This window comes from Neovison vison, chromosome X, assembly GCF_020171115.1.
Source record: "Neovison vison isolate M4711 chromosome X, ASM_NN_V1, whole genome shotgun sequence".
Lineage (NCBI taxonomy): Eukaryota > Metazoa > Chordata > Mammalia > Carnivora > Mustelidae > Neogale > Neogale vison.
Genome location: NC_058105.1, coordinates 45,982,265 through 46,054,353, shown reverse-complemented (window position 1 = coordinate 46,054,353; position 72,089 = coordinate 45,982,265). Strand labels below are relative to the sequence as shown.

Genomic DNA, 72,089 nt, shown 5'->3' with positions numbered 1-72,089 from the left:
AGAGACAGATAAGATATGTGTGGGAAGAAAGGAAGGTTTCCAGTGGGGTGTGTATCACCAGGATGCATCCAGTTCCTCAGAGGCTTTTTCTACTTGTGTTGCATTCTCTTCCCAATGATCACCCTCACCTTTCTGGCCCAGACGTCCATCCCTTGGCCTTTTTACTCCATATGTCACATACCTATGCCCCCTTCTTTCCCATCCTTGATTTGAGGGATAACCATTTCTACCCCCTCTTCTGTCAATATCAGCCACTCCGAGATCCCATTGTCTTTCTGTGTCAAAGAGCCTGTAAAGAAGAATGAAATCATGCCATTTACAATGACTTGGATGGAGCTAGAGAGTATAAGCTAAGCAAAGTAAGTCCGTCAGAGAAGACTAATACCATATGATTTCACTTATACGTGGAATTTAGAAAACAAAAGAAATAAGGAAAGGTTAAAAAATGAGAGGAAGAGGCACAGAGAGAGTGAAACGAGAGAGAGGAGGGAGAGAGAAACAGACCCTTAACTATAGGGAAAAACCTGGTGGTTACCAGAGGGGAGGTGGGAAGGTGGGGGATGGGTGAATTAGGTGATGGGGATTAAGGAGTGCACTTGCTGTGATGAACACTGGGTGATGTATGGAACTGTGGAATTACTATATTGTACACCTGAAACTAATTTAACACTGTATGTTAACTATACTGGAATTAAAACTAAAACTTTCAGAAAAGCACAAACTTCCAGTCCTAAGAGAAATAAGAATTAGGGGTGTGATGTACAACATGATGAGCATAGTTAATACTGCGTCATGGTGTATTTGAAAGGTGTTAAGAGAGTAAATCCTAAGGGTTCTCATCACAAAGAAAAAATCTTTTACGTCTTTTTCATTTGCATCACTTTTTTTCAAAGATTTTATTTATCTGTTTGTTTATTTATTTATTTATTTATTAGACGAGAGAGAGAGAGAGAGAGAGAGAGAGAGAGAGAGAGAAACAGCAAGAGAAGGAACACAAGCAGGGGGAGTGGGAGAGGGAGAAGCAGGCTTCCTGCGGAGCAGGGAGACCGATGTGGGGCTTGATCCCAGGATCCTGGGATCATGACCTGAGCCCAACGAAGGCAGGAGCTTAATGACTGAGCCTCCCGGGTGCCCCCATTTGCTTTACTTTTTGCATCTATATGAGATGATGGATGTTCAGTAATTGTGGTAATTATTTATGTAAGTAGGATCATTATGCTGTGGTCCTTAAACATACACAGTGCGAGTTGTCAATTATACCTCAACAAAGATGGGGTTAAAAAGGGGGGGAAAGAACCTGTAATCCACAGCCATATAATTATAGGTATATATTTTGGCAGAAAATATTTTGTATGATAATTTTTAAAAGTGAAATGTCTGGGTCAAAGCGTAAGCATGACTTCTGAATGGTTAAACATACTCTAGGAAATTAGACTCTCCTACACTGTTAGTGGAGAAGTATATTGGTGTAAATATGCTTAGGAAATTGTCTCTTATAATTTAAAATATTTATGTGCTTCTTCTGGGAAGCTATAGAGCACAGACACAAGTCTTGGAACCGCCCTAAATCCCAAGCCATGCTCCACTGGGTAATTTGGCCTCCACCATTAGCATTACCTTGTGTGGAGAATTCTAATACTTTAAATTTGAAAATCAATCCAAATATTAAAAGGCTAAGATGTAAAATAAAATAAAATAAAATAAAGGGTGTATTAAAAACAAGAAGCAAAAATTGGGTATATATGGTATATGTTACATGAAAAGAAAATGTACATTTTTGTCCAGTTTTGTGTGGCAATGCTCCTTCTAGCATGATTTGAAATACATGTATCTGTAGCCTAATTGTGCAAATGTAAAACATAAACTATTAGCACATGCCCATGCGCATGCATGCACGTGTACACACACACACACACACACACACACACATGCTCATGCACACACTCTTGCTTTGCTCTGAGACAAGTACGATACTGGCTGTCACAAAGCTGAGCACCCACAGACATGTGTGTAGGCCCAGAACATTCTTCTTACACATACCAAGCACCCAGGAAGCTATATCTGCTAGATTTAAGGAAAGCCTCTCCTTACTTCTGTGACCCGTTTGCAAAAGCCTCTCTTCCTCTGGTCAGAAAAGCAGTAGTTTTAGCATTAATCAGGAGGGGGGTAACTCACTCTATTTCTAACTGTACACTAGTGAAAAATACTATTTTTGCAAAGGACAAATTCAACACATGGTAGTTTTATAAGCAGTTTATGAAACAGTTCTGCAGCTCCCCCCCCACCCCCCGGAATAAATAGATGTGGGTAGAAATGGTTGAGATGTATGGATTCTCAAAAGTGGCTTTGTTGATCCCAAGTCTACAACGTTCACTTAATGAATACTAATTAGGCCCCAGTATATGCCAGACACTGCCACCTCAAAGTGACTCCTAATCAGCAAATGCTGTGACCCAAACAGATTTCTTCATCTAGTTCAAGATCAAGTTCATCTAGTTCACTTGGTCCAAGGTACCTGGACCCACCCAAACAAGAGTGACTAACACCTGCTCACAAAATGTCATCCCTTGTCTGCTCACAGAAATCTGTCCTTGAGATCTTAAAGTCCACCATTAAAGGAGAACCAGCACACTAGCTGGAGGAACACTTAGGATGTGGAGGCAGACCAATAGGTGAGGACACAATTTCTGTTCCACCACTGTCTTAGCTGAGGAATCCTGGGAAATGTACCTAACCCCCGTGAGCCTAATAGTCATGATCTGAAAAGGGACTGCGGATACAATCATTTTTGGACTTCTGTGAGGAGGTCAAAAAACTCTAGTGAGTCTGCCCAACACTGAGCAAATGCTGGTTGCTGCTGGGCAAGTGTTGGTTTACTTCTCACCCTGTTCTTTCCCTACCATAGCAGGGATGCCACTTCCATGTACTCAACGGAATAGCAATGATGTAGGCAGAATTCCAAACCGACACAGGAAGTAAGTACCATGTGAACACACATGATGTCATAAAGGATACTCACAACCGTTTCTTCGCAGGAGGATCAGTTAATACTGTGGTAGAGACGGAGGGGGATCCCAGGCAGCCTGGGGAAGAGGCACCAGCTGATTTCCGATGCTCCTGGCTTTGATTTTGTCAGAACGACGGTGAGACAGGGATCGTGCTGAGATGCAACCCTTCAGTAAGTGGACATGCATGCGCACACACGTGTGTGTGTGCGCGTGGTCTCTCTGGCTTTTTAATCACATGCCCACTCTCCCGTGAGGTTCCCAAAACAAGGCTATGCTTGAGATTTCTCCTGTCTGATTCACCTTGATGAGGGAGGCCTCTGGCCTTGTTTAGGCACCCAACTTAGCTGGTCACTCTGAGGACTGCTGTAGCTGTTCGCTGGCTCACTTTTAACACTTTCTCCTTGACAACGTTATTTCTGAAGTAATGTCAGTTCTCAAAGATGACTCTGACGCCCCCATACGCCATATGCTGACCACGAGCCGTTATTTCCTCCTTTCAATGTATGAGTTTTTCCTTTAATATTCATCAAGCTAGATCATCAAACAAACTTCAACAAATTTTAAAAGAATTGAAATCACACACAGAGCACATTCTCTGACCATAATGGACCCATGTCAAGCGGAGAAAGACAAATATCATATGATCTCCCTGATATGAGGAAGTGGTGATGCAACATGGGGGCTTAAGTGGGTAGGAGAAGAATCCATGAAACAAGATGGGATAGGGAGGGAGACAAACCATAAGTGACTCTTAATCTCACGAAATAAACTGTGGGTTGCTGGGGGGAGGGGGGTTGGGAGAAGGGGGGTAGGGTTATGGACATTGGGGAGGGTATGTGCTTTTGGGTAAATTGGAAGGGGAGATGAACCATGAGAGACTATGGACTCTGAAAAACAATCTGAGGGGTTTGCAGTGGCGGGGGGGTGGGAGGTTGGGGTACCAGGTGGTGGGTATTATAGAGGGCACAGCTTGCATGGAGCACTGGGTGTGGTGAAAAAATAATGAATACTGTTTTTCTGAAAATAAATAAATTGGAAAAAAAAGAAATCAATAATAGAATGAGAAAGGAAGAATCCCTACACACTTGGAAATGGTAGTTGACCTATTATCCCAGTTTGTCATTCAGATCCTTGTTATAGAGGAGTTGAGGTTAGGAAGAGTTGTCCCCTCAGCTGAAAGGCATTTCAGGTTGGGCAAAAAGAAAACTCACTCTGGATATTTCAAACTGAGTATTGTTGACAACAAGGCTGGAGGGAGGGGGACAGCTTAGGAGGCTGTTACATCAGTCCCACCTGACATTAAAAGTTGAAGTTCACCAGCATAGGAAGTACAGCTTGCTGATTGTTAGTGGGATCAGTTTGGTGGCTGATTGAATTTGGGAAGCATGAGAGATATTGCCACCCTGGTATTGGTGTGGTTTTTAGACAGACCTGAGAGAAGGTACAATTCAGATGTCTTCCTAGTGTATGGCTGGTTTCCAGTTTAACCCATGGATGCACAGATCTGTGTGTGTGTGTGTGTGTGTGTGTTTTTAATAAATCCTGCTTCATTCTTTAAAAGGTTCAATAAAGTTTCCTCCTCCTCCTCTTCCTCCCCCAAGATCCTCCCCAGTGGTGCCATCTGTCAAATAAGGCTCTCCTATCTGGACAAGCAGAGGAGTTTCCTTTCTGCGGTTTGGGGGATTGGACCCTTAGGGCAGGTTAACACTTTGCTTGCCCTACCATGGTGTTAGCCTAAGATGGGTACATGGTAAGTGGACCACTGATGTGTCTTCAAACTTGTATTTTTGTTCCCCTTTTGAGAATGCAATGATGGTGATAGCTCACCTCAAGGAAGAAAGAACATTTGGAGTTCTCTCCGAGGTAATTTTGGCAGGAGGAACCCTCGTTATGAACGTGGTGGATATGAGCCTCAGCCTCCACACCTCCAGGAGGATGATGGAAGTGTGCTGATGAGAGATGCCCGGGAGGACCCCCAAATAAGACAGTAAGTGATGGGGCAGACTGGATTGCATGTAGCAGCCCCTGGGACTATGCGACTCTTTCACTCTCCCTGGTCTTCTTTTTCTTCTTTCGCTGGAAGACTGAAGAAGGCCAGAAGTGGAATAATGGTTAAGCGATCCTGATTGTAGTCCTGGTGACAGAGAGGTGAGGGTGTATAGAAGAAGTCTTTCTTAGCATTTATGGCCCTACCTCTGTCTTTCCTCTTCCCTTCCACAGCACTCCCTATAGCACCCGGCGTGACAAGAGGAGAGTGAAATGGCAAAATGAAGGCCATATCCATATTACTATGTGGAGAGATAGAAAAACTCCAAGGAGAGGAATGGGGGAGAACACACAAGACGGAAACCCAGGGAGCTGGTTCAAGATCACCGTGAGTGTCTTGGCAAGGTCTGCATTAGGTAGACTATCCTGGAACCTTATAAAAAAGGAAGAGCACATTAAACAACCTTACGTCAATTATTTGGAGGAGAGCTTTCCAATGGAGATTTCTCTTCTCCATTGGAGGGTCTAGGAAATCCATATTTGGCACGAAAATAAGAAAGAATGCCAGTGGTCCCTTCTTTCAAAGTCCTATGCAGCTCAATATAGAAGGTCAGATAAGAATGCTGTTGGGTCTGTTTCCAGCTTTAATTCTCTGTTGTCTCTCCTCACTCCCATCCCTTCTTCTCACCTTTAGATTCCCTATGGGAGAAAGTATGACAAGACATGGCTAATGAATTCAATCCAGAGCCATTGCAGTGTCCCCTTCACTCCAGTGGATGTAAGAGAGGATGATGAAGCCAGATGAGTGGGCACAGGGAAATGTGGGTGGGGGAAGCCAACTGAGCCAGAAGACTCTATCCTCCAAAATTATTGTTGCCGCCCCCCCTGCAGTTTCACTACATGAAAAACCAGGCTCGGTTCTTTGTCCAGGGTGTTGGCACTGCCTCTGCACTGAAGGGTGTCAGCTACAAGATTTATGATGAGGAGAACCGAAAGGTATGTGTTGAGGGCACTACCTCTCCCTAGTCCTGGGGCAGGAAGAAAGGGCAGGGGCTGGTTATCTTCTCTGGAATGAAAGTTCTTGGTGTTTACCCCACCTCTCCTTCCTGCAGATAACTATCTTTGTCAATCCCTCCTCTGTACCCTACTCTGTGAGGTATAAGTTGGAGCCAGAAGAAATGGAGCAGCTAAAGGTAATGCAGACTCAAGGCCCATTGCGTGGCCACACCCAGACCCACCCCTTCTTCCTCGAGCCCCTGATTTCCTTATCCCCACCAGAGCCTCCCAGTGGCTCTCTGCGTCTCTCTCTGCAGCTGACCATGAACAAACGCTATGACATCTCCCAGCAAGCTCTTGACCTCCAGAGTCTCCGCTTTGACCCAGGTACACTTGACAGCAGTAATTCTTGGGTAGGTGAGGGCACAGGGATCTTTCTGGGAGGGGGACTGAGGGATGGCGATGTGGGGAGGGTTTGGGCTGGTCCTGGACTACTCTCAGCCTTCTGATTGCCTCCTCTCGGCTTCCTGAAGACTTGGTGGGCCATGATATAGATATAATCCTGAACCGAAGAAACTGCATGACTGCCACCCTGCAGATCATAGAAGAAAATTACCCCGAGGTGAGAGCTTAGGCCCAGTGCTGTTATTAATGGTAGGGGGTGGAACACATGGGGTGGAGGACAGAGTTGTCTCTGAGGCCCTAGATAGTAACTGTCACTCTAACTCTTCTTCACCAACAGCTCTTGTCCTTGAACTTGAGCAACAACAAACTGTATGGGCTGGATGGCCTGTCTGACATCATAGAGATGGTCCCCACAGTCAAGATCCTGAACCTCTCCAAAAATGAAGTGAGAAGAGGGAGCCTGATCAAATTTGGGGTTCACAGTGGGTGGGTAGTGCTCATCAGAGTGGTGGCAGGAGGCAGGAGAAGGTACCTCTGTGGAAAGGTGGGGGCTGGGGGTGCCGGGGCCTGTGTGTGTCCCTTTCCCTGGGACTCCTTTCCTGTTTCTTCCCCGTCCTTCTCAGCTGAACGTGGTGTGGGAGTTAAACAAGATGAAAGGGCTAGAGCTTGAAGAGCTTTGGCTAGAAGGGAACCCCCTGTGTGACACTTTTCCAGACCAGCCCACCTACATAAGGTCAGTGTGAATCCCTGTCACCCTTCCTGTGGACCTTTGGGCCTGGGAGCCTGAACTGTCCCTGAGAACGCATGTATGCAGGAAGCTGCAGCCCTGGTCCTCGGGAATGACTGTAGGCCCCACCTCCTCCTCTCTCCCTGTCCCTCACCTGTAAGGCGTTTCCTTCCTCTGACCTGCTCACCTGTTCTCCTGGTCTGGGGTCTCTTTCCACCTCTCTGCATTCAGTGTTCTTTAGTATACCCTCCAAGAGTGTGCTCCAGGAATCAGGGCCCCTCCTCTTCCCCAGGACCAGGAGTGACCAGCCTTGAGCCAGATGCTGGTGCCCTGGACTGAGAAGGGTCCTCTGGCCTGGGGCCTCATGCTGAGACAGGATTTCCTACTCCCTGCTAAGATGGGACTTCCCTCCCTTGTTCTGAGAGGGGACCTCCTCTCAGAAGCACTTTCCTCCTCCCTTCCCTCCACACATCACATCATCACAATTGGTCCTTTAGAAAAGCCCTGGGTAGCCCAGCATAGGTACATTTCCTCAGGCCAGGAACCAAAAGTGACAGGCACAGGTGCACAGGGGCCATCAGGAGGGAAGGTGGTGATCAAAAGAGGGGGCCACAGACCCTCAGCTCTATGCTGATCTGGGGCTTGACCCTCTACTCCCTCCAGGGAAGGTCTCCTGCCCCCGTGGCTGCCTCATTTCCCATGCCTGGCTCAGGCTAAGCTCACACAGGTGACAAAGTTTCAGCCAGCATGCAATGGGCCCCCAGCCCAACCAATACCTGCAGGTTTTCCATTCCTACCTTGGGTGCCAGGGCCAGCCAAGGCAGATGCAGGAAAGGACTGCAGCCAGGGAGCCATTGCACCCTTCTTCTCTCTTCCTCTTGATCCCCACCACTGTGGTAGGGCCTCTTTCCCTTCCCTTTGTTTTGCATTCTCTTCCTCCTTTGTCTCTGGTTCCCCTATGTCTCTCCCACCTCTCCCTTCCTACCTTTACTCCCTCTTCTGTCTTCATCCCCCTCCTCCCTCCCTGCCTCCTGGGCCTTGCCTCACTCACCTCCCTGCCCCAACATTCTGGGCCATCCCTGGGGTGGGAGGGTATCATGGTCCTGCAGAATGCTGCGCCCCTCGTGATACAGCAGAGCGCTGGGCTCCCACTCCATTCCCTCTTCTCTCTAGAGTCTTCAGTGGGGATTTGGAGGAAGGAAGGGAAGCAGGGAGGGGAAGGCAGCCCTGGAGCCTGGGCTCCACATGTTGCTTCTTGTGGCACTGAAGAAGGGAGTCAGGGCAGTCTAGGTGGAAGCTACCCAGTGGAAAGGAGGGAGAGGTGGGGGAAGGGAGAGAAAGGGTAGGAGGGAGGCTTGACAACCCTGACCTATCAGTCACTTCTTTCTATTTTGGATTTTGGACAGTGCCATCAAGGATTGTTTTCCTAAGTTGCTACGCCTGGTAAGTGACTACACTCATCATTGTCTCTCACTAACATTGATCACCACCACACCTGCTCTCAAGCTCTTTGGGTCTTCTCTAGATTACATGTTTGTGTCAGACCCTTTTCAATTTTAGGGTACCAGGACTCCTGAAAATGACATGAATATGCTCTCTGGAAAAATGTGTACGTACACACACACACACACACACACACACACACCAGAAAAAAGTTGCATATAATAGTAAATACTTTCCAGATGTCATGTTGAAGACGCACACTCTAATCTTGTCCATGTAATTTCCAGTGCGCTTTCATACCTAACCTCTGACCCTCACCCTCTCTTGGGCTCATCTTTTCCCCTGATCATCCAGGGCCACTTCCCTGGTCTCCACTGCTGACTTCTTCCCTTCTCCAGGATGGCCAGGAGTTATCACCACCAGTTATCACTGATACTGACACACCCTGCTTGTTAAAGCCCTGTAAGGTGAGGGAAAATTGATCAAACAACATTTGGGCTATTACAAGGGAGGTTTTATCAGCCACATTGTCTCAAATGTCTTTTGATTCCAGGAAAGCTACAAAGGATCTGATGCCCTGAAGAGTCTAGTCCTGCAATTCCTGCAGCAGTAAGTACTCCTGGGAATCTGGAGAAGGAGATGGCTAGGACGAGTGAGGCTACCCAAGCTCAGAACTGCTGACTGGGTCTGGAAATCTCATTTGGGGTCCAGACCACAGAAAAAGACTGTCCTCATTACTCTCCCACAGGTACTATTTGATCTACGATTCTGGAGACCGTCAGGGTCTTCTCCATGCCTACCATGATGAGGCCTGCTTCTCCCTGGCCATTCCCTTCAGCCCTGAGGACTCAGCCCCGTGAGTAGCAAAGCTCAGACTGTTCCTGGGCCCAGTGGCTCCCCAGCAGACACAGGGAAGCTCCTGGAATCAGCCACACTGGCCAGACCACCACCTTCTGTTCTTCTTTCTCTGCTAGAGGCAGCTTGTGCGAGTACTTCAAGGAAAGCAGGAATATGAAGAAGCCCAAGGACCCCTGTGCGTGTGTGATGGGGAAGACTGGGCATGGAAAGGGGATGTGCAGGGTAATTATAGGTCCCAGGGTGTGGCGACCCCCAATCTTTGCTTGCTTCTCCTCCCCCACTTAGCCCTGTGTGTTCAGCCACTGAAACATACAAAATGTGACATCGTGGGCTCCCTCTGTGTGCTGCCCAAAACACAGCACGATCTCAGCTCCTTCTTGGTGGACATGTGGTTCCAGACGGTGAGCACCTTCGTCCTCCCAAGGGCAGCCCCAGAAAGCCATGGGTGGGTAGAAAGTATAGGTAACTTAGCACCTGGGCTCTTCTCTTTCAGGAGAAGATGCTCTGCTTCTCTGTTAACGGGGTGTTCAAGGAGGGTGAGTGTGCACAGAGCCCCTCCCCAAATGCCCCACTGCTCCCTCCCCGCTGGCTGGGCTCCCTCTCCGAACTGTCCCAGCTTCCCTGATCCCTTTCCTTCTCTTCCTACTCCTGCTGTGTTCTCCTGCCTCCACTCTGTCCCCAAACCATCCTGGTCTGAACTGGCTCTATGCCGGTCTGCCCCACACAGCTTGGGCATTAGGGACACAGTCTGTGGAGTTTCATGGCTGTCATTCCAGATCCTTATTCTGAGAGCTACTTGGGGTGGCTACCTAACCTCTAAGTTTCCTCGTTTGCAAAATGGGGCTAACAATGACCACCTCTCAGATAAATCAAATGAACTTGTGGCACCTGCCACCTGGTAGAGGCCCTGTCACTGGGAGTAGACTGTCCCTACTGTTGCCATCCCCATGCCAGACACCCTGACTCCCAGTGAACAATTGTCCCCTTCAGCATGAGTATCGAGTCAGACCCTGACTGAGGAACACCGTGTGGGCATGTGACGTATGTGTGACTCTAAGAGGGTATTGTTGTTTGTTGTTGAAGTGGAGGGAAAGTCTCAGGGTTCTGTTCGCGCTTTCACCCGGACTTTCATCGCCATCCCTGCTGGCAATTCCAGGTGAGTGCTACGTTGTAGGTGGGAATGTTCATCCCAGCCTGGGCTCAGGGGTGTGGGAGTGTGGTGGTGAAGACATCTTAGCTTTCTCAGTATTGTGGAAAGCCAACAGGTAGATCCAAGGAGCAGTCTGGTCTGGTGGTTAAGAGTATGGGCTCTGGAGTTAGAGCACTGGGTTCTCTTCTTGACCCGAGCACTCACTGGGTGTGTGTGATCTTGGTTAAGTCACGTGACCTCTCTGTGATGCATTGTCTTCCTTGGAAAATGGGGATTAGACTGCCCATTCCCTTGGGCTATTGTAAGGGATAAACGTGGGTATAAAATCAACCCTGGGTTGCAGGTTAAGTACACATCTAGTGAGTTTGGTAGATAGTCCCTGCAAAGGTGGGCTCTGTGGAGGGGTGGAAGCACTAGCCAAGGACTCTGGGGTGGGGGGAAGGCACATAAGGGGTATGGAAGGAATATGGTTGGTGAGGGGCAGTGGGAGCAGGATCTTTGTTGGGGATGTGGAGTTGTACCTTCGTCCACTTGTCTGAGGGCCCATTTTCCCTTCAGTCTGTGCATCGTGAATGATGAGCTGTTTGTGAGAGATGCCAGCCCCAGTGAGACTCAGAATGCGTTCTCCAGCCAAGAGCCTATACTGACCACCAGCTCCATGCCCACCCTCTCCCAGGAGCAGCAGGAAATGGTTCATGCTTTCTCCACTCAGTCTGGGATGAAACTCGAGTGGTCTCAGAAGTGAGTGGTGGGTGTGCATGGGAAGAAGGATGAGTTGGGGCAGTGACTTGGGTGGGGGAGCGTGAATCAAAGACATTGCAGGAAATTTGGAAAAGTAACATTTTTGAATAGTTTGCTTCCAAAAAAGAAAAAGAAAGAAAGAAGAAAGAAAGTGGGCCCATGGAGAAGGTATCATACTATTATATATGTGAAGGATTTAAAAAATAGTATAATGCTCAATGGAATTGTCTTATATATAGAAAATCTGAAAGAGTCCACCAAAAAGCTAATAGAGCTAATAAACTCAGCGAGGTTAGGGATAAAAGGCCACTATACAAAACTCATTTGCATTTCTATGTGCTTGCAATGAGCAGTCCAAAAATGAAGTTAAGAGAACAAGTCCATTTACAATAGCATCAAAGTAGTAAAATATTTGGAAACAAATGTAACAAAAGAAGCACAAATCTTATACTCTGAAATCCATAAAACGCTGTTGAAAAAAATTAAATAAATAGAAGGACACCCCATTTCCATGGGTTGGAATATTGCTAAATGGCTTAATATTGTTAAGATGGCAGTAATACCTAGAGCAATCTACAGATTCAATGCAATCCCTGTCAAAACCCTTCTCTGCAAAGATTGACAGGGTTATCCTAAACTTCATACATAAGTGCACCAAAACAATCTTGAGAGAAAAGAACAAAGTTAGAGGACCCACACTTCCTAATTTCAAAACTTGCTAAAAAGGTACAGTAATCAGGACTATGTGGTGCTGGCATATGGACAGTGCATGAATAAAGGAGTAGAATTGAGAGTCCACAAATAAAACCTCACGTTTACAGTCAACTGATAGTCGGTGACAGTGCTGAAAAAAATCTGTTGTAAAAAAAAAAATAGTCTTTTCAGCAAATGCTGCTGCGGCAACTGGATATCCACATGCAAGACAATGAATTTTGACCCCAGATTCACATCATGTGCACACGTAGACTATAAATGGGTCAAAGATCTAAAGTTTAAGAGCTAAATCTATTAAAAATCTAAGAAGAAAACATAGGTGTCAGTCTTCATTCATTAGGCAAGTGTTTCTTATATATGACACCAAGAGCAAAAGCAACCAAAAAAAAAAAAAAAAACCCAAAATCAAAACAGATAAATTGGGCCTTACCAAAATTAAAAGCTGTTGTGCACCAATGGACACTATCAAAAGAGTAAAAATCCTGCCAAAAGAATGGGAGAAAATACTTGAATATCACATATCTGACAAGAATATGTGAAAAAACCCTTGCAGCTCAACAGCAAAAGGATAAAAACTCCAATTTTAAAAAGTGAAAGGGGTCTGAATAGATAGTTCTCCAAAGAAGATATATGACAGGCCAACGAGCACATGGAAAATCTTCTCAGCACCATTAGTCATTAAGGAAGTGCAGATTAAAACCACAATGAATCACTACTTCGCACCCACTGGGATGGCTTTTAATCAATAAAATGAATGATAACAAGTGCTGGTGCAGATGTGGAGCAATTGGAGTTCTTATGTATTATTGATGCGGATATAAAATGGAGCAGTGGTTGGGAAAAACATTTTGGCAGTTCCCAAAAATGTTAAATATGGAGTTACCCTATGAACCAGTAATTCCATGCCCAAGTATCTAATGAAAACATCTGTTCACTCTAAAACTTGTACAGGAAGGTTCATAGCAGCATTATTCATAATAGCCAAAAAAAGTGGAAACAACCCAAATGTCCTTTAGCTGATGAATGGATAAACAAATCTGGTATGTTCACATGGTAGAATATTATTCATTCATAAAAAAGAATACAGTTCTGTTATAAGCCCTGCCATGGATGAACCTTGGAAACATGCTAAGTGAAAGAAGCCAACCTCAAAAGGTCACATATCACATGATTCCATTTATATGAAGTGGCCAGCACAGGCAAATTCCCAGGGACCAAAAAGCAGATTAGTGGTTTCCATGGTCTGGGGAAAGAGGAGGAATAGAGAGTCATCTCTAATGCTTAAGGAGGAGGGTTTTTTTTTTTTTTTTTTTTTTTTGGCGATAAAACTATTTGGGAATTAAATCACAGTGATGGTTGTGCAGTCTTGTGGCTATACTAAGGAAACACTGAATTGTACACTTTAAAATGGTATGTGCATGCAAAAATAATAAAATGGTATGCACACTATCTCAATAAAAATGACTGGAAACTTGAACTTTTAAATTTCCCATTTATTTTCTTGAACATCTTTTTTTTTCATTTATTTATTTTCAGCATAACAGTATCATTATTTTTTCACCACACCCAGTGCTCCATGCAATCCGTGCCCTCTATAATACCCACCACCTGGTACCCCGACCTCCCACCCCCCCGCCACTTCAAACCCCTCAGATTGTTTTTCAGAGTCCATAGTCTCTCATGGTTCACCTCCCCTTCCAATTTCCCCCAACCCCCTTCTCTCTAACTCCCCATGTCCTCCATGCTTTTTGTTATGCTCCACAAATAAGTGAAACCATATGATAATTGATTCTCTCTGCTTGACTTATTTCACTCAGCATAATCTCTTCCAGTCCCGTCCATGTTGCTACAAAAGTTGGGTATTGAACATCTTTTTTTTAATCAGTATATAATAAGTTCCCTTTTTCTTTCGGAAAGGTCTATTTTTCTGTTTTGAATTCTAGTTGGCATGAATGCCAGTGATAGACATTTTCACTAGGTCTTTCCTCATCATTGCACATAGTGTTCATTCCGGTACATGCATCCCAGCAAAGAACAGGCACTGATTTAGCATCCCACGGTCAGCATGTCTGTACTGTGGTACTAATGGAGATCACCTGTTCTTCCACTCCAGGTGCCTTCAGGACAACGAGTGGAACTATACCAGAGCTGGTCAGGTCTTCACTATGCTCAAGGTGAGGTCTGGGAATCATTAAGCGGGCTACCGATGGGCATTTCTGGGCCTTCAGTAAGGCCAAGAAAATGGAGGCTGGGTGGCCTGGGAATGAAACTCCGGATCTGGCTCTTCTGATGTCCCAACTCCTTCCCTCCAGAATGAGGGCAAGATCCCAGAGGAGGCTTTCAAGCAAACCACCTAAAAGAAGCCTGAGATGTCCACGTCATCACTGTTTCTCTTTTCTCCAGCCTAAGGCTATACCCATGACTGGGGATGGAGGCCTGGCTGACCAAGAAATCAAAATTACCTTGCAGGCCAGGTAACATAAGCACCTGAAGGATCGGTTCTTCCACGTACTTTCCCCACTCAGGCTCACTGTTTATTTTCATAATAAAGAGTTATGTTGCACGTTGTATGTTGTGTGTCCTGGATCGCTCTTCTCCTGCCCCAACCGTGAACCAGCGAGTCCAGGACTGAAAGGCCCTCTCCTCTTCCTGACATTGTTCACCCTGGCACAGCAGGTACACAGGCTTGACTCCACAGGTAATATGTCAGTAAATTCTGGTGAGAAGGTACACACACTAATTCCAGGGATTGGCCTTTGAAAACAGTGTGACACAGATGCTCTACCTGGAGGCCTGCAGAAGCAGGCATGTGGCCTGGAACAACAGGGGCTTTGCAAGGGCTGCCTACCAGCTAGTGAGTTCAGTGGAAGGAAGGAAGATGAGGACTCACATGTATTTACTTCTTATTCCTAATCACTTGGATGCATTCAAAGGCATACCATCAATAACTTTATGACTTGCACACAGGTGAATAGGAAATGGGCCTTTTCACACCTCTCACCACGCTTGCATTTGTCTTCTCATCTATCCACTGTACTGCCCTCTTCCCCTCTCTGAAGGTGCATTGTGGGAGGGGTCTCACTTTAGCTCCTGAGAGTGAGGGAAAGTCAACCTGCTTGCCCAGTGCATTTTTTAGAGCGGTGACAAGGGTGCCCCGTGTCCGTGTGCTTGAGGGGGATCAGACATTTAGTTTCACTTCCAGGCAAACAACAATACTGTAGAATGAAAAATAAAATCTTAGAGGGAGGCACACCATAAGAGACTCTATAGGTAGTTAAAAAATAAGATTGCTGGAAGGGTGTGGTGGGCAACGTGATAAGTGACTGCTCAGTAACACAGACGGAACCTGTTGGGAGGAGCACTGGGTGTTATATGCAAGTGATGAATCACCAAATTCTACTCCTGAAACAAGTGCTACATGACCTGTTAACTAACTTGAATTAAAATAAAAAACCTAATGTATGTTTGTAATTGAAAGGAATCCAACAATGTAGGTATGTATATGTGGAAAATAAAATGATCTTGTATCTACCTTCTTTCATCCTGCTGAGCCATCCTTTGTTAATGGTCTGGAGCGCATTCTGCAGATGCTTTTCTCAACTGTATATGTACAAAATATGTGCAGATGCACAATGTGTGTGAGCAGACATACACACTCTTTTGTAAGAATGGGGTGGCAGCCGGCCGCCAAACTATGGAAAGAACCAAGATGCCCTTCAAAGGACGAATGGATAAGGAAAATGTGGTTTATATACACTATGGAGTATTATGCTTCCATCAGGAAGGATGAATACCCAACTTTTGTAGCAACATGGACGGGACTGGAAGAGATTATGCTGAGTGAAATAAGTCAAGCAGAGACTCAACTATCATATGGTTTCACTTATTTGTGGAGCATAACAAATAGCATGGAGGACATGGGGAGTTAGAGAGGAGAAGGGAATTGGGGGAAATTAGAAGGGGAGGTGAATCATGAGAAACTATGGACTCTGAAAAACAATATGAGGGGTTGGAAGTGGCGAGGGGGGTGGGAGGTTGGGGTACCAGGTGGTGGGTATTATAGAGGGCATGGATTGCATGGAGAACTGGGTGTGGTGAAAAAATAATGTATATTGCTATGTTGAAAATAAATAAATTAATTTAAAATTAATTAATTAGTTAATTAATTAAAAATGTAGCCTTTGAATTCTAAAAAATAAAAATAAAAAAATATATTGATCACCTCAACACTTGGCAGCTCAGCATTTGACAGTCATTAAGAGAGTACACTGGAACTTGGATAAATTCACTGGTTTTGTTATTTAACATGAATCTAATTTCTTGATAGTAAGGATTTAATATCTAAGCCATTGTAGTAATGTATTTAATTTTCCATTTAGTGGCATGTAAAAATAATATACGTATAAGTGAACTGTGTTTGGGGTCACCTTCGGTTTTTCTCATGGATTATTGAATGCATTACTAATTAATAAACTCTCCTCCTGAAAAAAAAAAGAATGGGGTGGCAGCAAACCTTATCATGCAATGTATCTTTTTTTAGCTGAAGATAAAATTATCAGGACTTTTATATTTGTCATTTTATTGCTGTTGGCTATCTTTTCATAGGTTTCTTTGTATTCCTATAGTTTTCTATGAGATTTTTTGTTTTCATTTATTTATGTCTTTCCTGATTCAAGAGAGCTCCTGGTATACATAGTTTGTGTTGTAGTAAATGTGAATAAGTTCCCTCTAATTTTTCATACATCTTTTATTTTTTAATTTTTTTAAAGATTATTTATTTATTTATTTGACAGAGAGAAATCACAAGTAGACGGAGAGAGAGGCAGTTAGAGAGAGAGAGAGAGAGGGAAGCAGGCTCCCTGCTGAGCAGAGAGCCCGATGCGGGACTCGATCCCAGGACCCTGAGATCATGACCTGAGCCGAAGGCAGCGGCTTAACCCACTGAGCCACCCAGGCACCCCCATACATCTTTTAATCTTTAAATCTCATTGATTTTTATGATGAACTCGTTTGACATTGTCAATTCATTATCAAAGTTTTAAAGGAGTGTTTTTAAAAGTGTTTATTGCTGAATTAAGGAATTAATCATGATTTTATTTTACATGCTGTTTTATAACCTCCATTCAAAGTAGAATTTGTTCATCTTGCCAAATGAATATTTTTCCCTTTGAAAAAAAGAATTTAATTGGAGGCTCGTGCCACCTGGTGAACAAATCTAGAATTGCAGTTTGGTCTCACTTGAGCAAGAAGGCTGAAAAGGAGGTAGAGAGGAAAAAAGGCCTTCCAAAGCCCTCTGGAGAAAACTTTCTGGGGTTTATATGGCACAGGAAGTATTAAGCGGTGATGCAGAGCCCATGGGGCTCCTGTGACAGGATGTTTATTTTGGCCCTTCTTTCAAACAAAGGAATGCATGTATGTGTGTGATTACAAATATATAGCTGTGTGTAAATTTTAAAAAAAGATTTATTTATTGAGAGAGAGCGTGGAGAGGGGCATGGGGAGAGGGCGGAGGGGGTGAGGAGAGAGAGTCTCAAGCAGATTCTGCTACTTAAGGCAGGGACTCTATCCCATGACCCTTAGATCCTGAACTGAAACCAAGAGTTGGACACTTAGCCACCTGCACCACCCAGGTGCCCCTGTGTATAACTTTCTTATTTTATAGTATATTTAAAACATTTAATCTTCAGAAATACATGTTTCAGCATTACCTTTTTTTAGGTGAAATTCACTTTAATAATACATTTTATTTAACCAAATATATCCAAAACAATAAGATATTTCTAAGTTACTTACTTACCCTTTCTTCTCATTTTAATAAATCCTTATAAAAAAGATTTTTATTTATTTATTTACTTATTTATTTATAACATGCGCGGTGGGGAGGGGAAGAGAGAGAGGGAGTGAGAGAGGATCTCAAGCAGACTCTGGGCTGAGTGTGGAGCCAGTTGTGGGGCTTGACCTCACAACCCTGAGATAGCGACCTGAGCTGAAATCAAGAGTTGGATGCTTAACTGACTAAGCCACCCAGGCGACCCAACATTAATTTTGTAAATAAAAGCACATCTAGGCTTATCTTATGCCGTCATAATTTTATCTTAGTTATTTTAGTAATTAAAACTCAGTGCACAGTGGCACCTGGGTAGTAGAGTTGGTTAAGCATTTGGCTCTTGGTTTTGGCTCAAATGGTGATCTCAGGGTCATAAGATCAAGCCCCGTGTCAGACTCCAAGTTCAGTACTGAGTCCGCTTAGAGTTTCTCTCTTGCTCTTCTTCTGCCCCTCACCCCATGTGTGGGCACATGTGCGTGCTCTCTCTCTTTCTCTCTCTTTCTCTCTCTAAAATAAATAAATATAACTTAAAAACAAATCCACGCACATGTACCCTGAAGCCCCTGGAAACACTGAAGAAATATACATTTGTGAGAGGAATTATCTTGTATTCCCCTCTTAACTTCTATGTCCCACCTCAAAATAAGCAGTCAATATATTTGTTACTATTCCCCATATATGTTTGTGTGGGATTGTTTATCATTTAAATTATGACATATGTATATTTTTATGAAAATAGAAATTTTTCAAAACTTAGGTCATATTGCACATTATTTTCAATACCTTTTTTATATATTTATATATCTGATGTTTCTATTACCATTTACTTTCATTTAGTTTTTGGTGTGGTTGAGAAATTTTACACATGTCTGATTGCCATTTATTATTCTTCCTTGAATTATCTATTGGTACATGTGAACATGACTCTTTCAACTAGTCAGATTTCATTATATGGAAATTTATGGTATATTAATTACGTCTGTAAATTATGTTGCCAGTGTGCTGTGTCTGATACAGAACCCTCCATCTGCACTGATTCCATATCTGCCTCTTTTCCCCCTGGACTTACACTACTGAACTGTGACTGGTCCCTTCTTTTCTTTTTTTTTTTAAATTGTGTTATGTTAGTCACCATAAAATACATCTGGTCCCTTCTGCCATTAGGGAGGTGACATATACTCGCACCCAGTTCTTACTTATGAGATCTAGAGCACTGTTCTAGGGGCATTACTTCTGTGTATATTGTGGTCTCTTTGCTCTGACCCTAGGCAGTTTTATTCACAGGTCTTCTCAGCACAGGGCTGTAGACATTTAAATAATGCAGCTCTTACTATGAATTGTGTGATTTAAAATAAGAAAGAAGAAGGAAAACAGTCATTTCAGAATAAGGGTAATTATTATTTTATTGAAGAGTGTTTCACAACAAGCTTTAAAAAAACATTTGGGGGATTTTATTCTCTTAGCCAAATTAATATATCAGGATATTAATCTTGTGCCAGGATTCCCACACCAACTAGAAGATACTCATTATTAATTATTTGATGCATATTCTGTTGTTTTCCCCCAGTATATATCCTAATAAAATGCACAGATATTTATCCAAATATAAATTATATATTTTAGAAACTTGTGCCCCCTCTCTACATATCGTGTTGATATTTACCTGTTTCACTGTGAATGAGAGCTCATCTGACATTTTTTTTATAATTTCTTTTCAGTGTAACAGTATTCATTAATTTTGCACCACACACAGTGCTCCATGCAATACGTGCCCTCCCCAATACCCAGCACCTGGTTCCCCCAACCTCCCACCCCCCACCCCTTCAAAACCCTCAGGTTGTTTTTCAGTGTCCAGAGTCTCTCATTTGGCATTTCATCAGTTATATGGTTAGGCATGTTTTTAAGGATTTTATGGGGCATTTATGCTGCTTTGAATGAGCATTCTCTGTTGTAATCTTTGGCTCATTTCTATTGATTGAAAGACTGAAGTTGTTAACCCTATACCTACAATGTGTCTTCCAAAAATTTTCTCCCACCTTTTTATACACTTTGTACTTTTAAATTTTGCTCTGTACCATCTGTATAGCAGATATATACAGGTATATGTATATACAGTGTATATACTTATAGACTGTATATGTATATATATATATGTAGTATATATACACATACTGCCATATATATACATATATATATATTTAAATGTAAAAGCTGTAAAAGCTCATTGTTAAGGCAAAACCCTGAATAATACGCTTAGCTCCATTAACTCCTTGCCCACATCACAGCGCAGAAAAGCACTGGCACTTTGTGTAATTCTAGGTTTTAAGCTCCTGAGCATTAATTTACAAGGTTATTTTCCCCAGCGAAAGTTACCTCACTTCTCATAACTCCTGTACCCTAATCTGAATAATGTCAACAATGAACAGTAACTCGAATACCTGTAAGGATTAAGTTAAAGTATAAAGTACCCATCCGTTAAAGTCCCTGTGTAAATGTCAACAACCTTTTCTCAGGTCACCCTCCAAAAAGGGCAACAGCTCTGCTGTCACATCGACCTTGCTTAACACCTTAGAGACCCACTGGAACATGTGGTTCATACATCTGGTCCTCCTGGCACAACGTTTCATCTCTATAATCAGTATCACGTTGAGTAGTCATGTGGTCATAGTTCTAGGAGAGTTTAAAACAATCGGTTCTTCAGCTTTGGAAACCCAACCTCTCAAAGGGAAGCTGATGGGTATATTGTGGAAAGTGAGAGAGAAAGAACCACATTCTTGGCTCCTGAGTTGATGTGTTACTGGAAAAGCATAGTGCTCTGTGAGTCCAATTTGGTCATCTGTAAAGTAGAAATAACAATATATTCCTCACAGAACTGGTGGGAAGAAATGGAGGAAACCTATAGAAACTTCTGGCACATAGTAGGACATGGATAAACATTAGTACTGCCCAGCCGGCCTCCTCCCTCTCATAAAAGAATTGACTCTTAGAGAAACCAAGAAGCATATCTCTCATAGAGAGTATCCAGAAATGTAGCAAAGGGAGAGAAACGTACAGACACTTACCTGGTGCACGAGTTTTGGTGTCATTCCTGTGTTGTGGGATGAATTAAGCAAGGCATTTTGAGAAAGGTAAGAAAATAAATTACTTTTATTCCAGGTGATTTCCTGTTTCCTTCTTTTCCCTTCTAGTTTGTTACTGGTGGAGAAGTTTCTAACTGAGTCTCAGAAAAAGAGAGCATATATGGGAACAAGCCAATAAAGGGTCTCCTGGACAGAAGAGTAATTTCAGAAGGACTGTACCCATGCCAAACCCCAAGATCTTGGGTGAATCCGTCCCCCGTGCGGGCTGCAGCCATAACTCAGAAGAAATATAACATAGGAACAGTGGTTCAGGGAATGGGTTTTGCCTCCCGAGATGTAACTAATAACTAGAATAAGGTGTCTGTACACTCCATAAATTGCTTCATACTTGAACTGTGAAAGAAAGTATCCTTAAAAAATGTTGTATACACACACACATATGTAAACACACATATATATTCATGCTGTAGGTGCCTTTATCTTCCATTTGATAACTTGATATAACATTGCATTTTTCAGATGTATATAGGGCCTGATTCCTATAGTTCAAAGACACTCAGTTTTATTGCTTTACAATATTACACTGTAAGAATGAATCACAGTGTGTTTTGGGGACCACTTTTGAGGGACATTTTTTTTTCCTACACTTTTGCTCTCATAAACAATGCTGAAATGAGCATTACTATAGATGAAGCCATGTGCCCACTTGCCAGATATTCTCTAGTTCCTTGCTACTCAAAGTGTGAGCCATGCCATAGCAGTTTTAGCATTACCTGGTGTATTAGTTAGGGTTTTCCAGAGAAACAGAGGCAATAGCTTATGAGTGTGTGTGTGTGTGTGTGTACATGTGTGTGGATGTATTTTCTTTTCTTACAGTTTCACTGAGACATTATTGATGTACAGCCTTGTATAAGTCTAAGTTATACAGCATAATGACTTATGTATATTATAAAATGATAACAGTGTGTTTATTTAACATCTATCATCTCATAGATATTTTATTTTTCTAATTTTTAAATTTTTAATTTCTTTAAAGATTTTATTTATTTGACAGAGAGAGACACAGTGAGAGAGGGAACACAAGCAGGAGGATTGGGAGAGGGAAAAGCAGGCTTCCCACTGAGCAGGGAGTCTGATGCGGGGCTTGACCCTGGGATCATGACTGAACCGAAAGCAGACACAACGACTGAGCCACCCAGGCACACCCCCCCTTTTTTTTTAGTTTTTTAAAAATTTAAGTTCAATTAGCCAACATATAGTACATCATTAGTTTTTGGTATTTTAAAAAACAAAAACCAATTTTTTTTTCTTGTACTGAGAACTTTTAGGATTTGCTCTCTTAGTAACATTCAAATACACCATACTGTAGTGTTAACTATAGCCATCATATTGTACATTACATCCCCACTACTTTTTAATGTTATAACTGGAAATTTGTGCCTTTTGATCACTTTCATCCAGTTCCAGGGCCCCCTCATCCCCTGCTTTTGTTAACCACAAACCTGATCTCTCATTTTTTAAAATGAGTTTCTTTTCTTTTGTTTTTGGATTCCACATATAAGTGAGGTCATAGAGTATTTGTCTTTCTCTGTCTGACTTATTTCACTTAACATAATCCCTTTAAGGTGCATCCCTGTTGTCACAGATGACAGGATTTCTTCTTTTCTATGACTAAATACACACACATCACCAACAGTGTGCAGTGTTCCCTTTTCTCCATATTTGCCAGCATTAAGTATCTCTTGTCTTTTTTTTAAAAAAAGATTTTATTTATTTAATTGAGAGAGAGGGAGCAGGAGCTGGGGGAAGGGAAGAGGGAGAGGGAGAAGCAGACTCCCTGCTGAGCAGGGAACCCAGCACAGGGCTGGATCCCAGGACCCTGGGATCATGAGCTGAGCTGAAGGCAGACGTTTAACCAACTGAGTCACCCAGGCACCCATATCTCTTGTCTTTTTTATGATAGAGATTCTAACAGGTATGAGATGATATTTCACTGTGCTTTTATTTTGCATTTCCCTAAAGATTATTGATATTGATTACCTTCTTTAAAATTATTTTTATTAACATATTATGTATTATTTGCCCCAGGGGTACAGGTCTATGAATCATTAGGCTTACACATTTCACAGCACTCACCATAGTCCATACCCTCCCCAATATCCATAACCCAAATATCCATAACCCAAACCCTATCCCTACCTTCCATCCCCCAGCAACCCTCAGTTTGTTTTGTGAGATTAAGAGTGATGTTTAGTACCTTTTCATGTATCTGTCAGCCATTTCTATATCTTCTTTGGAGAAATGTCCATTCAGGCTTTTGTTCAGTTTTTAATTGGATTGCTTGCTCTTACTGGGTTGTATGAGTTCTTTATATATCTTGGATAGTAATCCCTTATATGATATATGGGGTATATGACATATGATTTGCAAAATTTTCCCCCATTCCATTGATTGACTTTTTATTTTGTTGTTGATCTTGTTTTTTTCCCATGTGCAGAAGATTTTTAGTTTGATGTGATTCTACTTGGTTTTTTTTTGTTGTTGTTGTTGTTGTTGTTGCTTACACTTAAGGTGTCATCCCCAAGAGATCATGGCCGAGATTCATGTCAAGGAGCTTTCTTCTTTTTTTCCTAGGAGTTTTATGGCTTAAGTTCTTACAAATTGTGTAACATAGAAGTCTAGTTTTATTCTTTTACATGTGAATATCCAATTTTCCCAACACCATTTATTGAAGGAATAGTCTATTCTCTATTGAGTGTTCTTGGCTTGCTTGTCAAGTAATAGTTGACAGTATATACTTGTCTTTATTTCTGGGATCTCAATTCTTTTCTTTTTTTTTTAAATTTATTTGACAGAGATCACAAGGAGGCAGAGGGGCAGGTGGTGGGGGGTGGGGAAGGGGGAAGGGGTGGGGAGAAGGCTCCCTTCCCAGCAGAGAGCTAGATGTGGGGCTTGATTCCAGGACCCTGAGATCATGACCCGAGCCAAAGGCAGAGGCTTTAACCCACTGAGCCACCCAGGTACCCCTCTCCTTTCTATTGAACTTTGTATCTGTTTTTATGCCAATTCCATGTAGTTTTGATTACTTTAGCTTTGTGATATAGCTTGAAATCTAGAAATGTGATGCCTCCCAGTTTGTTCTTCTTTCTCAGGATTGCTTTGGTTATTCAGTGTCTTTTATGGTTCTATATAAATTTGAGGATTCTTTTTCTCCATTTCTGTAAAAAAAAAAAGCCATTCGATTCTTGATAGGGTTTGCATTGAATCTATAGATAGCTTGGGTATTATGGACATTTTAACAATATTAATTTTTTCCATCTATGAAACAGGATACTTTCCAACATTTTGTGTTCTTCAATTTCCTAAATCAATGTTTTGTAGTTTTCAGTGTAGTGACCTTTCACCTCCTTGGTTAAATTTATTCCTAAGTATTTTATTTTTTCTGGTGCTAGTGTATGTGAGATTGCTTCTTTTTCATTTGTTTCAGATTTTTATTTAAATTCTAATGAGTGAACATAAAGTGTAATATTGGTTTCAGGAGTAGAATTTAGTGATTTATCACTTACACGTAACACCGAGTGCTCAACACGAGTGAGCTCCTTAATATCCATCACCCATTTAGTCTGACCCTTGCCCGTCTACCCTTTCTCATACCACAGTTTGTTCTCTATAGTTAAGAGTCTCTTATGGTTTGCTTCCCTCGCCTTTTTTCCCTCTTCCTCTATGTTCATCTGTTTTGTTTATTAAATTCCACATATGAGTGAAATCCTATGGCATTTGTCTTTCTCTGACTGACTCTTTCACTTAGAAAAATACACCGTAGCTCCATCCACATTGTTGCAAATGGCAATATTTCATTCTTTTTGATAGCTGGATAATAGTATCACCTCTTCTTCTTTTTTTTAAATGTATTTATTTGAGAGAGTAGGAGGAGGGTCAGGAGAGAAGATTTAAGCAGACTCCTTGCTGAGCATGGAGCCCCACATGGGCCTTGATCTCAAGAGTCATGAGATCATGACCTGAGCCAAAACCAAGAGTTGGATGCTCAACTGACTGAGCCACCCTGGTGCCCCTATACCAGCTCTTCTTTATCCATTCATCAGTCAAAAGACATTTGGGCTGTTTTCATGATTTGACTATTGTTAATAATGCTGGTATAAACATCAGGATGCATGTGCCCCTTTGAACCTAGTACTGTAATTGCTGGGTTTTAAGGTAGTTCTATTTTTAACTTTTTGAGGAATCTCCATACTGTTTTCCACAGTGGCTACTCAAGTTTGCCTTCCCACCAACAGTATAAGAAGGTTCCAAATTCTGCACATCCTTGCCAAAATCTGTTGTTTCCTGTGTTGTTAATTTTAGCCATTCTGAAAGGTGTGAGGTGGTATCTCATCATGGTTTTGATTTGTATTTCCCTTATGATGAGTGATGTGGAGCATCCTTTCATGTGTGTGATGGACATCTGGATGTGTTCTTTGGAAAAAATGTCTATTCATGTCTTCTGTCCATTTCTTAACTGGGTTATTTATTTTTGGGGGTATTGAGTTTGATAAGTTTATAGACTCTGGATAGTAACTCTTTATCAGATATGTAATTTGCAAATATCTTCTCACATTCCATAGGCTGACTTTTAGCTCTGTTGATTGTTTCCTTCACTGCAAGGAAGCTGTTTATCTTGATGAAGTCTCAATAATTCATCTTTGCTTTTGTTGTAAAAGGGATTGTTTTCTTCATGTCTTTTCCTGATAATTCACTGTTGGCATATAGAGACGCTACTGATTTTTGTATGTTAATTTTGTATCCTGCCATTACTAAATTCATTGATTAGAGCTAATAATTTTAAGTAAAGTCTTAAGGATTATCTCTGTATAAAATCATGCCATCTTCAAATAGGGATAACTTCACTTTTTCCTTTCCAATTCTGATGCTTTTATTTTTTTTTAATACCTAATTTCTTTGGCAAGGACTTCTGGTACTATGTTGAGTAGAAGATGTCCAAGTGGGCAACTTTGTCTTATTTCTGATCTTTGAAAAAAAGCTTTTAACCTCTTGCCATTGAGAATGATGTTAGTGGTGGCTCGTCATATATGGCCTTTGTTATGTTAAGGTATGTTCCTTCTATAACTAATTTGTTATGAGTTTTTATCATGAACAGTTGTTGGAATTTGTCCAAGGGTTTTTCTGTACCTATTGAATGATCATGCAATTTTTTCTTTCATTCTATTAATATGATTTATCACACTTACTGATTTACATATGTTGAACCATCCTTGCATCTCAGGGATAAATACCACTTGATCATGGTGAATTATTCTTCAGTATGCTGCTGGAATTAGTTTGCAAGTATTTTACTGATATTTTTTTATATCTATACTGGTCAAGGATATTGGCCTGTAGTTTTCTAGTAGTGTCCTTTTCTAGTTTTGATATAAAGGTAATGCTGGCCTCATAAAATCAATTTGGCAGTGTTCTTTCCTCTTCAATTTTTTGAAAGAGTTTGAGAAGGATTGACATGAATTTTTCTATAGATGTTTGATAAGATTCACCAGTGATGCCTCTGGTCCTGAACTTGTCTTCATCTGATTTTTTTTAATGGTCATCCAATCTTCTTATGAGTAATTGGTCTGTTCAGATTTTTTTATTTTTTCCTGATTCCATCTTAGTAGGTTGTGTGTTTCAAAGACTTTTTTCTTTTCTTCTCAGTTGTCCTGTTTATTGGTGTATAGTTGTTCATGCTTTTTTCCCCCTGAATTACGGAGTTGGCTCCTGCTATTGTGGAACCTGACAAGCTCCAAATCTTTAAGATTAAGCTGGTAGGCTGGAGACCTAAGGAAGAGCTACAGTTCAGTTTTGAATGTAGTTTACTGGCAGAATTCCCTTTTCCTTCAGTCTTTTTTCTATTCAGGACTTCAAGCGATTAGATGCAACCACCCACATAATGAAGAGGAATCTGCTTTGCTCCATGTCTACTGATTTAAATAATAATCTAATCCCAAGCAATCCTCATAGAAATATCCAGAATAATGTTTAACCAAGTATCTGGGTACCACAGTCTACCTAAGTTGACAAATAAAAGTAACCATCACAACTGGGATCCTGTTACAACTGCAAAATTTCAGACCCTGCCACAGACATTCACCCTCCCTAACCCCCAGAAATCATACCATCCTACCATTATTTTACTACCTTTCTTTGATGCAGGTTAGGGTGCTAAGAACAGCCAGACACCATTTCCCCCTTCTTTATTTTATTTCAGTAAGGGTGTGAGACAGTGCCCAATCTTGTATGATCTAGGGCCAAGGCTTCTGCCCATGGTTATGGTCATTGAAGGGGTGATGTGTTCACATCCAATGACTGACTTTCTCCAGCACAAGTTAAGGGTGGCAGAATCATGAAGAGTAGTGCTTGGAGAAAAATTATGTGATCTTTAAAGAAATGATACCATTCAAGTCTTATGAGCAGGTAAATAGAATCCATATTTAGAGAGATAAGCAGCAGTTATACACTAGAGCTAGGGGTGGAGTTTCCAGGCAAGGATCTAAGGGATTAGGGTATCAGTTCAGAGCTAGATCTGGGGCAAAGTGTTGGGAGCATAGTAACACACTGATGTCAGAGAGATTTTTGGGAAAGGCACAGAAGTTAGTTGGAGATAGAAAAAGTCATGATCAAGCTCATTCCTTCTAGAGTTCCTGCAGCTGCTTCTGGGGTTCCTTCCCCACACAGGTTCCTGGCCTGATGGGGTGAGTGAAGGGGTCCACCACCCATCCCCAGTAGCAGCCTTTGTGACAAGGGCATCTCACTGAAGCTGTCCATAAACTTGATGCATTTGTACTAGGTGGCCAAGGGAACTGGGAGAATTGGCAGAGGAAAGAGTGCATGGAAGATCATAGCATCTGAGCTAGCTAGGGAAGGAGGCCAAGGATGTGGAGATGTAGAGATGAAGCAGTAAATGAGGTAGAGAGAAGAAGTAAAGGGACATAATGATGTAGAGAGAAGTAGTAAAGGGGCCATGCCATGGGTTCCATGGTCCCTTGCCATGAAGGAACTCAGACAACTCAGAGAGTCAATTAGATCCATACACCACAAATGCTCACTAACATGTAAGACTGCCTCTATTCCTCACAATGTAGGCTCAGTTCTCTGGGTGAGCAGAATGAGAATTGTCTTTGAACACTGAAGTACTATATGGAATAGCATGGGATTACTCGTTATATAATGGCAATTATTCCCTTGGTTCATATATCTAAGAAATTCACACACTCCTATATGAATTCTTCATGTAAATGTACATAAAGAACTGAAAAGTGGCAAGTGGTAGGATATGACTTACGTGAGACCTGACAATAGAGACATAACTTGTACACTGGTGGTACCTCACCTGTACCATAATTTATAGGACAGTAATGTGAAATTTGGTACTGCTAACTTTAATTTCAAAAATTATCCTTGCTATGGTCTAGAGTCCAAACGTTATAGAAGTGTGGAGAACAAATTGCACAAGGGTTCCTTGCAACTTCTGCCTGTGATTCTGAACTTTCAATTGCTGATCACTGAGAAATGTCGCACAGAATCAACCATACAGTGAGGTAACATGCTATTGCGCTTTGCCTGGAAGTGAAACTAAATGTCTGATCCCCCTCAAGCACACGGACACGGGGCACCCTTGTCACCGCTCTAAAAAATGCACTGGGCAAGCAGGTTGACTTTCCCTCACTCTCAGGAGCTAAAGTGAGACCCCTCCCACAATGCACCTTCAGAGAGGGGAAGAGGGCAGTACAGTGGATAGATGAGAAGACAAATGCAAGCGTGGTGAGAGGTGTGAAAAGGCCCATTTCCTATTCACCTGTGTGCAAGTCATAAAGTTATTGATGGTATGCCTTTGAATGCATCCAAGTGATTAGGAATAAGAAGTAAATACATGTGAGTCCTCATCTTCCTTCCTTCCACTGAACTCACTAGCTGGTAGGCAGCCCTTGCAAAGCCCCTGTTGTTCCAGGCCACATGCCTGCTTCTGCAGGCCTCCAGGTAGAGCATCTGTGTCACACTGTTTTCAAAGGCCAATCCCTGGAATTAGTGTGTGTACCTTCTCACCAGAATTTACTGACATATTACCTGTGGAGTCAAGCCTGTGTACCTGCTGTGCCAGGGTGAACAATGTCAGGAAGAGGAGAGGGCCTTTCAGTCCTGGACTCGCTGGTTCACGGTTGGGGCAGGAGAAGAGCGATCCAGGACACACAACATACAACGTGCAACATAACTCTTTATTATGAAAATAAACAGTGAGCCTGAGTGGGGAAAGTACGTGGAAGAACCGATCCTTCAGGTGCTTATGTTACCTGGCCTGCAAGGTAATTTTGATTTCTTGGTCAGCCAGGCCTCCATCCCCAGTCATGGGTATAGCCTTAGGCTGGAGAAAAGAGAAACAGTGATGACGTGGACATCTCAGGCTTCTTTTAGGTGGTTTGCTTGAAAGCCTCCTCTGGGATCTTGCCCTCATTCTGGAGGGAAGGAGTTGGGACATCAGAAGAGCCAGATCCGGAGTTTCATTCCCAGGCCACCCAGCCTCCATTTTCTTGGCCTTACTGAAGGCCCAGAAATGCCCATCGGTAGCCCGCTTAATGATTCCCAGACCTCACCTTGAGCATAGTGAAGACCTGACCAGCTCTGGTATAGTTCCACTCGTTGTCCTGAAGGCACCTGGAGTGGAAGAACAGGTGATCTCCATTAGTACCACAGTACAGACATGCTGACCGTGGGATGCTAAATCAGTGCCTGTTCTTTGCTGGGATGCATGTACCGGAATGAACACTATGTGCAATGATGAGGAAAGACCTAGTGAAAATGTCTATCACTGGCATTCATGCCAACTAGAATTCAAAACAGAAAAATAGACCTTTCCGAAAGAAAAAGGGAACTTATTATATACTGATTAAAAAAAAGATGTTCAATACCCAACTTTTGTAGCAACATGGACGGGACTGGAAGAGATTATGCTGAGTGAAATAAGTCAAGCAGAGAGAATCAATTATCATATGGTTTCACTTATTTGTGGAGCATAACAAAAAGCATGGAGGACATGGGGAGTTAGAGAGAAGGGGGTTGGGGGAAATTGGAAGGGGAGGTGAACCATGAGAGACTATGGACTCTGAAAAACAATCTGAGGGGTTTGAAGTGGCGGGGGGGTGGGAGGTCGGGGTACCAGGTGGTGGGTATTATAGAGGGCACGGATTGCATGGAGCACTGGGTGTGGTGAAAAAATAATGATACTGTTATGCTGAAAATAAATAAATGAAAAAAAAAGATGTTCAAGAAAATAAATGGGAAATTTAAAAGTTCAAGTTTCCAGTCATTTTTATTGAGATAGTGTGCATACCATTTTATTATTTTTGCATGCACATACCATTTTAAAGTGTACAATTCAGTGTTTCCTTAGTATAGCCACAAGACTGCACAACCATCACTGTGATTTAATTCCCAAATAGTTTTATCGCCAAAAAAAAAAAAAAAAAAAAAAAAACCCTCCTCCTTAAGCATTAGAGATGACTCTCTATTCCTCCTCTTTCCCCAGACCATGGAAACCACTAATCTGCTTTTTGGTCCCTGGGAATTTGCCTGTGCTGGCCACTTCATATAAATGGAATCATGTGATATGTGACCTTTTGAGGTTGGCTTCTTTCACTTAGCATGTTTCCAAGGTTCATCCATGGCAGGGCTTATAACAGAACTGTATTCTTTTTTATGAATGAATAATATTCTACCATGTGAACATACCAGATTTGTTTATCCATTCATCAGCTAAAGGACATTTGGGTTGTTTCCACTTTTTTTGGCTATTATGAATAATGCTGCTATGAACCTTCCTGTACAAGTTTTAGAGTGAACAGATGTTTTCATTAGATACTTGGGCATGGAATTACTGGTTCATAGGGTAACTCCATATTTAACATTTTTGGGAACTGCCAAAATGTTTTTCCCAACCACTGCTCCATTTTATATCCGCATCAATAATACATAAGAACTCCAATTGCTCCACATCTGCACCAGCACTTGTTATCATTCATTTTATTGATTAAAAGCCATCCCAGTGGGTGCGAAGTAGTGATTCATTGTGGTTTTAATCTGCACTTCCTTAATGACTAATGGTGCTGAGAAGATTTTCCATGTGCTCGTTGGCCTGTCATATATCTTCTTTGGAGAACTATCTATTCAGACCCCTTTCACTTTTTAAAATTGGAGTTTTTATCCTTTTGCTGTTGAGCTGCAAGGGTTTTTTCACATATTCTTGTCAGATATGTGATTTTCAAGTATTTTCTCCCATTCTTTTGGCAGGATTTTTACTCTTTTGATAGTGTCCATTGGTGCACAACAGCTTTTAATTTTGGTAAGGCCCAATTTATCTGTTTTGATTTTGGGTTTTTTTTTTTTTTTTGGTTGCTTTTGCTCTTGGTGTCATATATAAGAAACACTTGCCTAATGAATGAAGACTGACACCTATGTTTTCTTCTTAGATTTTTAATAGATTTAGCTCTTAAACTTTAGATCTTTGACCCATTTATAGTCTACGTGTGCACATGATGTGAATCTGGGGTCAAAATTCATTGTCTTGCATGTGGATATCCAGTTGCCGCAGCAGCATTTGCTGAAAAGACTATTTTTTTTTTTACAACAGATTTTTTTCAGCACTGTCACCGACTATCAGTTGACTGTAAACGTGAGGTTTTATTTGTGGACTCTCAATTCTACTCCTTTATTCATGCACTGTCCATATGCCAGCACCACATAGTCCTGATTACTGTACCTTTTTAGCAAGTTTTGAAATTAGGAAGTGTGGGTCCTCTAACTTTGTTCTTTTCTCTCAAGATTGTTTTGGTGCACTTATGTATGAAGTTTAGGATAACCCTGTCAATCTTTGCAGAGAAGGGTTTTGACAGGGATTGCATTGAATCTGTAGATTGCTCTAGGTATTACTGCCATCTTAACAATATTAAGCCATTTAGCAATATTCCAACCCATGGAAATGGGGTGTCCTTCTATTTATTTAATTTTTTTCAACAGCGTTTTATGGATTTCAGAGTATAAGATTTGTGCTTCTTTTGTTACATTTGTTTCCAAATATTTTACTACTTTGATGCTATTGTAAATGGACTTGTTCTCTTAACTTCATTTTTGGACTGCTCATTGCAAGCACATAGAAATGCAAATGAGTTTTGTATAGTGGCCTTTTATCCCTAACCTCGCTGAGTTTATTAGCTCTATTAGCTTTTTGGTGGACTCTTTCAGATTTTCTATATATAAGACAATTCCATTGAGCATTATACTATTTTTTAAATCCTTCACATATATAATAGTATGATACCTTCTCCATGGGCCCACTTTCTTTCTTCTTTCTTTCTTTTTCTTTTTTGGAAGCAAACTATTCAAAAATGTTACTTTTCCAAATTTCCTGCAATGTCTTTGATTCACGCTCCCCCACCCAAGTCACTGCCCCAACTCATCCTTCTTCCCATGCACACCCACCACTCACTTCTGAGACCACTCGAGTTTCATCCCAGACTGAGTGGAGAAAGCATGAACCATTTCCTGCTGCTCCTGGGAGAGGGTGGGCATGGAGCTGGTGGTCAGTGTAGGCTCTTGGCTGGAGAACGCATTCTGAGTCTCACTGGGGCTGGCATCTCTCACAAACAGCTCATCATTCACGATGCACAGACTGAAGGGAAAATGGGCCCTCAGACAAGTGGACGAAGGTACAACTCCACATCCCCAACAAAGATCCTGCTCCCACTGCCCCTCACCAACCATATTCCTTCCATACCCCTTATGTGCCTTCCCCCCACCCCAGAGTCCTTGGCTAGTGCTTCCACCCCTCCACAGAGCCCACCTTTGCAGGGACTATCTACCAAACTCACTAGATGTGTACTTAACCTGCAACCCAGGGTTGATTTTATACCCACGTTTATCCCTTACAATAGCTCAAGGGAATGGGCAGTCTAATCCCCATTTTCCAAGGAAGACAATGCATCACAGAGAGGTCACGTGACTTAACCAAGATCACACACACCCAGTGAGTGCTCGGGTCAAGAAGAGAACCCAGTGCTCTAACTCCAGAGCCCATACTCTTAACCACCAGACCAGACTGCTCCTTGGATCTACCTGTTGGCTTTCCACAATACTGAGAAAGCTAAGATGTCTTCACCACCACACTCCCACACCCCTGAGCCCAGGCTGGGATGAACATTCCCACCTACAACGTAGCACTCACCTGGAATTGCCAGCAGGGATGGCGATGAAAGTCCGGGTGAAAGCGCGAACAGAACCCTGAGACTTTCCCTCCACTTCAACAACAAACAACAATACCCTCTTAGAGTCACACATACGTCACATGCCCACACGGTGTTCCTCAGTCAGGGTCTGACTCGATACTCATGCTGAAGGGGACAATTGTTCACTGGGAGTCAGGGTGTCTGGCATGGGGATGGCAACAGTAGGGACAGTCTACTCCCAGTGACAGGGCCTCTACCAGGTGGCAGGTGCTGTGACAACCACTCCACAAGTTCATTTGATTTATCTGAGAGGTGGTCATTGTTAGCCCCATTTTGCAAACGAGGAAACTTAGAGGTTAGGTAGCCACCCCAAGTAGCTCTCAGAATAAGGATCTGGAATGACAGCCATGAAACTCCACAGACTGTGTCCCTAATGCCCAAGCTGTGTGGGGCAGACCGGCATAGAGCCAGTTCAGACCAGGATGGTTTGGGGACAGAGTGGAGGCAGGAGAACACAGCAGGAGTAGGAAGAGAAGGAAAGGGATCAGGGAAGCTGGGACAGTTCGGAGAGGGAGCCCAGCCAGCGGGGAGGGAGCAGTGGGGCATTTGGGGAGGGGCTCTGTGCACACTCACCCTCCTTGAACACCCCGTTAACAGAGAAGCAGAGCATCTTCTCCTGAAAGAGAAGAGCCCAGGTGCTAAGTTACCTATACTTTCTACCCACCCATGGCTTTCTGGGGCTGCCCTTGGGAGGACGAAGGTGCTCACCGTCTGGAACCACATGTCCACCAAGAAGGAGCTGAGATCGTGCTGTGTTTTGGGCAGCACACAGAGGGAGCCCACGATGTCACATTTTGTATGTTTCAGTGGCTGAACACACAGGGCTAAGTGGGGGAGGAGAAGCAAGCAAAGATTGGGGGTCGCCACACCCTGGGACCTATAATTACCCTGCACATCCCCTTTCCATGCCCAGTCTTCCCCATCACACACGCACAGGGGTCCTTGGGCTTCTTCATATTCCTGCTTTCCTTGAAGTACTCGCACAAGCTGCCTCTAGCAGAGAAAGAAGAACAGAAGGTGGTGGTCTGGCCAGTGTGGCTGATTCCAGGAGCTTCCCTGTGTCTGCTGGGGAGCCACTGGGCCCAGGAACAGTCTGAGCTTTGCTACTCACGGGGCTGAGTCCTCAGGGCTGAAGGGAATGGCCAGGGAGAAGCAGGCCTCATCATGGTAGGCATGGAGAAGACCCTGACGGTCTCCAGAATCGTAGATCAAATAGTACCTGTGGGAGAGTAATAAGGACAGTCTTTTTCTGTGGTCTGGACCCCAAATGAGATTTCCAGACCCAGTCAGCAGTTCTGAGCTTGGGTAGCCTCACTCGTCCTAGCCATCTCCTTCTCCAGATTCCCAGGAGTACTTACTGCTGCAGGAATTGCAGGACTAGACTCTTCAGGGCATCAGATCCTTTGTAGCTTTCCTGGAATCAAAAGACATTTGAGACAATGTGGCTGATAAAACCTCCCTTGTAATAGCCCAAATGTTGTTTGATCAATTTTCCCTCACCTTACAGGGCTTTAACAAGCAGGGTGTGTCAGTATCAGTGATAACTGGTGGTGATAACTCCTGGCCATCCTGGAGAAGGGAAGAAGTCAGCAGTGGAGACCAGGGAAGTGGCCCTGGATGATCAGGGGAAAAGATGAGCCCAAGAGAGGGTGAGGGTCAGAGGTTAGGTATGAAAGCGCACTGGAAATTACATGGACAAGATTAGAGTGTGCGTCTTCAACATGACATCTGGAAAGTATTTACTATTATATGCAACTTTTTTCTGGTGTGTGTGTGTGTGTGTGTGTGTGTGTGTACGTACACATTTTTCCAGAGAGCATATTCATGTCATTTTCAGGAGTCCTGGTACCCTAAAATTGAAAAGGGTCTGACACAAACATGTAATCTAGAGAAGACCCAAAGAGCTTGAGAGCAGGTGTGGTGGTGATCAATGTTAGTGAGAGACAATGATGAGTGTAGTCACTTACCAGGCGTAGCAACTTAGGAAAACAATCCTTGATGGCACTGTCCAAAATCCAAAATAGAAAGAAGTGACTGATAGGTCAGGGTTGTCAAGCCTCCCTCCTACCCTTTCTCTCCCTTCCCCCACCTCTCCCTCCTTTCCACTGGGTAGCTTCCACCTAGACTGCCCTGACTCCCTTCTTCAGTGCCACAAGAAGCAACATGTGGAGCCCAGGCTCCAGGGCTGCCTTCCCCTCCCTGCTTCCCTTCCTTCCTCCAAATCCCCACTGAAGACTCTAGAGAGAAGAGGGAATGGAGTGGGAGCCCAGCGCTCTGCTGTATCACGAGGGGCGCAGCATTCTGCAGGACCATGATACCCTCCCACCCCAGGGATGGCCCAGAATGTTGGGGCAGGGAGGTGAGTGAGGCAAGGCCCAGGAGGCAGGGAGGGAGGAGGGGGATGAAGACAGAAGAGGGAGTAAAGGTAGGAAGGGAGAGGTGGGAGAGACATAGGGGAACCAGAGACAAAGGAGGAAGAGAATGCAAAACAAAGGGAAGGGAAAGAGGCCCTACCACAGTGGTGGGGATCAAGAGGAAGAGAGAAGAAGGGTGCAATGGCTCCCTGGCTGCAGTCCTTTCCTGCATCTGCCTTGGCTGGCCCTGGCACCCAAGGTAGGAATGGAAAACCTGCAGGTATTGGTTGGGCTGGGGGCCCATTGCATGCTGGCTGAAACTTTGTCACCTGTGTGAGCTTAGCCTGAGCCAGGCATGGGAAATGAGGCAGCCACGGGGGCAGGAGACCTTCCCTGGAGGGAGTAGAGGGTCAAGCCCCAGATCAGCATAGAGCTGAGGGTCTGTGGCCCCCTCTTTTGATCACCACCTTCCCTCCTGATGGCCCCTGTGCACCTGTGCCTGTCACTTTTGGTTCCTGGCCTGAGGAAATGTACCTATGCTGGGCTACCCAGGGCTTTTCTAAAGGACCAATTGTGATGATGTGATGTGTGGAGGGAAGGGAGGAGGAAAGTGCTTCTGAGAGGAGGTCCCCTCTCAGAACAAGGGAGGGAAGTCCCATCTTAGCAGGGAGTAGGAAATCCTGTCTCAGCATGAGGCCCCAGGCCAGAGGACCCTTCTCAGTCCAGGGCACCAGCATCTGGCTCAAGGCTGGTCACTCCTGGTCCTGGGGAAGAGGAGGGGCCCTGATTCCTGGAGCACACTCTTGGAGGGTATACTAAAGAACACTGAATGCAGAGAGGTGGAAAGAGACCCCAGACCAGGAGAACAGGTGAGCAGGTCAGAGGAAGGAAACGCCTTACAGGTGAGGGACAGGGAGAGAGGAGGAGGTGGGGCCTACAGTCATTCCCGAGGACCAGGGCTGCAGCTTCCTGCATACATGCGTTCTCAGGGACAGTTCAGGCTCCCAGGCCCAAAGGTCCACAGGAAGGGTGACAGGGATTCACACTGACCTTATGTAGGTGGGCTGGTCTGGAAAAGTGTCACACAGGGGGTTCCCTTCTAGCCAAAGCTCTTCAAGCTCTAGCCCTTTCATCTTGTTTAACTCCCACACCACGTTCAGCTGAGAAGGACGGGGAAGAAACAGGAAAGGAGTCCCAGGGAAAGGGACACACACAGGCCCCGGCACCCCCAGCCCCCACCTTTCCACAGAGGTACCTTCTCCTGCCTCCTGCCACCACTCTGATGAGCACTACCCACCCACTGTGAACCCCAAATTTGATCAGGCTCCCTCTTCTCACTTCATTTTTGGAGAGGTTCAGGATCTTGACTGTGGGGACCATCTCTATGATGTCAGACAGGCCATCCAGCCCATACAGTTTGTTGTTGCTCAAGTTCAAGGACAAGAGCTGTTGGTGAAGAAGAGTTAGAGTGACAGTTACTATCTAGGGCCTCAGAGACAACTCTGTCCTCCACCCCATGTGTTCCACCCCCTACCATTAATAACAGCACTGGGCCTAAGCTCTCACCTCGGGGTAATTTTCTTCTATGATCTGCAGGGTGGCAGTCATGCAGTTTCTTCGGTTCAGGATTATATCTATATCATGGCCCACCAAGTCTTCAGGAAGCCGAGAGGAGGCAATCAGAAGGCTGAGAGTAGTCCAGGACCAGCCCAAACCCTCCCCACATCGCCATCCCTCAGTCCCCCTCCCAGAAAGATCCCTGTGCCCTCACCTACCCAAGAATTACTGCTGTCAAGTGTACCTGGGTCAAAGCGGAGACTCTGGAGGTCAAGAGCTTGCTGGGAGATGTCATAGCGTTTGTTCATGGTCAGCTGCAGAGAGAGACGCAGAGAGCCACTGGGAGGCTCTGGTGGGGATAAGGAAATCAGGGGCTCGAGGAAGAAGGGGTGGGTCTGGGTGTGGCCACGCAATGGGCCTTGAGTCTGCATTACCTTTAGCTGCTCCATTTCTTCTGGCTCCAACTTATACCTCACAGAGTAGGGTACAGAGGAGGGATTGACAAAGATAGTTATCTGCAGGAAGGAGAGGTGGGGTAAACACCAAGAACTTTCATTCCAGAGAAGATAACCAGCCCCTGCCCTTTCTTCCTGCCCCAGGACTAGGGAGAGGTAGTGCCCTCAACACATACCTTTCGGTTCTCCTCATCATAAATCTTGTAGCTGACACCCTTCAGTGCAGAGGCAGTGCCAACACCCTGGACAAAGAACCGAGCCTGGTTTTTCATGTAGTGAAACTGCAGGGGGGGCGGCAACAATAATTTTGGAGGATAGAGTCTTCTGGCTCAGTTGGCTTCCCCCACCCACATTTCCCTGTGCCCACTCATCTGGCTTCATCATCCTCTCTTACATCCACTGGAGTGAAGGGGACACTGCAATGGCTCTGGATTGAATTCATTAGCCATGTCTTGTCATACTTTCTCCCATAGGGAATCTAAAGGTGAGAAGAAGGGATGGGAGTGAGGAGAGACAACAGAGAATTAAAGCTGGAAACAGACCCAACAGCATTCTTATCTGACCTTCTATATTGAGCTGCATAGGACTTTGAAAGAAGGGACCACTGGCATTCTTTCTTATTTTCGTGCCAAATATGGATTTCCTAGACCCTCCAATGGAGAAGAGAAATCTCCATTGGAAAGCTCTCCTCCAAATAATTGACGTAAGGTTGTTTAATGTGCTCTTCCTTTTTTATAAGGTTCCAGGATAGTCTACCTAATGCAGACCTTGCCAAGACACTCACGGTGATCTTGAACCAGCTCCCTGGGTTTCCGTCTTGTGTGTTCTCCCCCATTCCTCTCCTTGGAGTTTTTCTATCTCTCCACATAGTAATATGGATATGGCCTTCATTTTGCCATTTCACTCTCCTCTTGTCACGCCGGGTGCTATAGGGAGTGCTGTGGAAGGGAAGAGGAAAGACAGAGGTAGGGCCATAAATGCTAAGAAAGACTTCTTCTATACACCCTCACCTCTCTGTCACCAGGACTACAATCAGGATCGCTTAACCATTATTCCACTTCTGGCCTTCTTCAGTCTTCCAGCGAAAGAAGAAAAAGAAGACCAGGGAGAGTGAAAGAGTCGCATAGTCCCAGGGGCTGCTACATGCAATCCAGTCTGCCCCATCACTTACTGTCTTATTTGGGGGTCCTCCCGGGCATCTCTCATCAGCACACTTCCATCATCCTCCTGGAGGTGTGGAGGCTGAGGCTCATATCCACCACGTTCATAACGAGGGTTCCTCCTGCCAAAATTACCTCGGAGAGAACTCCAAATGTTCTTTCTTCCTTGAGGTGAGCTATCACCATCATTGCATTCTCAAAAGGGGAACAAAAATACAAGTTTGAAGACACATCAGTGGTCCACTTACCATGTACCCATCTTAGGCTAACACCATGGTAGGGCAAGCAAAGTGTTAACCTGCCCTAAGGGTCCAATCCCCCAAACCGCAGAAAGGAAACTCCTCTGCTTGTCCAGATAGGAGAGCCTTATTTGACAGATGGCACCACTGGGGAGGATCTTGGGGGAGGAAGAGGAGGAGGAGGAAACTTTATTGAACCTTTTAAAGAATGAAGCAGGATTTATTAAAAACACACACACACACACACACACAGATCTGTGCATCCATGGGTTAAACTGGAAACCAGCCATACACTAGGAAGACATCTGAATTGTACCTTCTCTCAGGTCTGTCTAAAAACCACACCAATACCAGGGTGGCAATATCTCTCATGCTTCCCAAATTCAATCAGCCACCAAACTGATCCCACTAACAATCAGCAAGCTGTACTTCCTATGCTGGTGAACTTCAACTTTTAATGTCAGGTGGGACTGATGTAACAGCCTCCTAAGCTGTCCCCCTCCCTCCAGCCTTGTTGTCAACAATACTCAGTTTGAAATATCCAGAGTGAGTTTTCTTTTTGCCCAACCTGAAATGCCTTTCAGCTGAGGGGACAACTCTTCCTAACCTCAACTCCTCTATAACAAGGATCTGAATGACAAACTGGGATAATAGGTCAACTACCATTTCCAAGTGTGTAGGGATTCTTCCTTTCTCATTCTATTATTGATTTCTTTTTTTTCCAATTTATTTATTTTCAGAAAAACAGTATTCATTATTTTTTCACCACACCCAGTGCTCCATGCAAGCTGTGCCCTCTATAATACCCACCACCTGGTACCCCAACCTCCCACCCCCCCGCCACTGCAAACCCCTCAGATTGTTTTTCAGAGTCCATAGTCTCTCATGGTTCATCTCCCCTTCCAATTTACCCAAAAGCACATACCCTCCCCAATGTCCATAACCCTACCCCCCTTCTCCCAACCCCCCTCCCCCCAGCAACCCACAGTTTATTTCGTGAGATTAAGAGTCACTTATGGTTTGTCTCCCTCCCTATCCCATCTTGTTTCATGGATTCTTCTCCTACCCACTTAAGCCCCCATGTTGCATCACCACTTCCTCATATCAGGGAGATCATATGATATTTGTCTTTCTCCGCTTGACATGGGTCCATTATGGTCAGAGAATGTGCTCTGTGTGTGATTTCAATTCTTTTAAAATTTGTTGAAGTTTGTTTGATGATCTAGCTTGATGAATATTAAAGGAAAAACTCATACATTGAAAGGAGGAAATAACGGCTCGTGGTCAGCATATGGCGTATGGGGGCGTCAGAGTCATCTTTGAGAACTGACATTACTTCAGAAATAACGTTGTCAAGGAGAAAGTGTTAAAAGTGAGCCAGCGAACAGCTACAGCAGTCCTCAGAGTGACCAGCTAAGTTGGGTGCCTAAACAAGGCCAGAGGCCTCCCTCATCAAGGTGAATCAGACAGGAGAAATCTCAAGCATAGCCTTGTTTTGGGAACCTCACGGGAGAGTGGGCATGTGATTAAAAAGCCAGAGAGACCACGCGCACACACACACGTGTGTGCGCATGCATGTCCACTTACTGAAGGGTTGCATCTCAGCACGATCCCTGTCTCACCGTCGTTCTGACAAAATCAAAGCCAGGAGCATCGGAAATCAGCTGGTGCCTCTTCCCCAGGCTGCCTGGGATCCCCCTCCGTCTCTACCACAGTATTAACTGATCCTCCTGCGAAGAAACGGTTGTGAGTATCCTTTATGACATCATGTGTGTTCACATGGTACTTACTTCCTGTGTCGGTTTGGAATTCTGCCTACATCATTGCTATTCCGTTGAGTACATGGAAGTGGCATCCCTGCTATGGTAGGGAAAGAACAGGGTGAGAAGTAAACCAACACTTGCCCAGCAGCAACCAGCATTTGCTCAGTGTTGGGCAGACTCACTAGAGTTTTTTGACCTCCTCACAGAAGTCCAAAAATGATTGTATCCGCAGTCCCTTTTCAGATCATGACTATTAGGCTCACGGGGGTTAGGTACATTTCCCAGGATTCCTCAGCTAAGACAGTGGTGGAACAGAAATTGTGTCCTCACCTATTGGTCTGCCTCCACATCCTAAGTGTTCCTCCAGCTAGTGTGCTGGTTCTCCTTTAATGGTGGACTTTAAGATCTCAAGGACAGATTTCTGTGAGCAGACAAGGGATGACATTTTGTGAGCAGGTGTTAGTCACTCTTGTTTGGGTGGGTCCAGGTACCTTGGACCAAGTGAACTAGATGAACTTGATCTTGAACTAGATGAAGAAATCTGTTTGGGTCACAGCATTTGCTGATTAGGAGTCACTTTGAGGTGGCAGTGTCTGGCATATACTGGGGCCTAATTAGTATTCATTAAGTGAACGTTGTAGACTTGGGATCAACAAAGCCACTTTTGAGAATCCATACATCTCAACCATTTCTACCCACATCTATTTATTCCGGGGGGTGGGGGGGGAGCTGCAGAACTGTTTCATAAACTGCTTATAAAACTACCATGTGTTGAATTTGTCCTTTGCAAAAATAGTATTTTTCACTAGTGTACAGTTAGAAATAGAGTGAGTTACCCCCCTCCTGATTAATGCTAAAACTACTGCTTTTCTGACCAGAGGAAGAGAGGCTTTTGCAAACGGGTCACAGAAGTAAGGAGAGGCTTTCCTTAAATCTAGCAGATATAGCTTCCTGGGTGCTTGGTATGTGTAAGAAGAATGTTCTGGGCCTACACACATGTCTGTGGGTGCTCAGCTTTGTGACAGCCAGTATCGTACTTGTCTCAGAGCAAAGCAAGAGTGTGTGCATGAGCATGTGTGTGTGTGTGTGTGTGTGTGTGTGTACACGTGCATGCATGCGCATGGGCATGTGCTAATAGTTTATGTTTTACATTTGCACAATTAGGCTACAGATACATGTATTTCAAATCATGCTAGAAGGAGCATTGCCACACAAAACTGGACAAAAATGTACATTTTCTTTTCATGTAACATATACCATATATACCCAATTTTTGCTTCTTGTTTTTAATACACCCTTTATTTTATTTTATTTTATTTTACATCTTAGCCTTTTAATATTTGGATTGATTTTCAAATTTAAAGTATTAGAATTCTCCACACAAGGTAATGCTACTGGTGGAGGCCAAATTACCCAGTGGAGCATGGCTTGGGATTTAGGGCGGTTCCAAGACTTGTGTCTGTGCTCTATAGCTTCCCAGAAGAAGCACATAAATATTTTAAATTATAAGAGACAATTTCCTAAGCATATTTACACCAATATACTTCTCCACTAACAGTGTAGGAGAGTCTAATTTCCTAGAGTATGTTTAACCATTCAGAAGTCATGCTTACGCTTTGACCCAGACATTTCACTTTTAAAAATTATCATACAAAATATTTTCTGCCAAAATATATACCTATAATTATATGGCTGTGGATTACAGGTTCTTTCCCCCCCTTTTTAACCCCATCTTTGTTGAGGTATAATTGACAACTCGCACTGTGTATGTTTAAGGACCACAGCATAATGATCCTACTTACATAAATAATTACCACAATTACTGAACATCCATCATCTCATATAGATGCAAAAAGTAAAGCAAATGGGGGCACCCGGGAGGCTCAGTCATTAAGCTCCTGCCTTCGTTGGGCTCAGGTCATGATCCCAGGATCCTGGGATCAAGCCCCACATCGGTCTCCCTGCTCCGCAGGAAGCCTGCTTCTCCCTCTCCCACTCCCCCTGCTTGTGTTCCTTCTCTTGCTGTTTCTCTCTCTCTCTCTCTCTCTCTCTCTCTCGTCTAATAAATAAATAAATAAATAAACAAACAGATAAATAAAATCTTTGAAAAAAAGTGATGCAAATGAAAAAGACGTAAAAGATTTTTTCTTTGTGATGAGAACCCTTAGGATTTACTCTCTTAACACCTTTCAAATACACCATGACGCAGTATTAACTATGCTCATCATGTTGTACATCACACCCCTAATTCTTATTTCTCTTAGGACTGGAAGTTTGTGCTTTTCTGAAAGTTTTAGTTTTAATTCCAGTATAGTTAACATACAGTGTTAAATTAGTTTCAGGTGTACAATATAGTAATTCCACAGTTCCATACATCACCCAGTGTTCATCACAGCAAGTGCACTCCTTAATCCCCATCACCTAATTCACCCATCCCCCACCTTCCCACCTCCCCTCTGGTAACCACCAGGTTTTTCCCTATAGTTAAGGGTCTGTTTCTCTCTCCCTCCTCTCTCTCGTTTCACTCTCTCTGTGCCTCTTCCTCTCATTTTTTAACCTTTCCTTATTTCTTTTGTTTTCTAAATTCCACGTATAAGTGAAATCATATGGTATTAGTCTTCTCTGACGGACTTACTTTGCTTAGCTTATACTCTCTAGCTCCATCCAAGTCATTGTAAATGGCATGATTTCATTCTTCTTTACAGGCTCTTTGACACAGAAAGACAATGGGATCTCGGAGTGGCTGATATTGACAGAAGAGGGGGTAGAAATGGTTATCCCTCAAATCAAGGATGGGAAAGAAGGGGGCATAGGTATGTGACATATGGAGTAAAAAGGCCAAGGGATGGACGTCTGGGCCAGAAAGGTGAGGGTGATCATTGGGAAGAGAATGCAACACAAGTAGAAAAAGCCTCTGAGGAACTGGATGCATCCTGGTGATACACACCCCACTGGAAACCTTCCTTTCTTCCCACACATATCTTATCTGTCTCTGTTACTTTGTCTTCATGTTGAACGCCAGGGAAACAGTTCCCACACAGTCTGAGAAAGGAGAGATGGTACAGGGGAACAGTGTGCAACAATGGGTCTCTTGGACAGAGGGCTGGAGTTCAGGTCATGCTGGTCCCAGATACCACATCCATCATTGGCCACTGGACGTTGAGTCCCAGCACTCGTTTCAGCCCTAACACGGAGTCACACATTATTGGTTAAGGGCATCGGATTTGAGGTCAGATCAACCAAGTTTTGAATCCTGGGGCTAATGTCTGTGGTCCAGGGCAAGTAACTTTGACTTCATGGTGACTCACCTTTTTTTTTTTCTTTTTTTAAAAAATTTTTATTTATTTATTTTTAAAATTTCTTTTCAGTGTTCTAGAATCATTGTTTATGCACCACACCCAGTGCTCCATGCAATACGTGCCCTCCATAATACTGACCACCAGGCTCACCCAACCTCCCACTCCCCTTCCCTCCAAAACCCTCAGTTTGTTTCTCATTTTTTTTCTCACCTTATTTTTTCCCTTAAATTGAGGGTAGTGATAGTTTCGACCTCATGAGAAAATTGTGAGAACTGAACTAATTCTGGCAATACAGGCAAAGCCCCTGGAGAAATGCCTGGGACCCAACAAGCACCACAAATAAGCTAGTCATTACTAGGTCCGGAACTTAGTACAATGGCTGGGGCTTAGTAAGAGATGAACGTGTGTTAACTGCATTTGTTGTTACACAAAGGAAAACAGATGGGTGAATGGAGGCAAGTTGCAGTGTCAGCTATTCACATATTTTATAAAGTGGCAATGGTTAAACAGGGCAGCACGGGTGGAAAATAACCTGATATACTGTTTCAGGGAACCAAAATTAAAAGATCACAGACGGAAACAGGCATCCGGAAGGACTAGGTAGGGGGCTTAAGTTCCCATTTCCACAATTTGGGCAAGAGAACCATTATTGTTCAAGAAACGGTTCAGGCTTGGGGCACCTGGGTGGCTCAGTGGGTTAAGCCTCTGCCTTCGGCTCTGTTCATAATCCCGGGGTCCTGGGATCGAGCCCCACCTCGGGCTCTCTGCTCGGCGGGGAGCCTGCTTCCCCCTCTCTCTCTCTGCCTGCCTCTGCCTACTTGTGATCTCTCTGTCAGATAAATAAATAAGATCTTAAAAAAAAAAAAAAAGAAACAGTTCAGGCTTGAGTGGTAGGTTACAAAAAGCAAAGAGGACTATTCCTTGCAGCACATGATACAATCTGAAAAGAGGAAAAGTCAGGATATAAAACTGTATATTACCCTATGGTTCCTCAGAAGAAGATATTAACAAATGTTTGTGTTTTTTTATGCGCAAATGTAAATATAAAGAAGTCAGGGTAAAAGAACATGTGAGAATGTCAACCGTATTTATAAATGGGTGGTTGGAACACCCAAAAGTGATGCTTTCATGTTGATGTTTTATGTGCATAAAAGGATGTTTGTGCCTGGGTCACGGTGTTTTCAGGTGCTGAGGGTGGGGGAGCGGTGGGAAGCACTATTCTTACTGACCCATTATGCAACACAATAGGAGTAATCGATTGTTTATAAGCAGATGTATCTTCTCACTGATTAATAAGCAGTATCACCTTAGACAATTCACCCAGCTTCTCCTGATCCCAGCTCCTTATATGTAATAATCGGAGATTAGGTCTAACCGCCACCTTATCAAGATATGGAACATAGACCACACCCCAAATGGTTCCCAGCTAATCTCCTCTTCATCCTCTGGCTGCATGCAAACCTTGATCTGCTCTCAGTCTCTCTATATTAGTTTTTCCTGTCCTAGAATTTCATACAAATGGAATCACACATCCTGTACTCCTCTGTGCCTGGCTTTTTAAACTCAGCATTTTTTAAAGATCCATCCATGCCCCTGACTTTTCATTGCTAAGCAGTATCCCATTGATCCATTTGTTTAGCTTTAAGGTTGTTTTAAGGAAGTTACAGGAGGAAGTGAAAGCAGTTCCTTGTGTTCAATCACCATCTTCTTGGTCAGTCTTCTGTTCTTATATAATGATATCATTTCATCCTTTGTCACTCTTTTATCACTCTGAGGAAATATTATCTTACAGTCTTTTTCACCCTTTTCTATTTTGTTTTATTCCCTCAGTGCAAATCACTCGATTTTTTGTTTGTGCTGTCCCTTCCATGCTTACCCTGAGCTGGGACTATCCCATGCAGAGGAGGCTTCCCTGCTGAGTCAGCCCTGGGCTCCAAGGTGCTGGGCTTTAATCTGTACTTGGTTCTGGCCTTGCCAGCAGTTTTGCTTCTTCTTTGATCCTACGCTGGTGGCCCCTGCTTTACCACTGTGTTTTCCCATTTCCTTTCCCTTCTTCCTCCCTCCCTCCCTTTCTTTCTTTCTTTCTTTCTTAAATTTTATTTTGTGTTTTCGGTGTTCCAAGATTCATTGTTTATGCACCACGCCCAGTGTTCCATGCAGTACGTGCCCTCCTTATCACCCACCACCAGGCTCACCCAAGCCCTCATCCCACTCCCCTCCAAAGCCCTCAGTTTGTTTCTCAGTCTCTCATGGTTCATCTCCCCCCTCCGATTTCACCCAATTCACTTCTCTCCATCTCCCCATGTCCTCCATGTTATTCCTTATGCTCCACAAGTAAGTGAAACCATATGATAATTCACTGTCTCTGCTTGATTTATTTCACTCAGCATAATCTCCTCCAGTCCCATCCATGTTGATACAAGAGTTGGGTATTCATCCTTTCTGATGGAGGCATAATATTCCGTTTTGTATATGGACCATATCTTCTTTATCCATTCGTCTGTTGACGGGCCCCTTGGCTCTTTCCACAGTTTGGCAACTGTGGCCATTGCTGCTATGAGCATTGGAGCACAGATGGCCCTTCTTTTCACTACATCTGTATCTTGCATTCCCACCAACGGTGTAAGAGGGTTCCCCTTTCTCCACATCCTCTCCAACACTTGTTGTTTGCTGTCTTGTTAATTTCCCGTCTTTCTTTAAAAGGAGAAATTCTCCCTTTCTCACATGGGAATCCTTATTTCACGCTTTCTAGCGTAGCTATATATTTATTGTTCTTGGATTACTATATGTATTTGTTATTGGAATATTATTATCCCAAAATCACAATTATAGCATTTTAAAGTGAAATATTGTAAAATACTTGCACTCTCATCAGTTAAATTGTTCAAGTAGTTCTCAACCTTGTTGCTCTACACTAGAGCAACTTAAGGAGACTGAAAAAACTCACCAACACCAGGCTATACCCCCAACAATTAAAGCAGAATTTGCGGTCAAAACTAGGCAACCACAGTTCTTAAACTCTTCATGTGACTGCAGTGTGCAACCAAGGTTGAAAACCGCTATGTTAAAAAGCATCAGCTTTTAGGCCTGTGGGAAGCCATAGGGATGGCTGCCACCTCATTCTGCTGACTTTCTTCTCAGTGTTATTTTAGGAAGCTAGTGATTCCATTAGCTCAGGGCAGGGATTGGCAAACAGCCTGTTTTCGTATGGCCTGCAAGCTAAGAATGGCATTTAAGTATTTGAATGGTTTTCAACCAAAATCAAAAGAAAAATAATGTTTCCTGAGACATGAAAAATATTTGAAGTTGACATGTCCGTGTCCACAGGTAAAGTTTTATTGGAACAGAGCCATGCTGTGTCTATGGCAGCGGCAGCTTTCGGTCAACAATGGCAGATTTGAATAGTTCCATCACAGACTTGAAAGGCCTGTAACACCTCAAATATTTAGGAAAAATATTTTCAGGAAAAGACTGTTGAGCTCTGGCTTAGAGCAAGTGTCTTTAAAGCAAGTGCGCAGTAACACTGGTAAATGGCTGGAGGTCCCTTTGCCTAAGCCCAGGAAGAAGATTTACTGTAGCTACTTGTGGCTTCTCTTTCCTCAGTAGTCCGTTTGCTCGTGATGTTCTGGCTCGGGTGTGGGAATTGGTTAAGGGACCATCGTTTGCCATGAAGATGGCTCAAGTCACCGGATCTAGAGTTTTACTTGTATTTTATGTTCTTACATTTTTATTATAAATGAGTATTTATTTATATTTCATTTATTTTTACAATGATTAAATGAAGCTTTAGAGGATGCTCAGCTATTTCAAGGTCCAAAGGATCTGTTGATCAATTAGCCACCTTCAAAGGTTGCTGTAGGTTGAACCAACCGTGTGTGTCAAATCAGTGTGCACCTTGACCCAGGAGATTAAGTGCTTCTACTTGGCCTGTGACTCCAGGATCCCATCATTCTCACTGAAATGAAGGTGACCATGTCAACAGAAGGATCTTCCAAGTCATCTGTTGGATACTTAAATGACTGTGTCAACCAGACACCCCTGAATGTTCCTTTTAATGTACTGTTGAAATAGTTTGCCTATTTTGTTTAGGGGTTTTGCTTCTATCTTCCTCAGGAAACTAATCTGCTACTTTGTGGTTGTAACTTGTCATCTGATCCCCTTTGACCTTCAGTGTATCTTTCACTGTATGTCTTATTGTCACTGTCCTTCCTATAAGGAAAATAAATGAGCAAATTAATCACTTACCACAGGGCACAGTGCTAGGGAAAATTGGAGCAGGAACTTTAGGCCTGCACTTCCCTCATAACCAAAGCTGTGCTTCACTGACTGCTGGAGCCTCCACTGCTTGGAGATGGTCTCCAATTCTGATCAATACACAGGTTGAAGATCTGTGACCTCTAGGTATAATTCATTAACTTTTATAATATTTAACCATGATGGGACAAGATGGCGGGGAAGTAGGAGGAGGCGCCTTTTCAAACTGTACCCCAAAGTGAGCTGATTACCTACCAAAGAACTCTGATCACCCATGAAATCATCCTGAGATCAGAATTATACATGTCTGGATCTCTACAGGGGGAGAAGACACCAGTGGTCAGGTAAAGCGAGTGGGAACGGTGGACTGATATCGGAAGATAAACAAAAGAGGGAGGGAGCCACCAGAGGCGACCTGTTGGAAAGTAATACCCCAATATGGGCGAGAGTGCCCTGCGTCTGGGGACCAGCATTAACTTGGAGACTGGTTGAAAGCACTCCAAAAGAGCAAAGGATCGTGGGGGGGAAATTGTGGGAATCAGGGCGCCTAGGGACAGGGGCTTAAGTCCCGGGTCCCAGGACAGCCTCCCCTGGCGCTGAGGCAGAGAGAGTGGGGCAGAGAAACCAGGTCTTGGTCCCTAAGCCGCCAGTGCGCCCGAGAATGCATGGGGTCCGTTTCCTGTGAGGGGATGGGAGCCATGCCAGGTCACAGAACACTCTAGCCCTGCTATAGAGCCTGAGATACTCCCCTGAGAGAGGTACAAAGGCCCAGCAGGTGCCCTTTGATATGTGCCATTGTTTCAGAGCCTAAGACGCCTGCACTAAACTCTCCCCCCAGAGAGGTGCGTGAAGGCCCAGCCTGGTGCTTTTGGACATGCGCCCCATTCTCAGAGCCTGAGACTCGTGCGTGACCCACAGCCTCCCCTGAAATTGGTGCATGCAAGCCAGGCGCTCTTAGACCCAGAAAGACCAGGCATTTCCAGCCCGGGCCAGCAGGAAAATCTCAGTGTTTGATTGCTGCTTGGAACCTCTTTAGTGGTCTGGAGCGGCCCAAACAGCTAGCCACTGCCTTGGCTTTGGGAACAAGCAAAAGATCCTGCATCCCCAGGGACTGAGACTTGGAACCTGCTCTGCCAGCGGCCAAGGGGGAACTTATTTAGGCTCTGCAGCCAGACTGAGGCTTCTCTCTGAGAGGGAGATCAGGGTGCGGTTTGTGTTCCTCTAAAACTACAAAAACCATCAAAAGTGGTCAAAGTGAGAGGGAAAAAAAAAGTGAACAAGCATAATAACCGCCAGAGAACAAAAGCCTGGAAAAAAAAAAAAAAAACAGTTTCCTCAGAGCCCACCCCCTTGAGTGAGGTGGGAGGACTTCACTCAGGGAACATCATTGACTGAAAACCCACATGGCAGGCCCCTCCCCCAGAAAACAAACCAAGAAAGAATAAAAAAGAGAGAAAAAAAAAGGACTACAAGAGAACAACCACTACTTCATAGGAAAACTTTTATTTTTCATTCATTCCCACTATTCTGGTTCATTTTTTCATATAAATATAGGTAATTTTTTAACCTATTTACCATCACAGCGAGCTGTCCAGTACATCAAATTCCATAATAACTTTCTAGCCTGAACTTTTTGATACATACACCTATGTTTTTCTTTTGCATTTCTATTTTTTGAATTCCTTTTTTTTAAATTTAAGTTTAGTTTAGTCTAGTTTATTCCTTTTTATTTTTATCTTCTAATATTCATATAGACTTAAACTTGAAAGTAATCCCCTTTCCCCAATGAATACTACCCCTATAGGTAAACCAATTTTTTAATCCCCCTTTATCTTAGGAAAGTTGAGTCCTTTAACAAAGATATTAACATACATCCAGGAAGAATCAAAACAACCTTTCTCGCACACACTGAGAATTTATAACCACTCTCCCATCTTTTTCTTCCACCAGTGTTTCTATGCTTTTGTGTTTGTCCTGATAGTATATAATCTTACACTTGGGGTTCTTTTTGACGAGGTTCTTCCTTTATTTGCATATATATTTTTCTCTTGTCATATACTTTTATCAGTCTTTTTGTTTGTCTGTTTTTGTTTTTATAATTCATAAATCGTACCTTGGAAACAATTTTGGCTGAACCTTCTCTTTCATCTTCCCTTTCTTTCCTGTCTCTCTCTATATCTCTTTTCTTTTTCTTTTTCTTTTTCTTTTCTTTTGTCACTCATTTGGGTGGGGAATCCTGATTGCTCAGAAGTGTTCCAGGGTGCACCTTGACTGCACCACGGTTGGTACATCCAGCTACATCTGTTCAGTCATCTCCCGCCAAAATGACTAGGAGGAGGAATGCCCAACAGAAGAAAAATACAGAGGATGGACCTTCTGCAACAGAGCTAACAGCTATCAACATAGACAATATGTCAGAAAGAGAATTCAGGCTAACAATTATCCAGGCAATAGCTAGGTTGGAGAAAGCCATGGATGACCAAACAGAATTGATTAGGGCCGAAATGAAAGAGACCAGAGATGATGTTCACAATGTTAGGGCAGAGCTGAAAGCTACCAGGGAAGAGGTTCACAATGCTCTCAATGAGTTCCAATGTAATCGAAACTCTCTCAAAGCTAGGGTAACTGAGACAGAAGATAGAATTAGTGATCTGGAGGACAAACAGATAGAGAGAAAGGATCAGAAAGAAGCCTGGAACAAACAGCTTAGAAACCACGAAAGCAGAATCAGGGAAATAAATGACGCCATGAAATGTTCCAACATCAAAATTATTGGAATCCCTGTAGGGAGAGAAATAAAGAAGTCTAGAAGACATAGTGGAACAAGTCCTTCATGAAAATTTTCCCAATCTCGCAAATGGAACCAGTGTTCAAGTACTAGAGGCTGAACGGTCTCCACCCAAGATTATACATTCCAAAAAAACATCACGACACCTGATAGTCAAATTGAGGAATTATAGTTATAGGTATAATCTCTTGAAAGCCGCTGGGGCAAAGAGGCTCCTTACTTACAGAGGAGAGCCCATCAGAATAACGTCAGACCTGTCCAGAGAGACCTGGCAAGCCAGAAAAGACTGGCAAGATATATTCAGGGCACTAAATGAGAAGAACATGCAGCCAAGAATACTTTATCCAGCAAGACTGACATTCAAAATGGATGGAGAGATAAAGAGTTTCCAAGATCAGCAAGGCTTAAAAGACTATGCAACCACCAAACAGATATTGCAGGAAATATTAAGGGGGGTTCTATAAAACAATAGCATTGAACAGAAATATAGAGACAATCTACAGAGAGAAAGACTTCAAAGGTAACACGATGTCAATAAAAAATTATCTATCAATAATCACTCTCAATGTGAATGGCCTAAATGCGCCCATCAAACGACACAGGGTGTCAGATTGGATATAATGACAGGACCCATCCATATGTTGTCTACAAAAGACCCATTTTGAACCTAAAGATACACCCAGACTGAAAATGAAGGTATGGAGAAGCATTTTTCATGCCAATGGGCCTCAAAAGTAGGCTGGGGTAGTGATTCTCATATCAGATAAATTAGATTTTAAATGAAAGAGTGTAGTCAGAGATACAGAAGGACACCAAATAATCCTTAAAGGGACTATCCACGAAGATGATCTAACAATTGTAAATATCTATGCCCCCAATATGTGAGCAGCCATTACATAAGAAAACTATGAATCAAGATAAAGAGTCATACTGATATGAATACACTAATGGTAGGAGATCTTAACATGCCTCTCTCAGAAATAGAGAAATTATTGAAGCAGAAAATCAGTAAAGAAACAAGAGCATTGAATGACACATTGGAACAGATGGACCTCATAGATAGATAAAGAATATTCCACCCTAAAACAACAGAATACTCATTCTTCTCAAGTGCACATGGAACCCTCTCAAGAATAGACCACATACTGGGTCACAAATCAGGACTCAACTGATACCAAAAGACTGAGATTATTCCCTGCATATTCTCAGATCACGGTGCTTTGAAACTGGAGCTTAATCACAAGGAAAAGTTCAGAAGGAACTCAAACACCTGTAAGCTAAAGACCACCTTGCTTAAGAATGCTTGGATCAACCACGAGGTCAAAGAAGAACTGAAACAATTCATGGAAACCAATAAGAATGAAGACACTTTGGTCCAAAACCTATGGGATACAGCAAAGGCGGTCCTAATGGGGAAATACATAGCCATCCAAGCCTCCCTCAAAAAAACTGAAAAATCCAGAACACACCAGCTGTCTCTACACCTTAAAGAACTGGATAATCAACAATAAATAAAACCAACTCCACACATAAGAAGGGAAATCATCAAGATTAGATCTGAGATCAATGAGGTAGAAAGCAAAGATACAGTAGAACGTATCAATGAAACTAGAAATTGGTTTTTTGAAAGAATGAATAAGATCGATAAGCCACTGGCCACACTAATCCAAAAGAAAAGAGAGAAAGCCCAAATTCATAAAATTATGAATGAAAAGGGAGAGATCACAACTAACACCAAGGAAGTAGAAACAATCATCAGAAGTTATTATCAACAGTTATATGCCAATAAGCTTAGCAACCTTGAAGAAATGGATGCATTCCTGGAAAACTATAAACTCCCAAAATTGAACCAGGAAGAAATCAACAACCTGAATAGACCAATATTTAGTAACAAGATTGAAGCAGTGATCAAGAACCTTCCAAAAAACAAGAGCCAGTACCTGACGGATTCCCCGGGGAATTCTACAAAACTGTCAAAGAAGAAATAACACCTACTCTCCTGAAGCTATTTCAAAAAAATTGAAGCAGAGATTATGCTGAGTGAAATAAGTCAAGCAGAGAGAGTCAATTATCATATGGTTTCACTTATTTATGGAGCATAACAAATAGCATGGAGGACAAGGGGCGTTACAGAGGAGAAGGAAATTTGGGTAAGTTGGAAGGGGAGGTGAACCATGAGAGACTATGGACTCTGAAAAACAATCTGAGGGGTTTGAAGTGGCGGGGGGTGGGAGGTTGGGGTACCAGGTGGTGGGTATTATAGAGGGCACGGCTTGCATGGAGCACTGGGTATGGTGAAAAAATAATGAATACTGTTTTTCTGAAAATAAATAAATTGGAAAAAAATTGAAGCAGAAGGAAAACTTCCAGACTCTTTCTATGAAGCCAGCATTACCCTGATCCCCAAACCAGGCAAAGACCCTACCAAAAAGAATTTCAGACCAAATCACTGATGAATTTGGATGCTAAGATTCTCAACAAGATCCTAGCAAACAGGATCCAACAGCACATTAAAAAGATTATCCACCATGACCAGGTGGGATTCATCCCTGGGCTACAAGGATTGTTCAACATTCGCAAATCAATCAATGTGATAGAACAAATTAATAAGAGAAGAGAGAAGAACCACATGGTCCTCTCAATTGATGCAGAAAAAGCATATGACAAAATCCAGCATCTGTTCCTGATTAAAATGCTTCAAAGTATAGGGATAGAGGGGACATTCCTGAACTTCATCAAATCTATCTATGAAAGGCCCACAGCAAATATCATCCTCAATGGGAAAAAGTTTGCAGCCTTCCCCCTGAGATCAGGAACAAGACAAGGATTCCCACTCTCACCACTCTTGTTCAACATAGTATTAGAAGTCCTAGCAATCGCAATCAGACAACAAAGAGAAATAAAAGGTATCCAAATTGGCAATGAAGAAGTCAAACTCTCTCTCTTCGCAGATGACATGATTCTTTATGTGGAAAATTCAAAAGACTCCACCCCCAAACTACTAGAACTCATACAGCAATTCAGAAATGTGGCAGGATACAAAGTCAATGTGCAGAAATCAGTGGCTTTCTTATACACTAACTATGAAAAAACAGAAAGGGAAATTAGAGAATCGATTCCATTTACTATAGCACCAAGAACAATAACATACCTGGGAATAAACCTAACCAAAGAGGTAAAGGATCTGTACTTGAGGAACTACAGAACACTAATGAAGGAAATTAAAGAAGACACAAAAAGATGGAAGACCATTCCATGCTCTTGGATCGGAAGAATCAACATTGTTAAAATGTCTAGACTGCCTAGAGCAATCTATACTTTTAATGCCATTCCGATCAAAATTCCACCAGTATTTTTCAAAGAGCTGGAGCAAATAATCCTAAAATTTGTATGGAATCAGAAGAGACCCCGAATCGCTAAGGAAATGTTGAAAAACAAAAATAAAGCTGGCGGCATCACCTTACCTGATTTCAAGCTTTATTACAAAGCTGTGATCACCAAGACAGTGTGGTACTGGCATAAAAACAGACACCATAGACCAGTGGAACAGAGTAGAGAGCCCAGATATGGACCCTCAACTCTATGGTCAATTAATCTTCGACAAAACAGGAAAAAATATACAGTGGAAAAAAGACAGTCTCTTCAATAAATGGTCCTGGGAAAACTGGACAGCTATATGTAGAAGAATGAAACTCGACCATTCTCTTACACTGTACACAAAGATAAACTCAAAATGGATAAAAGACCTCAATGTGGGACAGGAATCCATCAGAATCCTAGAGGAGGACATAGGCAGTAATCTCTTTGATATCAGCCACAGCAACTTCTTCCAAGGTATGTCTCTAAATGCAAAGGAGACAAAAGCAAAAATAAACTTTTGGGACTTCATCTAAATCAAAAGCTTCTGAACAGCAAAGAAAACAGTCAAAAAAAAAAAAAAAAAAACAAGGAGGCAAGCCAGGGAATGGGAGAAGATATTTTCAAATGACAGTACAGACAAAAGGTTGATATCCAGGATCTATAATAAACTCTTCAAACTCAACACACACAAAACAGGCAATCATATCAAAAAATGGGCAGAAGATATGAACAGACACTTCTCCAATCAAGACATACAAATGGCTGTCAGACACATGAAAAAATGCTCATCATCACTAGCCCTCAGGGAGATTCAAATGAGAAACCACATTGAGATAACACCAGTTAGAATGGCCAAAATTAACAGGACAGGGAACAACATGTGTTGGAGAGGATGTGGAGAAAGCGGAACCGTCTTACACTGTTGGTAGGAATGCAGGTTGGTGCAGCCTCTTTGGAGAACAGTGTGGAGATTCCTCAAGAAATTAAAAACAGAGCTTCCCTATGACCCTGCAATGGCACTACTGGGTATTTACCCCAAAGACACAGATGTTGTGAAAAGAAGGGCCATCTGTATCCCAATGTTTATAGCAGCAATGGCCACGGTCGCCAAACTATGGAAAGAACCAAGATGCCCTTCAATGGATGAATGGATAAGGAAAATGTGGTCCATATACACTATGGAGTATTATGCCTCCATCAGAAAGGATGAATATCCAACTTTTGTAGCAACATGGACGGGACTGGAAGAGATTATGCTGAGTGAAATAAGTCAAGCAGAGAGAGTCAATTATCCTATGGTTTCACTTATTTGTGGAGCATAACAAATAGTATTGAGTACATGGGGATTTAAAGAGGAGCAAGGAGTTGAGGGAAATTGGAAGGGGAGGTGAATCATGAGAGACTATGGACTCTGAAAAACAATCTGAGGGGTTTGAAGTGGCGGGGGGTGGGTGGGAGGTTGGGGAACCAGGTGGTGGGTGTTATAGAGGTTATGGATTGCATGGAGCACTGGGTGTGGTGAAAAAATAATGAATACTGTTATGCTGAAAATCAATAAATTAATTTAAAAAATAAAATAAAATAAAATATTTAACCATATTATTTCCTTAATCATAAATATCTATTAAATTTTTAAAATCTCTTTGCTTATAAAAATTAAAAAGAATATGAAAATCTGGGAAGAAAAACTGGCATATATATTACTGGCAAAAATTTAATATCCTTCATAGAAAAAGACAAAATTGATGAAGACAAAATTTTAATCAACTTAGAATTCTCATTAAATGCAACAAATATGTCAAATAAATTTTCTTAGCTATAATTACTACAGAAATCTTAGGGTAAAACTTCTGATAATATATGAAATGATAAAATAATTTTTCAGAAGCATAGATATTGGGACAGAGAATATACTATTTTTTTTAGGTGAAATGAGTGTTATAAACAGGCTCTTATCATATACTGTGATTTTTTTCACTCACAATTTTTTTAATATTTTATTTATTTATTTGACAGATCACAAGTAGGCAGAGAGGCAGGCAGAGAGAGGAAGGGAAACAGGCTCCCTGCTGAGCAGAGAGCCCGATGCGGGGCTCGATCCCAGAACCCTGGGACCATGACCCGAGCTGAAAGCAGAGGCTTTAACCCACTGAGCCACCCAGGTGCCCCTTCACTCGCATTTTTTTAAATTTTTATTTATTTATTTATTTTCAGAAAAACATTATTCATTATTTTTTCACCACACCCAGTGCTCCATGCAAGCCGTGCCCTCTATAATACCCACCACCTGGAACCCCAACCTCCCACCCCCCCACCACTTCAAACCCCTCAGATTGTTTTTCAGAGTCCATAGTCTCTCATGGTTCACCTCACTTTCCAATTTACCCAAATTCCCTACTCCTCTCTAACGCCCCTTGTCCTCCATGCTATTGGTTATGCTCCACAAATAAGTGAAACCATATGATAATTGACTCTCTCTGCTTGACTCATTTCACTCAGCATAATCTCTTCGAGTCCTGTCCATGTTGCTACAAAAGTTGGGTATTCATCCTTTCTTTTTTTTTCCAATTTATTTATTTTCAGAAAAACAGTATTCATTATTTTTTCACCACACCCAGTGCTCCATGCAAGCCGTGCCCTCTATAATACCCATCACCTGGTACCCCAACCTCCCACCCCCCCGCCACTTCAAACCCCTCAGATTGTTTTTCAGAGTCCATAGTCTCTCATGGTTCACTTCCCCTTCCAATTTACCCAAAAGCACATACCCTCCCCAATGTCCATAACCCTACCCCCGTTCTCCCAACCCCCCTCCCCCCAGCAACCCACAGTTTGTTTCGTGAGATTAAGAGTCACTTATGGTTTGTCTCCCTCCGTATCCCATCTTGTTTCATGGATTATTCTCCTACCCACTTAAGCCTGATGGAGGCATAATACTCCATAGTGTATATGGACCACATCTTCCTTATCCATTCATCCATTGAAGGGCATCTTGGTTCTTTCCATAGTTTGGTGACCGTGGCCATTGCTGCTATAAACATTGGGATACAGATGGCCCTTCTTTTCACAACATCTGTGTCTTTGGGGTAAATACCCAGTAGTGCCATTGCAGGGTCATAGGGAAGCTCTGTTTTTAATTTCTTGAGGAATCTCCACACTGTTCTCCAAAGAGGCTGCACCAACTTGCATTTCCACCAACTGTGGAAGAGGGTTCCCCTTTCTCCACATCCTCTCCAACACATGTTGTTTCCTGTTTTGTTAATTTTGGCCATTCTAACTGGTATAAGGTGATATCTCAATGTGATTTTAATTTGAATCTCCCTGAGGGCTAGTGATGATGAAAATTTTTTCATGTGTCTGATAGCCATTTGTATGTCTTGATTGGAGAAGCGTCTGTTCATATCTTCTGCCAATTTTTTATGTGTTTGCCTGTTTCGTGTGTGTTGAGTTTGAGGAGTTCATTATAGATCCTGGTTAAAATGTCTATACTGCCTAGAGCAATCTATACTTTTAATGCCATTCTGATCAAAATTCCACCGGCATTCTTCAAAGAGCTGGAGCAAATAATCCTAAAATTTGTATGGAATCAGAAGAGACCCCGAATCGCTAAGGAAATGTTGAAAAACAAAAATAAAGCTGGTGGCATCACCTTACCTGATTTCAAGCTTTATTACAAAGCTGTGATCACCAAGACAGCATGGTACTGGCATAAAAACAGACACATAGGCCAGTGGAACAGAGTAGAGAGCCCAGATATGGACCCTCAACTCTATGGTCAATTAATTTTCGACAAAACAGGAAAAAAAATACAGTGGTAAAAAGACAGTCTCTTCAATAAATGGTGCTGGGCAAACTGGACAGCTATATGTAGAAGAATGAAACTCGACCATTCTCTTACACCGTACACAAAGATCAACTCAAAATGGATAAAAGACCTCAACGTGAGACAGGAATCCATCAGAATCCTAGAGGAGAACATAGGCAGTAATCTCTTTGATATCAGCCACAGCAACTTCTTTCAAGCTATGTCTCCAAAGGCAAAGGAAACAAAAGCAAAAGTAAAGTTTTGGGACTTCATCAAAATCAAAAGCTTCTGCACAGCAAAGGAAACAGTCAAAAAAAAGAAAGAGGCAACCCACGGAATGGGAGAAGTTATTTGCAAATGACAGTACAGACAAAAGGTTCACTCACATTTTTATAATTTTCTTTCACTAAGCATAATTCATTAGAATTAAAATGTTTTATATCATTTGTTTGACATTTAAAGTGTTTATATCTTTTTATGACTCTGTGGCACAGAGGGAACACCAGGTTGCTGATGAGGGCCCATGCCAGAATAGGCTACTTTAGAATCTCTCCCTATGTCCGGTATCCTTGCCCCAACTACTCTGCTACCAGGACTTGCAGTTAATATTTTTTCCAGTGATGAGGAATTCTATGGGAAGGGTTCTGTGCAGAGGCTGACATTGATATATGTAAACATAGCTTGATATTTGTAGGTTTCTTTTGCTCAAATTCTTTTTCACACACCTCCCCCTGTGTGCCTCTTGAGTTTGGAGTTCATTTCTTAACCAGTGTTGGTGGATTTGTAGTCAGCAAAGTCCATAGCTGTATTGCCTTGTATGAAGCTGACTCTGCTCTGTGCACTCACTGAAACTAAATATCCTATCAGTATTATACTAAGATACTCAGTTTATGCCTCCCTTGTAGATAAACAAACACAACTAGAAAGACAGAAGAGACAAGAGACATAGTAATTGATGAAGGTGGAGGTGCATTAATAGTGGTCCAGATAGCAACTGGCAGGCATTGATTGTGACACATTTCACAGATTATAGCCTGCACACAGTGGTGGTACTAACACTTACTTTTTTCACATGGAGATGTAAATGAGAATTTGAAGTGCAAGAAAGAAGTGAGCTGGGAAACAAGACTAGTGATGTTAGGGCCTGGCATTATAGATTATCATATTTATTAAAACTATTGACATTTCACCCTTCTGCACCTGAGGAGCAGAATGAGGTTGTGTTTATCTCTCTCTTCCTCACTTGTGCAGACACCAATGAACCACAACAACTACCAAATTTCTGTTATGAAACAGAACAAATGATGGAATGAACATTGCCTTCATTACCAACAATGATCATTGTTGGAGTGCAGGATTATGGATCATTTAAATTTCATTTCTTCTGTTTGTCAACTTTTTTTTTTACAATATGTTGATGTTATTTCTGAAGTCAGAAAAGTAAAATATGTTATTAAAAGAAATAAACAGAGAAAGAAAATTTTTAGCATTTTAGAGTGCTCTGCCTTGAATTCTGAAAAGAGTGTTCCATTAGCTTTCCTGCCTGAAGATGTAGGGTGTCAATTAATTGTGAAAATGGAAGACTATTGCTGCTGCAGAGATGTCTTTAATTGATAAGGGTATCATTAGACAAAGTTTATCTGGATATTTAGGAAAATGAAACAAATATCAATATTAATTAACAAAAACACTACTCACTTACTTTGATTCTGAAATATATGACCTCTTGACCTTAAATATCAAGATTGAGCTCTTAACATACAGTGCACTAAGTCTGTGAAACATGTTGCAAGAAGCTCCTTTTGGCTCTAGCCCTAAAAAAAAAAAAAAAAAAAAAAAAACAGGAGGAGTCAAGATGGCAGAGAAGTAGCAGGCTGAGACTACTCCAGCTAGCAGGAGATCAGCTAGAGAGCTTATCTAAAGATTGCAAACACCTGCAAATCCATCGGCAGATCGAAGAGAAGAAGAACAGCAATTCTAGAAACAGAAAAACAACCACTTTCTGAAAGGTAGGACTGGCAGAGAAGTGAATCCAAAGCGACGGGAAGATAGACACCGGGGGGAGGGGCCGGCTCCCGGCAAGCGGCGGAGCAACGGAGCACAAAATCAGGACTTTTAAAAGTCTGTTCCGCTGAGGGACATCGCTCCGGAGGCTAAACCGGGGCGAAGCCCACGCGGGGTTGGCGTGACCTCAGGTCCCGCGGGGTCACAGAAGGATCAGGGGTGTCTGAGTGTCACAGAGCTTGCGGATATTGGAACGGGAAAGCCGGCTGCAGAGACAGAGCCGACAGTAAGCTCGCAGCTCGGAGTTGCCTTGAACCGGTCACAAGCTCGGTGAGCTCGGAGCGCGGCCGGAGGTTAGGCAGGCGCGAGTTACTAGGAGCTGTTCACTGAGGGTGCACAGGGGAGCGGGGCCCCGGGCTCTCGGCTCCTACGGGCCGGAGGCCAGGAGGCCGCCATTTGTATTCCCGTCCTCCGGAACTCTACGGAAAGCGCTCAGGGAACAAAAGCTCCTGAAAGCAAAGCTGAGCAGGTCACTCAGCCTGGCCCCTGGTAAGGGCGGTGTAATTCCGCCTGGGGCAAAGACACTTGAGAATCACTACACCAGGCCCCTCCCCCAGAAGATCAACAAGAAATCCAGGCAAGACAAGTTCACCTACCAAGGAGTGCAGTTTCAATACCAAGGAGAGAGCAGCAGAAATCCAGAGGAGGAGAAAACAAACCACGGAACTCATGGCTTTCTGCCTGTGATTTTTTAGACTTGCAGTTAATTTAATTTTTTTCTTTTTCATTTTTTTTCTCTTCTTCTGCTAAAATTTTTTATAACTTTTACCCTTTTCTTTTTTAACGTTTTTTAACAGATTATCTAATATATATATTTTTTTCTTTTTTATACTTTTCTTTATTCATTTTCTTTTTTTAATTCTTTTTTTTTTCCTTTTTTTTCTTTCTTTCTTTTTGAACCTCTTTTTATCCCCAAATCAGAAGAGATCCTAATCTCTTCAATCTTTTTTTTCTTAATTCTTTTTTAAATTCTTGATTGAATTTTTAATTCAATCTCTTTTTTTTAATTCTTTTTTTCTTTTTTTTTCTTTCTTTCTTTTTGAACCTCTTTTTATCCCCAAATCAGAAGAGATCACAATCAGAAGAGATTGGGAGATCCCAATCAGAAGAGATTGGGAGATCCCAATCAAAGGAGATCCCAATCAGAGGAGATCCCTCACCCAATCGTAAGGGGGGAGAAATTCCCCCTCACGATTTGGGATCTCTTCTGATTTGGTTAAAGCATATTTTCCTGGGATTGTTGCCACCCTTTTAGTATTTTACTTGCTCCTTCATATACTCTTAGCTGGACAAAATGACAAGGAGGAAAAATTCACCACAACAAAAAGAACAAGAGGTAGTACCGAAGGCTAGGGACCTAATCAATACAGACATTGGTAATATGTCAGATCTAGAGTTCAAAATGACAATTCTCAAGGTTATAGGCGGGCTTGAAAAAGGCATGGAAGATATTAGAGAAACCCTCTCCAGAGATATAAAAGCCCTTTCTGGAGAAATAAAAGAACTAAAATCTAACCAAGTTGAAATCAAAAAAGCTATTAATGAGGTGCAATCAAAAATGGAGGCTCTCACTGCTAGGATAAATGAGGCAGAAGAAAGAATTAGCGATATAGAAGACCAAATGACAGAGAATAAAGAAGCTGAGCAAAAGAGGGACAAACAGCTACTGGACCACGAGGGGAGAATTCGAGAGATAAGTGACACCATAAGACGAAACGACATTAGAATAATTGGGATTCCAGAAGAAGAAGAAAGAGAGAGGGGAGCAGAAGGTATACTGGAGAGAATTATTGGGGAGAATTTCCCCAATATGGCAAAGGGAACGAGCATCAAAATTCAGGAGGTTCAGAGAACGCCCCTCAAAATCAATAAGAATAGGCCCACACCCCGTCACCTAATAGTAAAATTTACAAGCCTTAGTGACAAAGAGAAAATCCTAAAGCAGCCCGGGAAAAGAAGTCTGTAACATACAATGGTAAAAGTATTAGATTGGCAGCTGACTTATCCACAGAGACCTGGCAGGCCAGAAAGAGCTGGCATGACATTTTCAGAGCACTAAACGAGAAAAACATGCAGCCAAGAATACTATATCCAGCTAGGCTATCATTGAAAATAGAAGGAGAGATTAAAAGCTTCCAGGACAAACAAAAACTGAAAGAATTTGCAAACACCAAACCAGCTCTACAGGAAATACTGAAAGGGGTCCTCTAAGCAAAGAGAGAGCCTACAAGTGGTAGATCAGAAAGGAACGGAGACAATATACAGTAACAGTCACCTTACAGGCAATACAATGGCACTAAAATCATATCTCTCAATAGTTACCCTGAACGTTAATGGGCTAAATGCCCCAATCAAAAGACACAGGGTCGAGTTTCATTCTTCTACATATAGCTGTCCAGTTTTCCCAGCACCATGTATTGAAGAGACTGTCTTTTTTCCACTGTATATTTTTTCCTGTTTTGTCGAAGATTAATTGACCATAGAGTTGAGGGTCCATATCTGGGCTCTCTACTCTGTTCCACTGGTCTATGTGTCTGGTTTTATGCCAGTACCATGCTGTCTTTGTGATCACAGCTTTGTAATAAAGCTTGAAATCAGGTAAGGTGATGCCGCCAGCTTTATTTTTGTTTTTCAACATTTCCTTAGCGATTCGGGGTCTCTTCTGATTCCATACAAATTTTAGGATTATTTGCTCCAGCTCTTTGAAGAATGCCGGTGGAATTTTGATCGGAATGGCATTAAAAGTATAGATTGCTCTAGGCAGTATAGACATTTTAACAATGTTGATTCTTCCGATCCAAGAGCATGGAATGGTCTTCCATCTTTTTGTGTCTTCTTCAATTTCTTTCATGAGTGTTCTGTAGTTCCTCAAGTATAGATCCTTTACCTCTTTAGTTAGGTTTATTCCCAGGTATCTTATGGTTCTTGGTGCTATAGTAAATGGAATCGATTCTCTAATTTCCCTTTCTGTATTTTCATTGTTAGTGTATAAGAAAGCCACTGATTTCTGCACATTGACTTTGTATCCTGCCACGTTGCTGAATTGCTGTATGAGTTCTAGTAGTTTGGGGGTGGAGTCTTTTGGGTTTTCCATTTAAAGAATCATGTCATCTGCAAAGAGAGAGAGTTTGACTTCTTCATTACCAATTTGGATACCTTTTATTTCTCTCTGTTGTCTGATTGCTGTTGCTAGGACTTCTAATACTATGTTGAACAAGAGTGGAGAAAGTGGGCATCCTTGTCTTGTTCCTGATCTCAATGGGAAGGCTGCAAGCTTTTTCCCATTGAGGATGATATTTGCTGTGTGTCTTTCATAGATAGATTTGATGAGGTTCAGGAATGTTCCCTCTATCCCTATACTTTGAAGCGTTTTAATCAGGAACGGATGTTGGACACAGGGTATCAGAATGGATAAAAAAACAAAACCCATCTATATGTTGCCTCCAAGAAACTCATTTTAAGCCCGAAGACACCTCCAGATTTAAAGTGAGGGGATGGAAAAGAATTTACCATGCTAACGGACATGAGAAGAAAGCAGGAGTGGCAATCCTTATATCAGATCAATTAGATTTTAAGCCAAAGAATATAATAAGAGATGAGGAAGGACACTATATCATACTCAAAGGGTCTGTCCAACAAGAAGATATAACAGTTTTAAATATCTATGCCCCCAACGTGGGAGCAGCCAACTATATAAACCAATTAATAACAAAATCAAAGAAACACATCAACAATAATACAATAATAGTAGGGGACTCTAACACTCCCCTCACTGAAATGGACAGATCATCCAAGCAAAAGATCAACAGGGAAAAAAAGGCCTTAAATGATACACTGGATGAGATGGACATCACAGATATATTCAGAACATTTCATCCCAAAGCAACAGAATACACATTCTTCCCTAGTGCACATGGAACATTCTCCATAATAGATCACATCCTCGGTCCTAAATCAGGACTCAACCGGTATCAAAAGATTGGGATCATTCCCTGCATATTTTTAGACCACAATGCTCTGAAGCTAGAACTCAACCACAAGAGGAAGTTTGGAAAGAACACAAATACATGGAGACTAAACAGCATCCTTCTAAAGAATGAATGGGTCAACCGGGAAATTAAAGAAGAATTGAAAAAAATCATGGAAACAAATGATAATGAAAATACAACGGTTCAAAATCTGTGGGACACAACAAAGGCAGTCCTGAGAGGAAAATATATAGCAGTACAAGCTTTTCTCAAGAAACAAGAAAGGTCTCGGGTACACAACCTAACCCTACACCTAAAGGAGCTGGAGAAAGAACAAGAAAGAAACCCTAAGCCCAGCAGGAGAAGAGAAATCATAATGATCAGAGCAGAAATCAATGAAATAGAAACCAAAAAAACAATAGAACAAATCAACCAAACTAGGAGCTGGTTCTTTGAAAGAATTAATAAAATTGGGCGCCTGGGTGGCTCAGTGGTTTAAGCCGCTGCTTTCGGCTCAGGTCATGATCTCGGGGTCCTGGGATCGAGTCCCACATCGGGCTCTCTGCTTAGCGGGGAGCCTGCTTCCTCCTCTCTCTCTCTGCCTACTTGTGATCTCTATCTCTGTCAAATAAATAAACAAAAAATCTTAAAAAAAATTAAAAAAAAATAAAAATTGATAAACCCCTGGCCAGACTTATCAAAAAGAAAAGAGAAAGGACACAAATAAAGAAAATCATGAATGAAAGAGGAGAAATCACAACTAACACCAAAGAAATACAAACTATTATAAGAACATACTATGAGCAACTCTACGCCAACAAATTTGACAATCTGGAAGAAATGGATGTATCCTAGAAACATATAAACTACCAAAATTGAACCAGGAAGAAATAGAAAGCCTGAACAGACCCATAACCAATAAGGAGATTGAAACAGTCATTAAAAATCTCCAAACAAACAAAAGCCCAGGGCCAGATGGCTTCCCGGGGGAAGTCTACCAAACATTTAAAGAAGAACTAATTCCTATTCTCCTGAAACTGTTCCAAAAAATAGAAATGGAAGGAAAACTCCCAAACTCATTTTATGAGGCCAGCATCACCTTGATCCCAAAACCAGACAAGGATCCCATCAAAAAAGAGAGCTATAGACCAACATCCTTGATGAACACAGATGCGAAATTCTCACCAAAATACTAGCCAATAGGATTCAACAGTACATTAAAAGGATTATTCACCACGACCAAGTGGGATTTATCCCAGGGCTGCAAGTTTGGTTCAACATCCGCAAATCAGTCAATGTGATACAACACATCAATAAAAGAAAGAACAAGAACCATATGATACTCTCAATAGATGCTGAAAAAGCATTTGACAAAGTACAGCATCCCTTCCTGATCAAAACCCTTCAAAGTGTAGGGATAGAGGGCACATACCTCAATATCATCAAAGCCATCTATGAAAAACACACCGCAAATATCATTCTCAATGGAGAAAAACTGAAAGCTTTTCCACTAAGGTCAGGAACACGGCAGGGATGTCCATTATCACCACTGCTATTCAACATAGTACTAGAAGTCCTAGCCTCAGCAATCAGACAGCAAAAGGAAATTAAAGGCATCCAAATTGGCAAAGAAGAAGTCAAATTATCACTCTTCGCAGATGATATGATACTCTATGTGGAAAACCCAAAAGACTCCACTCCAAAACTGCTAGAACTTGTACAGGAATTCAGTAAAGTGTCAGGATATAAGATCAATGCACAGAAATCAGTTGCATTTCTCTACACCAACAATAAGACAGAAGAAAGAGAAATTAAGGAGTCAATCCCATTTACAATTGCACCCCAAACCATAAGATACCTAGGAATAAACCTAACCAAAGAGGCTAAGAATGTATACTCAGAAAACTATAAAGTACTCATGAAAGAAATTGAGGAAGACACAAAGAAATGGAAAAATGTTCCATGCTCCTGGATTGGAAGAATAAATATTGTGAAAATGTCTATGCTACCTAGAGCAATCTACACATTTAATGCAATTCCTATCAAAGTACCATCCATCTTTTTCAAAGAAATGGAACAAATAATTTTAAAATTTATATGGAACCAGAAAAGACCTCGAATAGCCAAAGGGATATTGAAAAACAAAGCCAAAATTGGTGGCATCACAATTCCGGACTTCAAGCTTTACTACAAAGCTGTCATCATCAAGACAGCATGGTACTGGCACAAAAACAGACACATAGACCAATGGAACAGAATAGAGAGCCCAGAAATAGACCCTCAACTCTATGGTCAACTAATCTTCGACAAAGCAGGAAAGAATGTCCAATGGAAAAAAGACAGCCTCTTCAATAAATGGTGTTGGGAAAATTGGACAGCCACGTGCAGAAAAATGAAATTGGACCAATTCCTTACACCACACACAAAAATAGATTCAAAATGGATTAAGGACCTCAATGTGAGAAAGGAATCCATCAAAATCCTTGAGGAGAACACAGGCAGCAACCTCTTCGACCTCAGCCGCAGCAACATCTTCCTAGGAACATCGCCAAAGGCAAGGGAAGCAAGGGCAAAAATGAACTTTTGGGATTTCATCAAAATCAAAAGCTTTTGCACAGCAAAGGAAACAGTTAACAAAACCAAAAGACCACTGACAGAATGGGAGAAGATATTTGCAAACGACATATCAGATAAAGGACTAGTGTCCAAAATCTATAAAGAACTTAGCAAACTCAACACCCAAAGAACAAATAATCCAATCAAGAAATGGGCAGAGGACATGAACAGACGTTTCTGCAAAGAAGACATCCAGATGGCCAACAGACACATGAAAAAGTGCTCCATATCACTCGGCATCAGGGAAATACAAATCAAAACCACAATGAGATATCACCTCACACCAGTCAGATGGCTAAAATCAACAAGTCAGGAAATGACAGTTGCTGGCGAGGATGCGGAGAAAGGGGAACCCTCCTACACTGTTGGTGGGAATGCAAGCTCGTGCAACCACTCTGGAAAACAGCATGGAGGTTCCTCAAAATGTTGAAAATAGAACTGCACTACGACCCAGCAATTGCACTACTGGGAATTTACCCTAAAGATACAAACGTAGTGATCCAAAGGGGCACGTGCACCCGAATGTTTATAGCAGCAATGTCCACAATAGCCAAACTATGGAAAGAACCTAGATGTCCATCCAAAGATGAATGGATCAAGAAGATGTGGTATATATACACAATGGAATACTATGCAGCCATCAAAAGAAACGAAATCTTGCCATTTGCGACAACATGGATGGAACTAGAGGGTATCATGCTTAGCGAAATAAGTCAAGTGGAGAAAGACAACTATCATATGATCTCCCTGATATGAGGAAGTGGTGATGCAACATGGGGGCTTAAGTGGGTAGGAGAAGAATCCATGAAACACGATGGGATAGGGAGGGAGACAAACCATAAGTGACTCTTAATCTCACGAAACAAACTGTGGGTTGCTGGGGGGAGGGAGGTTGGGAGAAGGGGGGGTAGGGTTATGGACATTGGGGAGGGTATGTGCTTTTGGGTAACTTGGAAGGGGAGATGAACCATGAGAGACTATGGACTCTGAAAAACAATCTGAGGGGTTTGAAGTGGCGGGGGGGTGGGAGGTTGGGGTACCAGGTGGTGGGTATTATAGAGGGCACAGCTTGCATGGAGCACTGGGTGTGGTGAAAAAATAATGAATACTGTTTTTCTGAAAATAAATAAATTGGAAAAAAAAGAAAACATGTTTAAGGAAAAATGTTTGCATGAGTGTGTGTGTGTGTGTGTGTGTGAGAGAGAGAGAGAGAGAGAGAGAGAGAGAGAGAAATACAGAGACAGAGAAACAAAGAGAGGAAGAATTAAAAAACGAGTGAATGAATAAATGTATACTTGTGAATAAAGTGATAACTCGGTAGTACTAACTATAAATAGCCTATTATGTACCCCCCAGCAGGAGTTATATTTCATCTTCAGCTGACACACAAAATCACATATATTTGTTACAAACCTCCTTTTTAAACATATCATTTTGAAGGTTACTTCCAAAGTATTTTCCTTTATGTAAAAATAAAAGTTTCTGGATCATGCATTCTTACCATTATCACTTTGGATAGGCTACCTGGCACAAGTTAATATGTTCTCCCCAGTTTCTTGAAATCAAAACCTACTTAAATTCCTGCGTTTTTAAAAATAATTTCAGTACCAAAAATCATTCTCTTTCCTTTTTATAATTACAGAAGAGCAATAGCTCAAGTATTGGCAATTAGAAATAAACACTGCTCAATTAGGGAATGAAATCCAGAAAACATAAATTAATAGCATAAAAAATTTAAACCATGTTTTTATCATGTTTTTATAAAGAACTGAAAGACAAGGAGAATGAAAAACACTTAATTTGTCTGAAGAAATCCTTTATTTCTTCAGCTATCAAAGAAGTTGACAAAAATTAAAAACAAAAAACTAGAACATTTAAGTATCAAAAAATATTCAGTGTATAAAAATATAAACAAAGCAATTGCACCTTAAAGTTGTAACTCAAATTTCAGTCTTGGCTACTGTATTAAAGGACCTTCTGATGATTGGATGATACGTTTGGTGACCACTGATTCATTGTCCATAATCTCCTTTTCAAGTAAGGAAGTATTGCTTCACAAATACTAGGAATATTGTGAGCAGGGAGTTCTCACAACTATAGATAGACACCTTAGGTGTTCCTAGGTTGCTCACATTTGATGGCTGATATTACTCCAAGAAGAGACTACTCTGAAAAATGATTGTAGCTCCAGAGCTTCCTATGGGTTGGTTAAGGCTCTTGTTGATACAGTATGACAGCTTAAATTCTCTGTCCATCCAATACTCCTTCCTACCATTTACTTCAACAGGTGTTGATATCAAGGACTATCCTTAATGAACACACTGTATGCTAATATCTATTTAAGAGATTGATTACAGAAAAACCTAAACCCACTGTGTGATAGTGCTTCACAAATTATATTCTCTCATGTGACCCACATAAGCCGCTGCTGGTGAGAAATAATCACCCCCAATTTATGGCTCGGTTAATGTATCAGCTGGTTGCTGCTGTGTAACAAATTACCTAAACTGTAGTGGTTTAAAGCTGTTGTTTTTTTATTAAAGATTGTTTTATTTATTTTCAGCATTGCAGTATTCATTATTTTTGCACCACACCCAGTGCTCCATGCAATCCATGCCATCTCTAATACCCACCACCTAGTTCCCCCAACCTCCCACCGCCCACTGCTTCAAACTCCTCAGATTGTTTTTCAGAGTCCATAGTCTCTCATGGTTCACCTCCCCTTCCAATTTCCCCCAACTCCCTTCTCCTCTCTAACTCCCTTTGCCCTCCATGCTATTTGTTATGCTCCATAAATAAGTGAAACCATAGGATAATTGACTCGCTCTGCTTGACTTATTTCACTCAGCATAATCTCTTCCAGTCCCATCCATGTTGCTACAAAAGTTGGGTGTTCATCCTTTCTGATGGAGGCATACTACTCCATCGTGTATATGGACCACATCTTCCTTATCCATTCGTCCATTGAAGGGCATCTTGGTTCTTTCCACAGTTTGGCAACCGTGGTCATTGCTGCTATAAACACTGGGGTACAGATGGCCCTTCTTTTCACTACATCTGTATCCTTGGGGTAAATACACAGGAGTGCCATTGCAGGGTCATAGCAAAGCTCTATTTTTAATTTCTTGAGGAATCTCCACACTGTTCTCCAAAGAGGCTGCACCAACTTGCATTCCCACCAACAGTGTAACAGGGTTCCCCTTTCTCCACATCCCCTCCAACACATGTTGTTTCCTGTCTTACTAATTTTGGCCATTCTAACTGGTGTAAGGTGGTATCTCAATGTGGTTTTAATTTGAACCTCCCTGATGGCTAATGATGATGAACATTTCTTCATGTACCTGATAGCCATTTGTATGTCTTGATTGGAGAAGTGTCTGTTCATATCTTCTGCCCATTTATTTATATGATTGTCTGTTTTGTATGTGTTGAGTTTGAGGGGTTCTTTATAGATCCTGGATATCAACCTTTTGTCTGTACTGTCATTTGCAAATGTCTTCTCCCATTCCGTGGGTTGCCTCTTTGTTTTTTTGACTGTTTCCTTTCCTGTGCAGAAGCTTTTGATTTTGATGAAGTCCCAAAAGTTCATTTTGGCTTTTGTTTCCTTTGCCTTTGGAGACATAACTTGAAAGAAGTTGCTGTGGCTGATATCAAAGAGATTACTGCCTATGTTCTCCTCTAGGATTCTGATGGATTCCTGTCCCACATTGAGGTCTTTTATCCTTTTTGAGTTTATCTTTGTGTATGGTGTAAGAGAATAGACAAATTTCATTCTTCTGCATATAACTGTCCAGTTTTCCCAGGACCATTTATTGAAGAGACTGTCTTTTTTCCACTGTATATTTTTTCTTATTTTGTCGAAGATTAATTGACCATAGAGTTGAGGGTCCATATCTGGGCTCTCTACTCTGTTCCACTGGTCTGCGTGTCTGTTTTTATGCCAGTACCATGCTGTCTTGGTGATCACGGCTTTGTAGTAAAGCTTCAAATCAGGTAACCAGATGCCCCCAGTTTCATTTTTGCTTTTCAAGATTTCCTTAGCGATTCAGGGTCTCCTCTGATTCCATACAAATTTTAGGATTATTTGCTCCAGCTCTTTGAAAAATACTGGTGGAATTTTGATCGGAATGGCATTAAAAGTATAGATTGATCTAGGCAGTATAGATATTTTAACAATGTTTATTCTTCTGATCCAAGAGCATGGAATGGTCTTCCATCTTTTTGTGTCTTCTTTAATTTCCTTCATGAGTGTTCTGTAGTTCCTCGAGTACAGTTCCTTTACCTCTTTGGTTAGGTTTATTCCGAGGTATCTTACGGTTCTTGGCGCTATAGTAAATGGAATCGATTCTCTAATTTCCTTTTCTCTTTTTTCATAGTTAGTGTATAAGAAAGCCACTGATTTCTGTACATTGACTTTGTATCCTGCCACATTACTGAATTGCTGTATGAGTTCTATTAGTTTGGGGGTGGAGTCTTTTGTGTTTTTCATATAAAGAATCATGTCATTTGTGAAGAGAGAGAGATTTACTTCTTCACTGCCAATGTGGATACCTTTTATTTCTCTTTGTTATCTGATTGCTGTTGCTAGGACTTCTAATACTATGTTGAACAAGAGTGGTGAGAGTGGGCATCTTTGTCCTGTTCCTGATCTCAATGGCAAGGCTGCAAGCTTTTTCCCACTGAGGATGAAATTTGCTGTGGGTTATTCATAGATAGATTTGATGAAGTTCAGGAATGTTCCCTCTATCCCTACACTTTGAAACGTTTTAATCAGGAACAGATGCTGGATTTTGTTAAATGCTTTTTCTGCATCAATTGAGAGGACCATGTGGTTCTTCTCACTTCTCTTATTAATCTGTTCTATCACATTGATTGATTTGCGAATGTTGAATGATCCTTGTAGCCCAGGGATGAATCCCACCTGGTCACGGTGGATAATCTTCTCAATGTGCTGGTGGGTCCTGTTGGCTAGGATCTTGTTGAGAGTCTTAGCATCCATATTCATCAGTGATATTGGTCTGAAATTCTTTTTGGTAGGGTCTTTGCCTGGTTTGGGGATCAGGGTAATGCTGGCTTCATAGAAAGAGTCTGGAAGTTTTCCTTCTGCTTCAATTTTTTGAAATAGCCTCAGGAGAATAGGTGTTATTTCTTC

The 72,089-nt window shown here is 42.2% G+C and overlaps 2 protein-coding genes across 2 annotated transcripts; one reads left to right on the top strand and one right to left on the bottom strand.

The window, feature by feature from the left end:
• The first annotated feature begins 4,939 nt into the window (after positions 1–4,939).
• Positions 4,940–14,470, top strand: LOC122896464 (nuclear RNA export factor 2-like). Its single transcript, XM_044234671.1, has 20 exons — positions 4,940–4,995; positions 5,229–5,382; positions 5,689–5,772; positions 5,886–5,990; positions 6,107–6,187; positions 6,308–6,377; positions 6,524–6,612; positions 6,733–6,840; positions 7,019–7,128; positions 8,529–8,565; positions 8,964–9,032; positions 9,119–9,174; positions 9,314–9,421; positions 9,540–9,598; positions 9,709–9,824; positions 9,917–9,959; positions 10,507–10,579; positions 11,132–11,314; positions 14,142–14,202; positions 14,341–14,470. The coding sequence occupies exons 1-20, from the start codon at positions 4,961–4,963 to the stop codon at positions 14,383–14,385; spliced, it is 1,686 nt and encodes a 561-aa protein (XP_044090606.1). The 5' UTR covers positions 4,940–4,960; the 3' UTR covers positions 14,386–14,470.
• A 14,833-nt stretch (positions 14,471–29,303) lies between these two features.
• On the bottom strand, positions 29,304–38,848 carry LOC122896450 (nuclear RNA export factor 2-like). Its single transcript, XM_044234656.1, has 20 exons — positions 38,793–38,848; positions 38,406–38,559; positions 38,016–38,099; positions 37,798–37,902; positions 37,601–37,681; positions 37,411–37,480; positions 37,176–37,264; positions 36,948–37,055; positions 36,660–36,769; positions 35,223–35,259; positions 34,756–34,824; positions 34,614–34,669; positions 34,367–34,474; positions 34,190–34,248; positions 33,964–34,079; positions 33,829–33,871; positions 33,195–33,267; positions 32,460–32,642; positions 29,572–29,632; positions 29,304–29,433 (listed from the first exon to the last, which is right to left on the bottom strand). Exons 1-20 carry the CDS (start codon positions 38,825–38,827, stop codon positions 29,389–29,391), a joined length of 1,686 nt encoding a protein of 561 aa, XP_044090591.1. The 5' UTR covers positions 38,828–38,848; the 3' UTR covers positions 29,304–29,388.
• Between the last annotated feature and the right edge of the window lie 33,241 nt (positions 38,849–72,089).

Bases quoted from the DNA above. Each gene is read 5' to 3' on its own strand.
- LOC122896464 (XM_044234671.1), top strand. From the start codon at position 4,961: ATGAGAGATGCCCGGGAGGACCCCCAAATAAGACA. The intron at 4,996-5,228 runs GTAAGTGATGGG...TCCCTTCCACAG, and splicing joins GAGGACCCCCAAATAAGACA to CACTCCCTATAGCACCCGGC. The intron at 9,599-9,708 runs GTGCGTGTGTGA...TCCCCCACTTAG, and splicing joins GAAGAAGCCCAAGGACCCCT to CCCTGTGTGTTCAGCCACTG.
- LOC122896450 (XM_044234656.1), bottom strand. From the start codon at position 38,827: ATGAGAGATGCCCGGGAGGACCCCCAAATAAGACA. The intron at 37,903-38,015 runs GTAAGAGAGGAT...CCCCCCCTGCAG, and splicing joins TCCCCTTCACTCCAGTGGAT to TTTCACTACATGAAAAACCA. The intron at 37,056-37,175 runs GTGAGAGCTTAG...CTTCACCAACAG, and splicing joins TAGAAGAAAATTACCCCGAG to CTCTTGTCCTTGAACTTGAG.